Raw genomic sequence first — 72,089 nt, 5'->3', positions numbered from 1 at the left:
CACTTTCATAAAAGACTATCCCCTGCAGGGATAAGTGTATCAGTAGTCGTGTTCAGTGTATTGTCAACATTAAAAAAATGGTGGAAATAAACTCCGAGAACAATAAAATCGAACGCAACGTATAATTGTTACTACCATTGAATGTGTGTTTGAGGTTTATTAAATTTTTTTAAATCATCAGTTACCTATATGTTTTTATGAAACAAACCTATATCTTTGATTTGACTTAATTTGAGTTTCAAACAATACATCTTTCATTTTATTTTTAACTTAAAATGTTTAGGTACTGTCATTGATTGTAATAGCTCTATACTACATGACTAAAGAATCAAGTTTCACTATAAGGCCTGCGTCTGGCCCATTCAAGAGCCCCAAAGAAATAGTAAAATATTATTATAATTTTGACGGATGGCAAGAGTAAGTATACTGCTTTAATTTATTGATTATTGTTTTTCTAAATAAACTTTTATGTGTAGAGTTTTACCAAAAACTGACAATACCTATTCACCTGGATCTAAATACTACAAATATGAAGTATCTCCAGGCATACCTCTCATACCAAACATGTCAAGATTACCTCTTAAATCTTACGAGAAAACTCCTATGAAACATGATGTTTCTGATGACCAATCATCTCATAACTTTAATTCTAGTCATATAAGTTTGTTTATTATCAATTTATTACTAAACTTTTCACTGCTCTGCAACGTGTAAGCTATACAAAATAAAACAATTTAACGATTTAATTTTTTAGATCTTTATGATATAATTATTTAAATTTAAAATAATATGAGTTAGGGTTTTCCAAAGTTGTACGGTTACTGAAAAATTATATTTTAAAATACAAGAATGTTATTGTATGTCTAGAGCAGTAAAAAGATTGGCAGTTAATAAAATTAAGTGAATATTAATTTATAATTTATAATTTATATTTTACAGAAAAAAAATTATTTAAAACTACAACTTATAAACATTTTAAAGTAACAAATCACAACGAAAATGAATCAGAAATCAATGAAACCTTATTTAGTTCTGAAAGAACAGCTGTAACACTTGTAAAATACGTGTCTCATTCAATTCAAATATTAATTAAATTCATAATTTCATATTTTATTTCTATTTCTACATTATCTGAAATACATGAGTCTGTAATGGGTAAGATAAAAAAAATATTAATTGATTTGTTTTTTATTAATTAAATATTTAATTGTGTATTGTGTGGACTATTAGCTATTTGATTTTTAAAGCAGTGTAGTACACATAAACTATTTGATTTTGTTTTTATAAACATTAATAAAACATAAAACATAAAACATAATATCTATAAAATATTTATTATTATTATTTTTACTATTACCTAAATTGTATGGGAATTAAACAAATTATTTAATGACATCATTAAAGTTAATTACTTAAAAGTTCAGTTATTTTTTTTAATGAATACTTAAATCCATTGTTTCGTGAGGATATTTGAATACTCCAATGAAATAACTAGAAGTTATTATATATATATTTTTTATTTGTGAATAAAAATGTGGGTATAGTTATTAGGTCATTCCTTTATATGATACAAAAGTATGATTAATATAATATTAAATAATAATAGAATTATATAATAATTATAATAGATTTGCATCATCAAATAATATTTACAATATATAATGTAAATTAATATACATGATACATCTCCAATAACATACAGTTCAATTATTAATATTATCTTATGTATTAAATTAATTTAATGTGTCAAAAATTATATATTTTTAAGATACTTTAATTAAACTTTCTTTTTAATAGTTCATTATTCTGACTGTAATACAATACTATTATTGTCAGATTTATACATTTATTATTAATAGATGAAGATATTGATAAGATATGAATTATTATAGATGAAGATGAACATGTTATTTTAGTTGTATAATTTTCTTTACTCCTAACTTATTTGATTAAATATATTGTTGACTGTTATTTCAGAAATTGGATCCAACATAATTATTACTACTATTCAGAAAATAACTAATTGGGTGCAATTGTCCACTATTACTTTACTGCATTATGAATTGGTTATCATCACGACTGTACGAAAAATAATAAATCATTATTTTGGAAATACCAGAATAAACAATTTACCATTCATCTTAATTTTGGCATTGATATTATTTTTAACTGGTGCAAATTTTACTATATATTTATTTAAAAAAAAATATCAATATTTTATAAAGTTGATGAATAATATACATTTTGTCTTATAGTTGGCATTTTGAACTACTTGCAACCTTTAGAAATTCTAATATGGAAAGATTCTTGGACGCATTTCCTTCTATCGCCATTTATTAATATATTCAATTTGGTCACATCAGTTTATCAAGTGTTATCTTCTACTGCACATTTTGTATTGGATTTGGTAACAGTAGCATTTGCTTCAATGATGGTTGCTTTAAAATTATTTGGACAATTATTTTTTAATGTATGCAATACATAATTTCATAGCATATTAAATATTATAACATTTTGCAGTTAATTTAAAAGGTTTTTTTTTTTATCTAGGTATATCGTAATATTGATACTGTTATGGACTCTGCCACTAAAGTTCATACTATGCCTACTATACAAAATCAAAAATTTTTGGCTTTTGATTATAATTTGTTGGCTAGAAAAATTATAGCTTCTGAAGAATTTCAACATGTACTTATTAACAAATTAAATATTTCGCAGTCAAATTTAGTAAAATTACATGATCAAGAATTTCAATATTTATTACAAAACCAATTAGAAAAACTAAACTCTGAGAACTTAAATTGGATCAATGTAAATTTATATTGTATATACTTGTAAAGTAATTGAATAATTTATTGTATACACACACATATTTATACATATGTTTAATTGTTTTATTTAGAATCAATTAAATAACCAAAAAAATACACTAAATAATGTTCAGAATGAAATTGCTGGGCGCAATAAAGAAACTATTCAATTAATGGAAAAGAAAATTTCAGAACTACAAAATATTGTTTCAAATCTTATCAATAGCTTTGAGGACTACAAATCTAAACCTGGTAAATTACATAATTAATATTATTGACTATTGAGTATAATATTTAGTTAAATTTTGTATTTCTTATGAATATAACTGATAAGTATATCATTTATTATAAAAACAAAATTTAAAGGTATTTAAAATGTATTTTTTTATTTTTAATTAGCCATAATAAAAACAAGTACTGAATCTATAACAAAAGAAGCATGTTCTAAAAATGAATGGAATTCAATTGTCAATTATATTGAACAGTACGTCAACATAACTATGAAATCTACACTAAGTATTTATGATGCTGATAAAACAGGAATGGTTGATTATGCATTAGAATCTGCTGGTGAAAATTAAATTTTATATTTTTAAAATTTTGACTAAGCTTAATAATTATTAAAATGGACTGTTTTAAAAATTAATTTTAGGTGCAACAGTACTAGGAACACGTTGTACCCAAACTAAGCCCTCAACGGCAGCATTAACTATGTTTGGGATACCTTTATGGCTTATAGAAAATGGCCCAAGACTGGCCATTCAGGTATATAAATACATCACAATTTTTTTATGTTAATTTAAATTACTTTAATAAAGAATTAAACATATAATTAAAATTTGTTAGAAACTAAGTTGTGAGTTAAGTGATATGGTAGTCTCGCTTCCAGACATAGGATCAGTCTCCTAAATTAAAAGGAATGATTTTACTTAGTTTTAATTTTTTGTTTTTAAATAATTTTTCCGAGCCCTACTCATAAGCTACTCGTCCTAAATTCGATTTTTATGAATCAAAATACTTAGAAAAATATTATTCTTTGGAATATGAAATTAAAACTCTATGTTGTCATTCAAAAAAGTAAAAAAATGATAATATTTAAAAATATAATTTTTTAATAAAAAACGTTGTTTTTTTAACAACTTGAAACCATGTAAAAAAATATTTTGAAAAAAGTAAATACTTTTTGAGATAATTAGTGTACCCACTTAAAAGAATCACCTTGTATATTAATTTACTCTAATACATCATTAACATATTATTATTAAATATTATATTTTACCGTTTTAGTTATAAAGCAATGGCTTTAAAATAGTGCTGTAATATTTTATCAATATAAAGAAACTTCAAAAAGAAATAACAAAATAACTATATTTGAGTAAAATAAGGTAGAAGTTAGCATTCAATTTTATTAAAAATGTATCCATTGTGGAAATATGTAGAAATAAAACTATAACTAACAAGTTATAATCATATTTTGTTTCTTCAAAACTAGAAAAAATATTAAAAATCAGGAAATTAATGAAAATAAAATTTTGAAACGTCAATATTTTCAGAAAAATAAACTCTACAAAATGGTTATCTTTAATTTTTTTGGAAATTATTAAATAAAAAAATATATTTTTTAACTTTTTTACTCAAACATCAAAATAAATTTTAAAATGAAATAATTGTAGTTTTTATCCCTGTGAATCTTATTATAAAACCAGAATTTTGTTATCTCCATTATTTCGTTAGATATCGCAATGGGTAGATCCTCGCGTGACACCTTGTATAATACCTTACTCGTACAAAATGGTGTTCAATTTGAATTCAGAAAAAATGGATTTCTGTTATTAGTTTTAATATTAAATTAAATTGACATTATCCAATAAAATATATCACCTATGTTCTGTATATTTTGGGTTCTTTTTTGCATTAATTTTAAAATGAGTTATTTAAGTTTTTTAATTTAATATTGTACGTATAAATTCTTATCCCATTGTTAGTAATATTATTTAATCCTTGAAACTTAGGAAAAGTTGTTATCGTTTTTTGAAATTTAGCCTGGTGTTAATCCTGGACAATGTTGGGCATTCATCGGCGCCAAGGGTTTTTTGATATTAAAGCTATCCAAAACTATACACGTAACTGGTTTCACCATAGAGCACTTGCCAAAATCACTTTCAAAAGATGGTCATATTAGATCTGCCCCAAAAGATTTTAGTGTTTGGGTAAGTATTTTAAACTTATTTAGTTTTTAATGCATTTTACATTACGATTGTTTTTTTTTTGCCATAGGGATTAAAACATGAATCAGATTCGGATGGTAAACTACTGGGTAAATATCAGTTTAACGTTGATGGACCTAGCTTACAATATTTTTCTGTTAAGGTGAGCGATATATTTTACTAATTTTTTTTGTTAATAATAATGTATTTTGTTGCAGAGGACAGATAACATTTACTCTATTGTAGAATTAAGAATAGAATCAAACCATGGACATGATGAGTATACATGTCTATACCGTATCAGGGTTCACGGAGATCTGGCAATTGTTTAATGGTACTTAATTGATGTAGTTATAAAATTAATTTATAAGTACAAAGTTAATTAATGTTTATTCTTAACTTAATTGGTTACCACTAGCCTTCAGTTAAAATGAAAACAAAAAAATAATATTATTATCACCAAAGAATGAAACTTAATTTTTAATTTATATTCACCCCACTCTAATTGAAAGCTTTTGTATTAAGCAAAATAATTTTTTTGAATTATTCACGCCTTTTTATTTACAATTAGAATAGTGATTTTTTTTTTCAATTTTATGATTTTCATGTTCATGATTACATATTTTAGAGCCATTCAATTTTATTTTTTTGCATGAATCAAATGTAAAATATTAAAATTAAAAATATGTTTTTTATGTTTAAATGTGTTTAATTTAAATCACTAATGTAATATTGTGTGTTATGAATATTATCATATTTTATTTTAAATTTTAAATTTTTTGTTAAATGTAAAAACAATATTGAATATTTTTATTGTATTAAAAAAAAAAATATATTGTATAATTGAATAGCACATTATAAAGTCAAGTTATAATAATTATAAGATTTGTAAAAAACATATTTTACTTTGTACTGTTTTAATCAATTAGCAATAATTGATACCTCACAATAACACAATAACTACATTAAAATTTATGTTATTCAAGAATTCATAACATTTGTTGAAGAAAAAAAAAAAATTGTCTCAGTCAAATTCAATATGAAAAGCTATTATAATAATAAACTATAAACAATTTATGCTTAACGGCTAAGGAATAATTGGTTTTTTCTATTTATTGATAATATCATAATAGTATATTTATATTTTGTAGCTTAACAGTTCAAATGGTAAATTAGGAAAACTTTGAAATGATAAATTATATTTGAAACTCAAAATAGTTTGAAAATATTTTGCTCTTTAAACGTTACCAAAAATTATTATATAAACCATTAAACGGAGAAAAAACAGATGAAAAAGACATATTAGACCCTTGCAAATATTTTGAATTTTAAAACCTATATAAATGGTGAAAAATTTTCATATATTGAAAGGTTTACTATAGGCATCTATATCAGTGGAACCGTTTTTTTTTACCTGTGGACAACAGTATGAACTAGGACCGGATTGAAGCAACGAGCTTCTGAGAAAATCTCGGTGGGCCACTTAAAAAAAAGGCCAATAACCTAACCAATAAATGTTTGTCCAATTATTTCATTCTACAAATTTAAGTATATTTATTTACCTCGGTGCACTACATAAAATCTAGGTTAATTTAGAAATGTTCATTTGAAAATGGGCCTGTAAAAAAACTAAAACTCGATGGGCCGATATTGTCTATCCGGCGCTGGTCTGAACCACCAAAATAGATGAAAATTAGCCCATGCTTCGTTCTGAGTTTAATGCAGTCAACCGAGGATTTTTTTTATGAGGTCTAAATGCTGAAGATATCAACACATTGTGGTGGTGGTGTGAATTTCTTCCAGTTGTATTTTTACATCCACTACTATTTACTAACATAATGTTCCATGCAATGTAGAAAATAACAGGAGAGATTCAATAAACAGTGAAAGTTGGGGACCAATTGATGATATTTTTTGATTTGGAGAAACATAAACTTAAGCGGCTTACAAACATCTTTTTTTGAATGGAAAAATTGTTTGGTACTTTTTGTTACATCTGTCTTCTTATACGTCAGCCAATGTTTGACGCACTTGGTTTGAAAAAAAAAACAATATTCTGCACAAAGAAAGGTACATTACGATAAATAATAGTATAATCTTTTCAGATAATGCATCCATAAAATTCATTTATTTTAAATTTCAATCTATAATGAAAGAATTGAAAATGCCTTCACAAAAAAACAGTTGTTAATGCAATACATTTTCATTCTTAAATAATAATAATAAACCAATGCAAAAAATAATCATTATTTCTTGTTAGATGTTACACCTAATTAACTATTGTATACTTATTGTTCTAACTTTGACATTTTAAGTGATTTGTCTCAAAAATTAGCAAACACTGGCAGTGTTGTCATAACATATTAATAAGATTTATAATATTGATCGTTGTGTGAATTACGTAAAAAAATTGTAAAATTCAAAACACTTAGAAACAAAATTATATTTAAAATTAATACTCTAATCAGTCAAAATTAGAATAGTACAAAGTAAACTGAGGGAGGGCAGTTACTAGTGACTAATTTATTTCACTACTTTTCAGTAATTTTCTAAATTTACATTTTTTTTTAAAATATACTGTAACATTTTGCATTTGTGTTAGAATAACTAAAAAAGAAAAACCATTAAGTTTATTGAAGGTGACTACAATAATTCGCTTTGAGCAAAAAAGAATATTTTTTATTTATATAGGAATATATAAACTAAATAAGAAAATAAGAAATAAATAAATCTATTTATTGTTGCTTTTCTTTACGGTTATTTTTCTTCGGTAAACTAGTAACAGGTTCTGGTGTTGATGTACCAATGTACAAATAATATACAACTGGTACAAACTAAAATTAAAATAATTGATAGTTTATTAGTATAGGTAAACAACAGGTTTATCATAATGCAATTTTTACCTGAATAAAAAAGTAGACTATTGACAAGTAAACAGCTATTGCTAGAGTAAGAATGAGATCAAACACTGCTGGTTTGACACTAAAAAAAAATACATAATACATTCAAAACAAAAATAACATGCATTTATCAGATACACTGTATACAGGGTGTCCCGTGAGGATTTACAATATTGCGATATCTCCCGAAATAGTGGTGATATTGAAATTCTGGTTTAGTAATAAGACTCACAGGGATAAGAACTACAATTATTTCATATTTTAATTTATTTCAATGTTTTGGTAAAAAAGTTAAAAAAAAAATATATTTTTTTAATTATTTAAAAAAATATTAAAGATAGCCATTTTGTAGTTTATTTTTCTGAAAATATTGACGTTTCAAAATTTTATTTTCATTAATTTCCTGATTTTTAATATTTTTTTAGTTTCAAGAAAAATTGCGAATTATTTAACACCGTAATGTTATCAAACATGTAACCCGTCGCGCCGCGCGCATTCCCATACAGTGGGCCGAATACTTTCTGTGTTCCTAATAGTTATAAATTTATAATCATATTTTATTTCTTCAAAACTAGAAAAAATATTAAAAATCAGTATATTAATGAAAATAAAATTTTGAAACGTCAATATTTTCAGAAAAATAAACTCTACAAAATGGCTATCTTTAATTTTTTTGGGAATAATTAAATAAAAAAATATATTTTTAAACTTTTTTACCCAAACATTAAAATAAATTTAAAAATGAATGTAGTTCTTATCCCTGTGAATCTTATTATAAAACCAGAATTTTGATATCTCCATTATTTCGTTAGATATCGCCATGGGTAAATCCTTGCGGGACACCCTGTATACTAATTATACTCGGTTCGGAAAGAGAACAACCCGATTTTGCGCATCCCTACTGGAGTACTAGACATCATGATACCTAGACCAGTTTCACTATGTCATGGGGACGCTGAAGAACCAATTTAATGGTGCCTTAGCTCGTTTTTACAGATCCGTATAGTTTGTTTAACAGTAGTAGTACAAGATATGATAAAATTAGTTTGTATAAATAGATTATAAATCATCATGAGGTATACCTTTTATAGTCTTTTACTAACCTGTAAACTTGTAAAATAGCCCTAGTAACTGTGTAAAATGAAAACTGTGGATCAACTTTTTCTGCAGTAAGATGAGACACATTAACATCCTTTAAATATTTACTCATCAATGAAAATAAATTATCGACTAATGGATGGTTTTTTTGAGCAATTATTTGTGAGGATCTAGGCTGTAAAACCAATAAATCCAATGAAGTACGTAATGACTCAAAATCGACATTCTGGAAAAAAAAAATTTAATTAATTTAGTTACATAATAACAATAGGATACAATATGTAGTATTACAATCAAGATTCATATTGAAAAATATACAATTAATGAAAGAATTAAACTTACAATTTTGGGAGTTTCAGATGTATTATAATCATATAGATGAGCAACTAACGTTTTAGCTATAATCTGAGCATTGCGATACACAATTTTTGAATCTAATGTTTCGCTTGTATCCAAAATTGACCTCCTCGAATTGTTTTTGTGACTCTGTTAACAAATAAATTGTGATTAAAATATTCCTAATATTAACTAAAACTCATGTATAATACTTTTAAACTAGCAAGAGTGAAAGCAGGCAACCTTCTTATACTATATCTTTCATGTTCCCAAGCTAGTGTATCACTGCCCAGATTTATTTTTTTATGAATGATTTTCAGTCCATTTTCTCCTAAATTATTATTAAGTTCCTAGAATAATAAAAAATAAATAATCAATATTAATAATATCAATATAATATAACAAAATAAAATAGATTACATTCATAAAATTTCCCATTTTGGTATCGTCTTTTGGTGGTTTTGAAACATGTGCATAAATATTCTTATCACTGCCCAACGAATCTAAACACAATACAAATGACACATCCTAAAACACATTTAATATTTAAACAAGTAATTTATATATTTTAAGAAAATATATTTATTAATTACTTGTAGTGTATTAGATTTTTCCATTTGTTGTTCAATCCAGTTTTTAGATCCTATGTAGTTGAGTTTACCACCACCACTTAAAATAAACATAATGTTATATTTGGGTCGATTTTTTTCTGCATAAACTCGACTAAGTATTTTTGCCAATAGTAAAAGTATAGCAGCTCCTGAACCATTGCTATCAGCACCGTATGATAACTCCTGTATTAAATCATTTATGAATACACTAAGATATTTTAATTTTATTATTACAAATGTATTCAATATTTAATATTGATTGCTTACTGGCGCCAAACCAAAACTGTCGTAATGAGCAACAACCAAAATACTGGGTAACTTATCTTGAAACCCATATCCAATCAATTGACCCTGATAAAATCAATACTTTTAAGTTTAACAAAAATGTTTATTTAAATCCAAATGTAGGTACACATAGAATAGTTTACCTGAATCGTTGATATAGCAATATTCTGTTGCAAGACTGGTTTATTTGCTGATACTACTATTTGATAACCGTTTGCAGAAACTGAATTAATGAAGGCTGATAAAAAAATATTAGTTTATTATTTGGAAATGATAATTTTAATATTTCATGATTGGTACCTTTAGCTGCAGAACTTGCATTTTCATCTATAATTTTACTATCGGCCAAATCATTCATTAAATCATCGACTTCAGTAGTCCAATTAATTATATATATTGGTATGGAAGTATCTGATAATAAAATGGTTTGTTCTATTTCTTGCATCGTCTAAAATAATTTTATGATTTAAGTGTAAATCTCCATTCTAAATACATCCAAACGGCTTGGAATAAAATTAAAAATACAAATAAATTTGGTAGCTCCGTCTTACAAGTGTATAACATATCAAATTTTATACCCATTAGATTACTTATAATTGCGTTAGTTTGAAAATAAGATTGAACTAACCTCTTGTACAATTTAAAGGTAAGATTATTATTTAGGATATGTAATATGCTTTTATTGTATTTTAATTTTAAAGTAAGTTATGAGTATTTTAAGATGTTCAAACAATTTACAATTTTAAAATACATTAATGTGATCTGCTGAGCATATAGTTTGTAATTTTAAGCACTTATAAGACGGAGACAAAAAATGTCAGTTTAACATCTCCTTAAGCCGGTCATCAAGCTAATGATGCTCAAAAATAGTCCTTGCTTTACCTAATAAGAAATAACAGAGATAACTTTAAGACAATATCTCACTTTCTGTTGCTCTTGAGTATATGGTGCAGGAGGGATAACCAGCACTAAGGCACCAGATCCGGATGCAATTTGTTCATATTCTTCTGTCGTGAAGTTGTCCATCAGTACAAACACGCAATGCCTCGATCGACTGCTCCAAGTTTTCAGGGATCTGGCTTCCAGGTTGATTATACTGCTCTTTGAACCTATTGAATGAGAAAACAAATGGAATCAGAATCGTCTAGACCGACTAACGAAATTCGCAGTCGAGGCTTTGGTGCTTAACCGTATGTGGCTCCTTGTAGACTGTACTGTTGGGCGCGGTATACTGTGAACTCGTGTGCTGCGTTCACGGGACACACCGGATTCATGACCAACAGCAACGGGATGGCGATCAACAGATACATCGGGAAGCCAGTTTTCAGTATTTCCGAAAACTCATCAGATTCCCCCAACATCGTTGTTCTAATAATATGATATTATGTTTAAAATACTTGTTAATCGGGTATTTCGGTGTTCGGCGAGGAGAAGCGACCAATAATACTCTCCAGGAAGTAGGCTTAACAATAGAAAAATAAGTTTTACTTAAACAATAATCAAAACGGAACTAGATTCGGTGCAACCGACGACGGTTACACTAATAAATTCGACACAACAAACTCGATTCGACGAGTCGTTGAATACGCCAGGGGGTCTATTCTCGAAAAGAACGACCAAACGTATACGTTACTACTCGTATACGAGCAGTTTGTTATCTTTGCTCGTCTACGTTCATTACACAGACTTATATACTATCTATATATTATAGAAGTCTGTAGTTCATTATCTCGTATTCTTGAACATCATACGAGTAACGTAAACGACCGATTCGTATACGAATAACTCGAATGTACGAATCATAGACCTATAAAAGAATGGACTGCGCATAGAGAGAGATCCGTGAATCAAAGATTTGTGCGAGAGAGATAGGGCTATGTTAGAAATACCAAAGACGATATAAGCAAAAATATATTAATTAGTCTTTGAAATATTTTATTTTCGTGCCATTACATAATATTATTATTATTGAACTATTGAAGTAGTTCTATTTCTGTATACCAGCAAATACTATAAATGACAATACGGGACAACTAGTGTCAAAAATCGCGAAATAAGTATGCCCCCTGATAAAGTAACTAACGCGCTCTAGGATTGTAATTTGTAATATTCAGCTATATAGGTAACAGAAAATTTTGATCAGCTGTAAAATACCAAATACTATAAATCATTTATAGTATTTGAAAATACTAAAACTAATTACTAAATAGTAAAAGTAAATACATATTACATAATATTTTTATATTTAAGTATTTAACATTTTAACAGTTATTATATTATTATAATATAATAATATAATATACAATAAATTTATTTACCAAAAATATTCATACCTATTACATACAAATACAACAATACAAGTAAAATAGGTACTTACATTATTATAAATGCATTATTTTTTTTAATTTCTTACTTTTCACTTGTTTAAAAGTTGGTGTATTATTACATTTTTTTATAAAAGAATTGATGGTTACATTCAAAATTTTATCAATGAATAAAAATCTACAATTTTGACAAATATTGGGACATATTTTTATGTAACATTCAATTTTAGCCAACATTCTACTCTTTATACCATGTTTGTTGTCTATCAATAAATTTTCTATATTATTATTGAAAAGACAAACTATTTTTTCAACAAATTTTGAAGTGCCCGGAAGTGGTAAAAGTAAGTTACATTCTTCGTATTCTTTCATAGTTATAAAATTGTTTTTCATCGTTATTAATTGGTCTTTATCCTTTGTAGCCAGTTCATTTACACATTCTATGTGGCTTAATTTTGAACTAGCCCAACCAGCTATGTAAGCTATAGCATTTTCTTCATGAATACCCAACTGTATAACTTTGATGTTCATGTCACTTAAATTATCATCAAACCTGGAATCTATATCATCAGGTGAAGAAATATTTACTTCTTTTTGTTGAAATTCAAATTTAAACTTTTTTTTATTTTTAAGTAAATCAGCACAGCTTATTAAAAATGCACATGCATCAACCTCACAATTTCCATTAATGGGAGGCATAAGAAGTTGTTGAGCAATGCACATTCGTATTGCAGAATGAAACTTGGAGGAGTCTGGTGTGATGTTATTACCTCCTTTTGCACGAATCACCGAAAACAAACTTTCAAGGCAATCTTGAGTTAAGCGTCTCACTAAAAGGTACTCAAAATTAAAATTATCATGTAAATCTTGATATAAATGTTTTAAACATATTATATTTGCAATCCATCCTGTGATGCACGGAGGTTGTTTATTCATTGCATTTTTTATTTCCAAATCATTAAAAAATTGTAATGCTTCATTTAATAATTTCCAATGGATTGTATTTTCAGATAGAGGTCTGCGAAATACTTTGCATTCATCAAATGAGACACTGTTAAACACATCAAATAAATTATCTAACAGTTTGATAAATTTTGCAGTATAGACTGCTTTGGAACAAAGTTGATTATTTGATACAAGTGTTAAGATTGCAGAGCTTACAGTGTGACTAAAAGTCTGTGCTGCCAAACATACACGCATTGGAGAAAATGGAGGCAACTTGATATGTATTTCTTTAAGCTTTGGGGCTAGTCTTGGCACTTTATCTTTATCAAGATTATAAAAAGCTACAATATCTGTCCATGAATATATTTCGTTTTGATGCTTGAAGTCATACTTTTTAAAATTATTTCTAACCGATTTTAAAAGGTGAGGTGTATCGTACATAAAGAATATTTTATTATCTTCATAAATTATCCATGGTTCATTTTTTGTCACGCCAAGTAGTTTTCTTAATTGTTGATTATTTGTTCCTTGGTCGCAAATAATGACTTTTGGAATAAGATTTATTGAATTTATTTTGTAAATTGTACTTGATATAATAGTTTTAAGTTTTACTCCTAGTATAGGTCCATTTGAAAGAAAGTAACCAATTACTTGTTTCCATGAATGTTTTATACCTTTTAACATTATAACTAACGCTTGATTACACGGTGAAATACTTTTTGAATCAATCAAATTTGCCAAATTGCCAAAATCTTCATAACCCGAAAACATATCGTTTTGAGAATTGTAGGATATAAATTGCTTTATTGACATTTCATCAAAAACTATTGACACAGCTCTATCTGATAGTGGTGAAGATGATAATTTAAATTTAAGCACTTCTAAAATGTTTTCATTTATGCCACAAGCTACATTTAAATTTTGGAGCCATCGCCTAAGTGATCTTACTGTAGGTAAACATAAAAACTTTCTCATGAATGTGTAGCCTTTAGGGGAGTTATAATATAAACTCAAAGCAAACTTTTTTTCATCCTCTTTAAAACGCCATGATTTTTTTTTTAAACTCATAAGTCTCATCTGTGTTTTTAACAAAAAATTATTATTTGTCTTTTCTACCATAATTTTAGTTTTGTCACTATTTTTAGTTTTTAAATTTTGTATTTGTTTATTTTTAGTGTGAATCATTTTTTGGTAAATTTGTATCTTTGTTTTTAATTTGGTTATTTTTTTTTGAAGTTCTGTATTATTTTGAGTATCTGATAATAAGTTACCTGTAAACAAACATTGAAGTTTATTTGATTCAACTATCTTATAAAATATATTGATCCATTATTTATTTTTTAAAATCAAATCAAAATTGTTATGTGATTATTTATTTGACAACTGTAGATAACCAAATAAGTTAATGATGTATTTTTTTTTTTTTTGTAATTCAATATAAATTAATTAATTAAAATTATTTATTTAAAAACATTTTTTGAATTGATACTAAATTCTCAAACAGAACATTTCTAAAGTAAAAAAAAGTAATTAGGAAACTTACATTCAAGTAAATCTTCTGGTTTCATAGAATTTTTGTCAAAATTTAAAGAACGTGGCATAAATATTCTTTTATTACATTTTTTATTTACTGAAATTTTAAAAAGTTCTCTACCTGTAAAGTAAAATATTGTACAAGCTATTATAATAGTTAAAATTATTAGTATTGAAGTTAAATTAATAAATTGTACTACCAATATCATTAGGATTTGGGTTTCGAGGGCTCCACCCAGGTTCTTTCCTCTCAAATTGATTTTCAGTGTGGTCAATTTTTGCCTTTGAGAGACTTTCAAGGTCTATTTGTTTTTCACTGTGATCTAATGTAAATTAATATTGTATTAAATTGTTGAAAATTAAATTAAGTAAAAAAGTAATAAATCACATATGCATATTTATTTTTTAAACATTTGAATTTCTTTACCAACTAATGATTTTTCAGGTGATGCTGCAGTAGTATCAGTAGTTGATTTATTCATATCTGGCGGTTGCCACGATGTTAACACAGGCACTGCCCATTTGTTTAAAATTTTCCTAATTTTAATCAAATAAGTAAGACATTTTTTTAATTTTTTTTTTTTTAAATCAAATCAATATTACCGAACTCCGCTTGTATAATTATAATAATCTTCCTGTTGAAAATGTTCTGAACAAATGGTATAATTTTGTATTTTTTTTTTTCCATAATTATAATATTCATTTATTATTTTTTGGTTTTTACACTGATCAAGCCATAGTATGCAACTAAAGTAGGTAATAATATTTCAAAATAAATTTTTAATTAACTTAACCTAATTAATCTAACTTGGTTTTCTATTAACTAAATCATGTAATTATGCCATGTAGGAATGTAACCATTAGAGGTATTTAAAAAATGCAATGTGTTTTTAAAATGTATTTTTTACAATTCAATTAGGTATCTGACACACTCATAATTTATTGTTTTAATAAATTATTTATTCTAATTAATCATATTACTGGTTACAGAATAAATAATATTTTTGACCAATTATTTCTATGAAAGTATGAAATGTATAAAATTATAAAAATCTTAATGAACTACCACAGGTTATATAATTGTATTTGTATAGGTACAATCTGTGATACCTCCTTGAAATGGCCAAAAAATCTCCTTATAGATATTTGACTATAGTCAGTGGCGTAACTGAGGGCTGCAGACCATGCGTTGCGGGGGGCCCACAGTAATTTGAGACCATTGGTTTAAGGGTTATATTTGATACAACAATATATTAGGGGCCCATTTTTTTATTTTTGCGTGGGGCCCAAAATTTTTTGTTACGCCACTGAGTCTATAGTACTTACCTGAGTAATTAGAATAACTATACACTTACTAATTATCATCTGATGGAAATTTATGAAAACTTAAACCTCGATTTCGTCGGCTGTTATTTGTGCAACTCCAAAACGAACAACTTTTGTGTGAAGGCATTTTATTTTTTATTTTAAATTATAAATTAAATTCATGAAGGCTCATTACATAGAAAAGAGATATTATATGCCTTATATCACATATTTATTATAAACATTTATGTTTGTAAAAATAAATGTTTATTTTGGTTATCGGATACTATTTATAGATATTTATATTTATATTATATTTATAGATTCCTTAAAATAAAACAGAGAGCGGGTGTTTTTAGATTCTGAACTAAGTGATGAATGTATTGATTTTACAATGATGTTTTTTTTTTATTGTGTATGTGTGTAAATCATAACTTGTCGAAATAATGTTTTAATTTCAAACATCAGAGGTGGTTACCTATAGCAAAGTAGGAAAGTATCCTTGGTACATTATAGAGGTCAAAAGTAAAAATTTTCCAGTAGTTTTCAAAAAAAAAAATCGGGAAACGGAAATTTTTACGCAAAACCAGTTTTCGACAAAATCGATTTTTTATATGACATATGATTTTTTTTATTTGACTTTATCATTTTTTTTCAGTATATTTTGTTTCATGCTTTTCTCAAAATGTATGAAATTTTTATTTTTTCACCCATTTATTTAATAGTGAAACCATTATCAACTTGATTTTCAATTAGCAACCCATATTTAAAGTGTCCTAAATTAATAAGGTTATTTTTTTTTTAATTTTATCGTTCGAATTATCATTTTTGTTAATTTTTAGCGAGATATAGCTTTTTAAAATTGGGCGGTCTTCGTATTAGTATATTAATATGAAATTCAGTATTTGACACATAGAGCGCGTCCGAGTATTTTCAGGGGGCTATGTCGTCTACAATTATCATTGTTTGTCCCGTATTGTCATTTATAGTATTTGATACCAGTATACCTGTATTGTTTTGGGCAGTATTATATTTTAATCTAGTATGTCTGTAATCTGTGAATATTTCAAGATTAAGAGGACGTTTCACCCGCATGTGTTGTCTCCGTCTTACAAGTGCGTAACATTACAAAAACTTTTACGCGCGGGAAAGAACCGAGAAAGATACAGTTATAACTAAGAAACGAAATTTTCATCACATAAAAAGGAGAATTTTGTCTGTGCAATATCGTTTTTATTTTTTCGATATCAGAACTACAAAAAAAGTTATTCATGCTTAAAAAACGCAAAATTAATGTACTACAAAACAATAAGAATTTTTGTTGTATAAGTGATATCGAAAAAATAAAAACGATATTGCACAGACAAAATTCACCTTTTTATGTGGTGAAAATTTCGTTTCTTAGTTATAACTGTATCTTTCTCTGTTCTTTCCCGCGCAAAACAGTTTTTGCAATGTTACGCACTTGTAAGACGGAGACAACACATGCGGGTGAAACGTCCTCTTAAGGTAAATTACTTACTAGTTACTACCACTATAATTATTATATTATACACTATATTATATTATTATAAATTATAATGTATATTATCCATAGACCTTATACTCATAGACGGAACATCCAGGCGGGATGCGGGTGGGTGGTGCGGTCTTTCCTAGCGTGCCAGCAGTGATGCCATTCCTTGCGACCAAAAACATTGTTATTAACACATACCATATTATAATATTACAACTTCATTATTGTATACTATATAGATCAAAGCCAAATAGACTTATAAATTATAATCAGCTAGACTATATTACTATAATAGTTCTATTGTAATTTGTAAGTAGGTACTAGTAAGTTGTAAGTAGTACCTAGTATAAAATAAGTTTAATATATGCTTTTTATAAAAATGGTGAAGAAAGCAGCTCTTGGACGACAGACTATATTATATAGTATATATGATATTATCTAACTGAACATTTTATAATAATAAATATAGAAAGTTGAAGAACTTGAAAAAGAAGGAAAAAGAAGCACTTAGAGAAGAAGCTGGATATTATATGTTATAATATTATTGTATAAATCATGATATAATGAATATAAACATAAATAGGATCGTCATTCGACAGTAAAAGGGGGAAAAAAAAGTAAAAATATATTTGTATAATTAATAGGTACATTATATTCTATAATATCGTTGAATTGAACAATTTATATTCAAAAGTCAACAGTCACAATTCAGTCACAAAAAACTGATCAATAATATCTACAAAAAGTTAAGTTTAAAAAAAATATAATTATAAGCAGTGCAGTTAAAATAATTCAGAATTAAATAATAGTATAATTCAGTCCCTAAAAATGTATTAATAATATATACAAAAAGTTAGTCAATATTTGAAAAAGTTAAGTTTAAAAAAAAAACAATTATAAGCCAGATACGTATATTATTCATTTCTAAATAAAATAAGTTTTGTACATTTTTTTCTAATCGAATTACTATTTTTTTTTTCTTTTGTTAAAGCTGCATGGTGAAATCTTAAATTTAAATATGTTAATATAGTGAGACTTATTATTTGATCTCTATGAGTATTAAATAATTACTGATCCAGACAATGATTATCAAGCTGTTTAAAAATGTAAGGTTTTTGATAAATATTGTTTTTTATTGCAAAGAAAATTTTTGATTTAATATTAGGTAAAAAAACATCGTGAGCTCGAAAAACTGTTTCTGCTTGTTGACAAATTTCAACAATATCTTGGCTTGGTTTAATTAAGGCGTTATTTCTATCCTTTTCGCTTATTAATTTAAATATATGTTCTGAATCATCAATTAAATATTTATGACATGTATTGCAGTTGATTTTTTTAAAAATTTTTTTAACAACAAAACCAGATATATAACTTGTCACTTCATCTAAAAAGGGAGTTATCCTATGTATTGCTCTAAAATAATCGTGGTCAGTTATATTTATGTTTTGTTCACTATCATTGCTTATAATACTATCTGGTCCTACTTTTACTACTGACATTTGTGTTGTATCAAGTATAGAAATACAGTTGCCATATTGTGATCCACTTATTTCGTTGTGAACTAATAATTTCTTATATGCTGACTTAAACTGTTTACAGGATTTAAAATATAATTAAATGCTTATGGTAATTTAATATTTTATTACAAACCCTTAAACCATCAATAACAAATTGAGTTTCTCACATATATTATCATAGGCATTAGATACAAGTTTTATTGCCTTATTTTATTATACTGTACACATATATTCATTTAAATTACTTACATCCCTACTCAAGTACCTACTTTAAAATCACATGCATTTTTTTAACATAGTTTATTATTAACATATAACTGATAAATAAAACAGCGTACTTTGGCAAAAATCAACAATATATATTTTAATAAATACAACTTATATATTATATAAATTAATAAAATTTTAAGCTTATTAAGTTGTTCATTATAATTCTTCATCTATTTCTTCACTTTTTTTTCCCAATCACATCCACTCAAACAGGTTTTCCAAACAATTAAACAAAAAACACAAATTAAACACAAAAAAAACACAAAATTAAGAAATGAAGAAATAAAATATTACCTTTAGATGAACAGATGCATTTTCAGATATGAAATTTTTACTTTTCAGTTGAAGGATAAGGTCATCATATGTTTTGAGCTTGGTCTGCAGTCTCTTCACCTGCTTTTTCAAATTTACATTTTGGGTTTGTTTTTGGCTGAACTTATATTTGACCATTTCTAAATTCTTTTTAGCTTTCCTCGGTGTATTAAAGTGACTTGGCGATAAATCCCCAATCGTATCTGGATTAAATGTTTTTCGTTTTTGACTTGAACTTTGAAATAAAAAGACCAATATTTTGTTCATAAATATAAATAATCAATTACTGTGAATATGTAAAAAATGTGTTTTAAATAATGTAAATAATGTAATATAAATAAATATATGTAATAAAATGTAATAATGTAATAAATATGTAAATAATAATGTACCTCACATCAGGCAATACACTAGAACATCGCCTTTTTGGAGTAACACAAATACTATTTGTTGATACGATTGTGATTTTTTCGGGCAACAGAGTTTCTTGAGAAGTTGACTCAAAAACTGCAATTTTGAATTACAACAAAATTATTTAAAAATAAGACTGAAATGTTAAGATTTAACTGTAAACTATTATTTATTATTTACAAAATATAAACGGTAGATACCTGTATTTGTGGATTCTAATAATTCTGGCTGTTTAGATTTTATATTTTCTGGAATAGCAATACTTGTTAAGTAACCATTTGGTAAAAAGTCTTCATTAGAAAAATGAGCCTCACAAACTCTATATGACGGTAGATATAGGCTAATTCCACAAGCTTTTAACCACAACTTCTTGCGACCTTCATCCTTAGGAAAGCTGAAATAAAATTAATAAAAAATAAAACTATTTATGTATATTTAGTTGTAATAGTTGAGCTATAATTCTTTAAATATTGGTAGCTAATAAAAAAAAAAAGTATTAAAACATATATTTAAAGAAAAATATTTTTATAGAACAAACCACGAAGATACACATGAAAAATATAAGAAAACTATTATGACTATTATGTTAAAATATGATTATTTTACTTACGAATAAAATGATTGGCCACCACTTCTTTCATAAACATTGCAAATGATACACTTCCTAGGCATCTTAGTACAAATTTGAAAGTTGAGACTAAATTAAACAATACAAATAAGGAAAATCGGCAAAACTCAAGAAAAACCCTTGTTGAAAGAATTGAAAATTTCAAATCAGAACCAGAAAATATATAACAGCAATATACTATTGTGATAGTACGCGGTGTGTTGATAAGTCGCAGGCGCAACAGAATTAAAAATTATTGTACAATACGATAGGCCTTGTGCGCATGTGCGGAGTGCGGGCGTGCGTCCTTGATCAGCGCCAGCGCCCTCACGCTTGGACGCCGGAATTACAACCACGTTCCGTCTATGAGTATAAGGTCTATGCGTTCAACCATAGTGAGGTTAGTTTGTCACGATATATTATAATATACCGTGGTTCTTGTTATCAAAGTTCGTGTGGTAACATTCCAAACGGTTACGCGTTAACGTTACCGATGAGATACCATCCCGGTAAAAATAATAACGATAACACGTATCAAAATTGAGATGGATAACGATCGAAACAATATCCAAGCGCCGTCGTACAATGATTTATACTTACAAGTTTCGCAGTTACGCGAACAACTGGACAGATTGGAACAAAGAAGTCGAGAAGGTACACCGACTAACAATAATAATGTAGCTAACTCGTCGATATCATCGACTCCGGTCGTCGATTACCGAATGTTCCCTAATTTGAACCAATCCGTCGACGTGTTCAACGGAAGAGAATCGTCGCAGGAAGCTATGGCGTGGTACAGTACTCTAGTTGGTCTCGCTGATTTGAACGGATGGCCGTTCAACTACCGTATTCAATATGTGCGCTCCCGTTTAGCTGGGGCAGCGTTAAATTGGTACATGGGCAGGGTGTTCAACAATTGGACAGAATTCGAGTCACAATTCAAACGCGTGTTCATTCGCGAGGTACGCGTATCGGACAAGTGGGACTTATTAAGAAAAAGGTATCAAACAAAATCGGAACACTTAATGGACTACGCCATGGACAAGATACGGTTATGCCGGGATCTCGACTTACCATTTACGGATACGAAAGATCATGTGTTGGAGGGTGTGTTGGCTCGAGAACTAGCAGTGTATGCACTGGGTAAAACCCACACCAGTGAGGAAGAACTTATAAGCGATATGTTAGATTGGCAACGTTTGATGGACCGGCGAAATGCACATTTCGGGCGAACGGTTACTCAAACGGCAAAACCACTCGCACATACCACCAATGCTATGAAACCAGATAGAATCGAGACGTCACGTGAAGAAAATTCGTCATTGTCGCAGATGCAGCCGCCGCCCAATAAAACCAAAACATTCAACAACGTAGGACCGAAATGCTTCAATTGCAATGTCTATGGACACATTAGTCATGATTGTCCAAAACCTAAGAGACCGTTGAAGTGTTCAAAGTGCGGGGCCGACGGACATACACGGGGAAAGTGTACGGTAGACACAGAAACTATACCACAAGTTCTGCAAGTGCAAAACCAAAATTTGAGGGAAGTATCAAAGCTTAATCCTTATGTTAAAACCGTTTTTGTTAACGATAATAAGTTGCAGGGTCTTATTGATACCGGCTGTTCAGTGTGTTTGATCCGTGCCAGTTCTGCAACGCGTAGCAGTATGACTTGGGAACCAGTTGCACAGCCGTTGTTTGTAGTTGGTGATATCCACACACCTGGGATGGCGACCATAGGGCAGGTGACGGCTGACGTTAAGATTGGAGAGGTACAGATCAAAGGACATTTGATCCTAGTGGTCCCGGATAACGCGATACCAACAGACATGCTTGTTGGACGAGATTGGTTGGACCGACCCGAAGTAAGTTACTATAAAGGTAATAATGAAATTGTGGTCGTCCCTACGGCAGCGGACCCAGTACTAATGAAAGAACTACCAAATCAAGGAGATGATCTAAACAACAATAGCATTGAGATATACTTAGTTGATGGTCCACAATGTGCACTGCCGGGTTGGCATGCAGACCAGACTACGGGAGAGGCCACACGTTGTCGTGAACAGTGTATCCAACCCACCACTGTAAATAAGTTAGAACCGATTGTTGCGGATGAGGTACACATTGACAACAGTAGGGGACCAAAAGAAAGGGAACAACTAATGCGGCTACTCAATGAATACAGGGACGTCTTCGCCAAAAATCTTAGGGAGCTCGGTTGCACCGATTTGATAAAGGTGGACCTGACTGAAAATCCTAACAGTGTACCGGTAACATGTTACCCGTACAAGACATCTCCTAACGATCGTCAGTACATATCTACAATTATGAAGGAATGGAAAGAAAGTGGTATCATTACAGAAACACATTCTCCATATGCTAGTCCAGTGTTATTAGTTAACAAAAGCACAGGCGACAAACGTTTATGTATTGATTACCGAAGATGAAACAAGCAGTTAGTTGATCTGCCATATCCTATGCCTGACATAGATGAGGAGTTAAGTACTCTTTCTCAAGGTAAAGTTTTCGCTACATTGGACTTGTCTAACGGTTATCTACAGGTTCCATTAAGTGAAACAGCTAAACAGAAAACCGCATTTATTACCCCGGATGAAACGGCACAGTTTGAAAGGTTACCTTTCGGCCTCAAGAACGCTCCTGCAGTATTCTGGAAACTAATGTATAAGGTTTTCCACGATTTGAAGAACAACGGAGTTCTACGATATTACTTAGATGATATGATCATACCGGCTAATGATTGGGAAGATCTGATTAGGAAACTCAGATTAGTTTTCAATGCACTTAGAGCCGCCAAGCTGACATTAAAACCGAACAAATGTAGTTTTGGAAAAACTGTACTGGAATTTCTTGGATTTCAAATATCAGTTGGCCTGATCAGTCCTGGAAAGAAGGCAAGTTCTATTGGCAGTTTCGCTAAACCATCCAACGTACATGATATAAGACGCTTTCTTGGACTGGCAGGGTTCTTCAGACGTTTTATACATAAATATGCACACATAGCAGAACCGTTAACAAGACTGACGAAGAAAAACGAACGCTTTCAATGAACAGAAGCTCAGGAGATAGCATTTAGCGAGCTAAAACGTTTGCTGACCAGTAAGCCTGTACTACGATTGTTCAATCCGAACTCACCAGTAACAGAAGTGCATACTGATGCTTGTGCTGATGGCTTAGCAGGCATGTTGTTGCAAGGGGACTTGAACACCCCTTTACATTTGGTTTATTGTGTTAGCAAGAAGACAACACCAGCAGAGCGTCAATATCACTCTAGTCGTTTAGAGTTGATGGCGATTGTTTAGACGCTGAAGAGACTGCGAGCCTTCCTGTTGGGCAGAAAGTTTGTGGTCTGTACTGATTGTCAGGCGTTGGTGTACCTCAATGAAAATAAGACATCTAAACACCAGATTGCCAGCTGGTTTGATATACTTCAGGAATTTGATTTTGAAGTAAGGTATCGACCAGGGTCTCGCATGGCCCATGTTGATGCTATGAGCAGGGCACCGGTAGAAGAAGCAGACAGTCCAGCAGACCAAATATGCGATGCACATCCTCAGGCGTTTACATTGATTACAATGAATGACAGGGTTGCCTATATGCAACAAGGGGATGAAGCTACTCGTGAAGTAATCAAGATTTTGATGATGGATGCAGCAGAACGAAACAAAAAAGAAAATGGTATTGTTAGTGGTTATAAGCTGCGAGATGGAATACTATACCGAAACGTCCAGGGCAGAGACCTGTTTGTTGTTCCCAAAACAATGCGGAAGGGATTAGTTATTGCGGCACACGAACTCTCAGGACACTTTGCAGTAGACCGTACAGTACAAAAGTTGCAAAAAGATTTTTGGTTTGCAAAAATGAGGAGATATGTAAAACAACACATTAAAATGTGTATAGATTGTTTGGTGAGTAAAAAGCCAGGAGGTAAGAGGCCAGGACTTTTGCACCCTATACCGCCTGGTGCTCGTCCTTTTTCTCTAATACACGTGGATCATGTAGGACCCTTCGAAACGACAACTAAGATGAACAAGTATATATTAGTGGTGATAGATAACTTGACAAAGTATGTCCATCTATACCCCACAAGAAGCCCTAACACAAAAGAGGTCACCAAAAGTCTCTTACAATTCATAAGAGTGCGAGGTGCCCCAGACCGAGTGATCTCCGACCGTGGCACCGGATTCACATCCAAGAATTTTGAAGAGTTTTGCAGAATACACAACATACGACACACACTGAACTCATCAAGGCACCCACAAGCTAATGGGCAAGTAGAACGGGTCAACCGAACGTTGGTTAGCACGTTGATGATTTACACAAAAGAACACAACCGTTGGGATAAGGTGGTTGGTGAGGTGGAGATGTATCTTAACAACATGCACAACAAAACGACTGAGATGACACCATATGAGCTCTTACATGGGTACGCCCCCAAACTAACTAACAGTGTAATTCAACAATTTGGTATTAACAGTCCAGAATCCAGAGATGTCAAGGTGCTTCAACAAGAGGCCAGAGAACGGATACTCAAGAAGCAGGAAGACATGGCCAGGTATTACAACCGTAAACGAGTTGACAATGTCACATATGACCAAGGGGAAGTTGTGGCAATGACCGTACCACCGACGCCAGGAGAGTCATCTAAACTACAAGTAAAGTACAGAGGACCTTTACAGGTGATAAAAGTTCTACCTAGCGACACTTATCATGTAGCCAGTATCCCAAGGGATGGTGGACGGGTATACAGTACTACAGCTCATGTATCCCAATTGAAGCAGTGGCGGCTAGTGAACGAGGAAGACAATGTATCTGATGAAGAGGACCCTCTGTCAGAGGAAGAAGATGCTAGCTCTGTTCGGGAGGATCTCAACAATGAGGAACCTAACGAGTCAGGCAGTAAGGTAGTCGGAGAGCCGCCAAAGAGGAGCAGACGCCCACCGGCCTACCTTGAAGACTATATTCAGTGACAATACGAGGACGCATTGGAGGTCAGGACGGCCGAGTGTTGGCTGCACTGAGCAATCCAGACTATTAGTTTTTAAGATATCAGTATTGTTATGTGTTATGCTTATGACTCTCTCAGTCTAGTCTCTGACGTTTAACGGACGACTTATTAGTTAACGCTTATTTCCTACGTTTTGTTTTTGGCAAATGTGCCGCATGTGTTCAAATAAAGTTTTTTTACTGTTTAAGTAAAGTTTGTTTTCTAATCCTGACAACGTAGTTAGTATCACCAAAAGATCCTAACAATTTTATAATTTTTTAATTAGGTACAATGATTTGAAATTTTTGAGATTTTGACAAAATTCGAACTTTAAATGATTATAAAAAAAAATCGTGCCTATGTATTTTTAACATTTTTCAACTAATGTTTTAACAATATATTAGAAAGCTTGTATTAAACTTTCAGACATTTTGGCCCATTAACTAAAATTTTATTGACAATTATATAAAAAAAAGTTAAAAAAATTGGAAACTGAAAATGTCCGTAAACAACTCAAAATAAGTCAAACTATTTTGAAAATGTTATGCTGTGTGGAAAATCCTTATATAAACATTCAGTCAACATTTCATGGAACTTCTGTTATTTCTTTTAGAGTTACACCAAAAATCAAAATCGGTTTAGCGAAAAATTCCCGTGTTTTCCTTAATTTTCCATTTGTTTTTCACGACCCTTTCAAAATTTTAAATTTTGACCTCCCAAAAGGCAAAAGTACCATGTACCAACTAGATTCACTTTCCAATCGAATAATATACCTACTGAAGTTGAATTACGCCACTGATTTATTTGTATATTATATTAAACGGGTTTTAAGCCCTTTAGCAAAATACAAATAATGATGAGTAGATTTTCAACTTAACTTATATATATTATAATATGCAGTTAAGAGGACGTAATACTGATATTTGTTGTCTCCGTCTTACCAGTGCGTAATATAGCAAAATTACGCTCGGCAGAACACTAGTAGCTCCTTTGGTTTAAAAATTAGAGTGAATTGACCTATTATGAAACTTGATGGTAAGAACATTATCTGTGTTTGTATGTTGGTTTTTTACGATAATTCAATTTTTAAGTGAGTTATGACCATTTTTAATTTACCGTAAATTATATACATATAACTTGCTTAAAAATTGAATTATCGTAAAAAACCAACGTACAAACACAGATAATGTTCTTACCATCAAGTTTCGTTATAGGTCGATTCACTCTAATTTTTAAACTAAAGGAGCTACAAGTGTTCTGCCGAGCGTAATTTTGCTATATTGCGCACTGGTAAGACGGAGACAACAAATACCAGTGTTATGTCCTCTTAACAATTAAAAAAAGTAAGTAATAGTTATATTAATAGTATATTATGGCGATAGCCGATAATAAATAACCGGTCGTTATCTCGTGCACTCTTCGCGCAATTCTATAAATATGGTAAATTCCGAGTATTGACTATCCTACGGCCCACAAGAGAACAATGCCGTGTTCCGATGTTTGTACAGTACTTCAGCAACTCACTTCTTGCCCATGTATCCTACCGTGACTATCTGTATTAGTACAGTCCTGCTGGGTCATTCTTTGTCAAACGTAAATTTGGAAATTGAATTTATTTACTGTCATTTGTCAAAGGTACGTTGATAATAATTGTTTGCTTTATAATTTTATTAAAGATATTTTTTTATGTACAATTAGCTGCCTATAGGCTATAAATTAAGTATAACAATTGAGTATTTAAGTGTTTATTGAGGTATAATATAGGTATACTATCAAATATTAATGCTGCCTATTATATTATTATAGCTATAATAGCTAGTACCTAGGTACTCAAATACTCAATGGCCTAACATAGATTATTCTGTGATGATTGAATCCTGAAAATATGTAAATAAATGTAAATCCTTTATGTAAAATATTTATAATTTTTCAGTGTAATAGCATCAGTCATGAACTCTATCCTTGATTTTTTGAAAAGCAGGAACATTGAGAATGCTGATCAAGTGGCCAGAGAGATGGATTTTAACAAGGTAGATAGCTAAATATTATGTGTGTTTATATTAGTACCTAATTAATCTGAATCACAAATTAAGATCTCAATTATCATCCTATGTTTCATTTATTGAATTTTATTTCTTGTTTAATCTTGTGAGACACCATTGTCAGTTAATGATTGAATCATGTGGCATTCAAAGTTGCTCAAAATACTAAATAGTATTATTTATACATTATTCGATTATTCCTACTAATACTCAGCCTTTTGTTAAATTGAATTCATCATAGAAAATTAGTCTTGGCTGTATTCTTAACAAAATCGCTGAAATTGTTTTAGCAAAAAAATATATATTTATAAATGTATAAATATACATATATACATATATGTTAAACTATAAAACTATAAACTATAAAATTTAATTTTATAAATTATAAAAGATCTGTATTTGAATGTTTATTGCTTTAATTTAGGTACCTACTAAGCCACTATAAGGTATTACTTTTTTCTAAAAGTTATTTTTTTTAAAATTAATAACTTTATGTACATTTTAATTTAAAATTAGTTGAGTGAGTTTTGAATTTATTATAGGTTGATTTAGCAGTTATATCAGTCTTAAAAGAAGATGATTATAAATTGTGTGATTGGTTACCGGGGTATGGTGATCGAATGGCCTTGATAAACTGGTCCAAACAAAATCAATAAAAAAAAAATAAAAAAAATAATTTACTAGACAAGTTGATGAACAAAGTCAAAAATGAAAATAGGAGATCATTTGGCGAAATGTGTAGTTCTGACGATACTGAACAACCACTTGTAAAGTAAGTTAATTTAGTAAAGCTTGTATAATTTCATACTTCATGCTAGGTACTTCAAACTTATGTTCATATTATTATTATTATTATTATATTCAATAAAATAATTAAGTTTTTTATTTTATCTTTTTAATAAATATTAAAATGAAAATTATATTGCTTTGTGCAAGTATTATCATTGATTATAATATATTACTATACAACTGTAGGGGTGGCCAACCCAAATGATCTTGCGGGCCACTTTGTAAATACATGACAATCCTGCGGGCCACATATAAAATTGTATTATTGTATAGATAATATAATAGTTTTAATTTATTGATTTTACCATTTAGTTAGATATTTGTTTCTCAAGGAAAACATTTCTCTATAAATCATTTTAGTTATATATTGAATCACCTAGAGTTGGTGGTAGGTGGTTTTTTCTTAATAGTGTCAGGTTCTGATATTTTGTCATCACTCACCACACCACTGCCTATCTATATATATATATCTAAGTACATAATATAGAATATAGATAGTATTATTAATTTGTAGTTTTCTTTCATAGTACAATTTTTTAGTTTATTCTTACTTCTTACATCTTTAATAATGCTTTAACAGTTATACGGTTCTAACATAACTAGTAACTAGGTATTGTTAAAAACCAAATTTCATTACAGAACCTTCAAGAGTAATGCATTCAAAACAACCAGATCTATTCAAATTGGTTGGCTCCATTTTGATAAGAAAGATAATAAATATAAACAGGTTGTTTCTATAAATATTTTATTTATAATTATTTTATCTATTTTTTTTCTTTAATATTTATTAATTTACATAGGTTAGAGAACCATCTGGCGGTGGTATTAGAAGTATTCAGTGTCCCAAGTATGCGAGGCCTGTTGATTTACTTCAAAAATCAAAAGAATTATTTTTCGGTCAGGATAATATGACAGTTTTTGGCAATTGGGAAGAGTTGGATGTTGAAATGTTTGATTTTAAAAGAAAACCTATGGAAGAAGATACAACAGTTGTAGGATTATATGAAAAAACTGGTAATTATTTTTTAATTGTCTTGCTAATTTTTTATATTTATGTACCTATGTAATGTATTTATTTAGGTCTGCCAAAACTGAGATATTACCTAGCTACTCGTAGAAAAAGTGGTATCCGTTCATTTATTCAAAATTCAAAAAATTATACTGAAGCTTCTATAGAACATGTAAATCCTCTAACCCCTGATCCACCTAAAAATGTAACTCTGGAATTTTTTGTTGGTGATAATTCTATAGTTGAAGGTGACTTACATTATTCTTATAGATTACTTAATTTAATATGTATCACATTAATATATTTTATTATTTAGAAATTGATCATAATGAAATAACAACAAATTTAGACTGTGATGAAGGCGATATTACCATACCTTTACATTCATCAACCATGTATGATATTGTGGAACTAAGTTTATCGCCTACTAGTTCATTAGAAGAGGACATCATGAACAATCAAGGTTAATACCATACACATTCATAAATCTGGAGGACTAGCTTCTTTAAAAAATAAAATATTATAATTTAATAACTCCTATAGTTATTATATTATTTAACATAATATTGCATCCCATTCAATAATTTTCCGATTCGAGCACAATTTTAATTTTAATAATCATAACATAAAAAAAAAATTATTTTAGATTTGTAAAGCACAAAATTGTTATGATTTGTAACTATAATGAATAATAATTTATGCGTTTTTGAAATACCTACCAAACAATCACTATAAATAGAATAATAAATTTGTAGTCCATATCATAATATTTAGTATTTTATTCATAGGTAAAATAATACAGGAGTTTTACCGAGACTTAGATTTGGAATGTAATGCTGCCATTCCGTCTACCAGTTCGAGCATTACAAGTAAAGAGGCTGAGAATATAATGCCCCCTATGCATCTAATTTTTCACCGCGGCAATGTTTTTGTAGAAATGATAGAAGCATTCAAAAGCATCGATAAACAAAAATGTTCAAACTTAATGGTTGAACTTATTCTTCCAAATGATGAGTCCGAAAAAGGCTTAGATGCAGGTGGTGTTTTTAGGGATACAATTTCAGAATTTTGGACCACTATGTATGAAACGTGCCCAGTTGGTACAAATGTCAAAATTCCATGTATAAGACATGACTTTAAAGAGGAAGAGTGGAAGTCAATGGCTAAAATATTGTACGTTGGTTGGGTTAATGCTAAGTACTTTCCTATTAAACTAGCTATGCCTATTATTGAACAAATGCTGTATGGTCATGTAACTTCAAAATTGATTCCAATATTTTTGTTAACTCTTGGTGAAAGTGACAACCAAATTTTGAATTCCGCGCTGAAAGATATTTCATCTGTAGACGAGGATGACTTGTTGGAGGCATTTAGCACTCTTGAATGCAGAACAGTGCCAAATGAATACAATCTCGTTGAACTTTTGGAAGAAATATCTCATAAGGAGTTAATACAAAAACCGCATTTCATTATTGAGCAATTCCGTAAAGAGCTCAAAGAAGTTACGATGAACACATTAATTACTCAAAAAAATCTACTTACGCTCTACAAAACAATGGAGCCTACCGCAAAAAATATCCTCAACATTTTATCATACACCGAAACCAATACTGATGAAATCAAGACATTTGGATTTCTTAAAAAGTAGGTTTATAGCATTAACAAAGAATAATTTTTAAATTTGCATTGATTTTAGATTTTGAGCGAAGCAATGAATGTATTGGTTTTACAATGATGTGTTTTTTTTTATATTTTTTTTTGTGTCTGTCATCACGTTTTAGCACAGTAAAAGTGCTTAGATTTTCTTCAATAGTACCTTTTCTGACAGGAAAGTGAATCTAGTTGGTACTTTGGGGGGTCAAAAGTAAACATTTTCCAGTAGTTTTCAAAAGTAACGTGAAAAACAAATGGAAAATTAAGGAAAAAACAGGAATTTTTACGCAACATTGATTTTTGACAAAATCGATTTTGGTTTTTGGTGTAACTCTTAAAGAAATTATTGTAGATACATGAAATTTTGACTGAATGTTTATAATATAAGCAGTTTCTATACACCATACCATTTTCAAAATATTTAAAAATTTTAAATAATTTTTTTGAGCTGTAAACAAACATTTTCAATTTCCAATCTTTTTAGTTTTTTTTTCTTTAAATATCTATAAAATTTGACCTATTGGTTAAAAATTCTTGAAAATTTAATAGAATGCTCCTAATATATTATTTCAAAGGTAGATGATAAATATTAAAAATCTGTAGTCACAATTTTTTTTTATAAGCATTTAAAGTTCGAATTTTGCCAAAATTTATCAATATCTCGAAAATTATAAATCATTGTAATTAAAAAATTATAAAATGTTTAGTTTTTATAACTAAGAATTGAAAATTTAAAACAAACATTCTCATAAATAATTCATACTGTAACCAAAAAATCTAAAAAATACATAAATACATTTATTTTTTACAGACATTTTAATTTCAAATTTAGACAACATTTCATATTTAAATCAAGAATAATGATTTTAGTTATTTTGTTATAATTTAAAAATATTATTTGTTGGTATATGAAACTTTTAGAGTATATTGTTATATTTTACATACACGCAATGGCATTTTAAAATGTAATTTTTTTGGGAAAAATTAAATTACCAACTATAGTAAATATAATGCCTAATACTAAAATTAATTACTTTATTCACAATAATATCATCAAATACACTTAGTAAGATATTATAGACCGACTGACCGTCTTCGCTCAGAATCGTTTTTCTTATACAATGATATTATATCATTGGATTCAAATTTAATACCTATCATGCATTATACAGTGACCTACTTGTAATCTACTGTACTGCCGTGCTAAGCCAAAATAGGGTATCTCCAATTTTGGCCGAAATGATTTTATTGGTTAAATAGGTTTATATAGTGATATTTTATCAATTTCAGAAGCCAAAATGAAGTATTTCCACTTTTTTCTTATCTAAAACATATGTTTAAATTAGTAACTTTAAGGGTATGTCCATAAATATTCACAAAACAGAAGCATTTTCACAGTAAATCCTAATAATTAGCAAAAACAGGGTATGTAACATGAAAATCATTGGAGTTACGTGAAAAAAGCTTATTTTTACATTGCTTTTAAAAACAGTATCTCCATATTATCAGACATTTTGCATCTTTCATTTTAAATATTGAATTATAATTTATAATGATAGGAATTAATAATATTTTACTCCAGTTTAGTGGATTTACTGTTTTTTAGCTTCTTATTCTGATTAGAAGTTTAAGGGTAAGTCCATTATCTTATACTTAGAATTATGCTAGACAATTAAAAATATCACCAATCAATTCTACAGGTAATAATTAGTAAATTGGAAAAAAAAAAATTTCAAAAAAAGTTTAAGGGACAGCGTATGAGTTCATTATGTTCCATATCTTGTTATGTCATTTTCCCAACATTTTAATTTTCGGAGATACCCTTTTTGAGGTTAGGACGGCAGTGTACAGCAGAGCGACATACACTTACCCGCCCTTTTTTATTGTTATATTGTATTTTTATTTTATTTTATTATATTATTTTTATATTATATTTTTATTTTTATATTGTACCTATTAGCTATTTATATAAATTTAATAATTCAATTTTGTCTTTTTAGGTTTATTAAAGAAACAACAAATGAGATTCGCCTTAAGTTTTTAAGATTTTCAACTGGAGCCGACGTTATAACACACAACCATATTAAAGTGGAATTTACAAATGTAGTTGGCCTGGCTCGTGCTCCTATAGCTCATACTTGTTCTGGGGTTTTAGAACTTCCCTCAAAGTATGAATACTTTGCGGATTTTCGGAAAGAGCTTAACTGCATACTGGCATCAAATATTTGGGTAATGGATATCTTGTAGGTTTTTCTTTAAGTTATTTGTTATTTATTGAATTTATATTCACTGTTTTTGTTTTTGTTAAAAACTTACTCGAGAAGATTGAAAAATTATTATGTTATGTATAACTCTTTAAAAATAAATTCACTCTAGACTGAAAATTTATTACATCTTGTCATTAAACTTAACTATTACTAAAAGTAAAAATAAAAATATTATTAAGATTTGTTTAATCAAATATAAAAATGTTATTAAGGTTTGTTTGATTAAATTAAATTGTATTTTCTAGCAGCTTATCAAATAATATTTTTAACTCAATATATAAATTTACCGCATCATAGACATCATTAGCATTTGTAACAACTAAATTATTTTCTTCAATTAAAATATGACATAACTCATAAATGGTTTCATCACATATTAATTCAGAAACAAATACACATTCGTCTTTACACACAGATATGTCTTCGTCCGGTACATCAAACAGATATGATTCTGAGTTCCACAAGTGAGGTAAATTAAACATGCTAGTTGGACGACCAGATGGTGCAATTGCATTCTTGGTGCTTCGAATTTTATGGCTGTTCCATTCATTCTTTATGTCATTCAGTTCACTCTAAAAATAAAAATTTGAATTTATTTAAAACAAAACATAAGTTATATCTTATGACAATAAACATACTCGAATTATGTCAATAAAACAAAATCTAATTAGATTTTTATCAACAAATGATCCGCTGAAATATCCATCATCTTTTATTGACTGAAACATATTCATCCAAAATTGACTGCAGTGTTTTCGAAGGTGACCCCACCAAGCTTCAATTCTTTGGTTAGCGGGGCTTGTTCCATATAAAAACGGTCGATTATTTGAAAGATTATTCCTATGAAAAAATTTCTGTATCTGTTCAATATGTCGATTTTCCATTCCCGCATCAGTTCTCAATGAAGTAGGACAACCTTTAAGCGTACTAACAGAATTAAAAAAAAATCCACCAATAACTTTGGGGTCATTACAAGTTGGTGCCGCCTCTAGCCATAAAATGTAACGAGAAAATCCATCAATGCATCCACTAATAGGAATTCCATAGGGTTTCAATTTGTCATAACAATCAGTGTGCCATAGGTAATTAGGACCTTTATTGTGATATTGCCGCCTTCTTAATCTTTTTCTTCTTCGAATAGCTACACCTTCAGGATCTAAGTCATTCAATAAATAACGAACCGTTTCTTGAGTAACAGTAAAACCATTCTGAATGCACTTTAAATGCATCCATTTGTAGCCATGGAGTTGAGATGAATGTTGGACTTGTGATGACAAAAAATCAGACAGTGGCAATAGATGAAAAATTTTTTCGTCGAGCAAGTGATAAGCTTTTTAATGTTCTCTTCAAGGTTCGTAAGCTCATAGAAATATTGTCATTTTTATGTAAAAATTCCAAGATTTCTGTATAATTGAGTCCCATATTAAAATATATTTTTATAGTTTGTTTAGATCCATAATAAAAAATTTGTATTAATTCAATACCTCAATACTCAATAGGTACCTATAATTGAATACAAGATGATAATAAGTACATTAAGTCATTATATCGGATAATTAAAACTTATAATTTTTAATATTATAAAGCAAATAATGACCATTGACATACCTTTTAATAAATAGTTCCAAGTTCCAAGTTCCAATTTCCAAATGTACATATGACAATGACTGAGATATAACGAAATAACTAAATAAGTCACACAATTAAAGTATTTAACAGCCACTGCCTTGTTTTAATTCATAATATCGACTTGTGAGTTGTTTTAATGCATAATTATGAAACAAAAAACATAAAAATGACTCTTCAACGCGTAATATTAGTAATTGGTAATTACGAGGTGTTCAATCCGTTATTACGATTTGTTCAATCCGTTATTACGAGTTGTTCAATCAATTATTACGAATATGTTCAATCCATTATTATAAATATGTTCAATCCATTATTACGACTTGTTCAATTCGTTATTACGAGTTTGTTCAATCCATTATTACGAGTTGTTCAATCCATTATTACGAGTTTGTTTAATCCATTATTACGAGTTGTTCAATCCATTATTATGAGTTGTTCAATCCATTATTATGACTTATCGAATATTCGAATCCGTTATTACGACTTATCGAATCCGTTATTACTAGTTATAATTCATAATAACGACTTGTGATAATCCATAATAATGAGATAAAAAAAACATATGGTTGGCCCTTCAACGCTTCCGTACAAAAGTAAGTAAAAATGGTACTTTATTGTTTAGTTATTAATAATAGTTTATTTAAAAATTAACATTTTATAAACTTAGTCAATATATTTTTTAGTTTCATAACAGAATGCTGGGATGGCACAAACCAACTTTCATTATTAATGGTTAATAACCATTTGCTTTTCAACTCTTCATTTGTAGGAAACCTATATGGATTAAAAGGTAATTTATTTATGAACTTAGATATAATATGTGTATCATTTTTAATTATAATGTAAACCTTACTTATATTACAGGTAGTATTTACTTGTGGAACTTTATGTCAGAATTTTTGGAATGTTTGGTTTTACAGCTTCTCACAGAGCACATAAAAACCATTTTAATTTTAAAATTTAAACTTTATAATTCAAAACATAAGTTTTAACCATAGACCTTATACTCATAGACGGAACGTGGTTGTAATTCCGGCGTCCAAGCGTGAGGGCGCTGATCAAGGACGCACGCCCGCACTCCGCACATGCGCACAAGGCCTATCGTATTGTACAATAATTTTTAATTCTGTTGCGCCTGCGACTTATCAACACACCGCGTACTATCACAATAGTATATTGCTGTTATATATTTTCTGGTTCTGATTTGAAATTTTCAATTCTTTCAACAAGTGTTTTTCTTGAGTTTTGCCGATTTTCCTTATTTGTATTGTTTAATTTAGTCTCAACTTTCAAATTTGTACTAAGATGCCTAGGAAGTGTATCATTTGCAATGTTTATGAAAGAAGTGGTGGCCAATCATTTTATTCGTAAGTAAAATAATCATATTTTAACATAATAGTCATAATAGTTTTCTTATATTTTTCATGTGTATCTTCGTGGTTTGTTCTATAAAAATATTTTTCTTTAAATATATGTTTTAATACTTTTTTTTTTTATTAGCTACCAATATTTAAAGAATTATAGCTCAACTATTACAACTAAATATACATAAATAGTTTTATTTTTTATTAATTTTATTTCAGCTTTCCTAAGGATGAAGGTCGCAAGAAGTTGTGGTTAAAAGCTTGTGGAATTAGCCTATATCTACCGTCATATAGAGTTTGTGAGGCTCATTTTTCTAATGAAGACTTTTTACCAAATGGTTACTTAACAAGTATTGCTATTCCAGAAAATATAAAATCTAAACAGCCAGAATTATTAGAATCCACAAATACAGGTATCTACCGTTTATATTTTGTAAATAATAAATAATAGTTTACAGTTAAATCTTAACATTTCAGTCTTATTTTTAAATAATTTTGTTGTAATTCAAAATTGCAGTTTTTGAGTCAACTTCTCAAGAAACTCTGTTGCCCGAAAAAATCACAATCGTATCAACAAATAGTATTTGTGTTACTCCAAAAAGGCGATGTTCTAGTGTATTGCCTGATGTGAGGTACATTATTATTTACATATTTATTACATTATTACATTTTATTACATATATTTATTTATATTACATTATTTACATTATTTAAAACACATTTTTTACATATTCACAGTAATTGATTATTTATATTTATGAACAAAATATTGGTCTTTTTATTTCAAAGTTCAAGTCAAAAACGAAAAACATTTAATCCAGATACGATTGGGGATTTATCGCCAAGTCACTTTAATACACCGAGGAAAGCTAAAAAGAATTTAGAAATGGTCAAATATAAGTTCAGCCAAAAACAAACCCAAAATGTAAATTTGAAAAAGCAGGTGAAGAGACTGCAGACCAAGCTCAAAACATATGATGACCTTATCCTTCAACTGAAAAGTAAAAATTTCATATCTGAAAATGCATCTGTTCATCTAAAGGTAATATTTTATTTCTTCATTTCTTAATTTTGTGTTTTTTTTGTGTTTAATTTGTGTTTTTTGTTTAATTGTTTGGAAAACCTGTTTGAGTGGATGTGATTGGGAAAAAAAAGTGAAGAAATAGATGAAGAATTATAATGAACAACTTAATAAGCTTAAAATTTTATTAATTTATATAATATATAAGTTGTATTTATTAAAATATATATTGTTGATTTTTGCCAAAGTACGCTGTTTTATTTATCAGTTATATGTTAATAATAAACTATGTTAAAAAAATGCATGTGATTTTAAAGTAGGTACTTGAGTAGGGATGTAAGTAATTTAAATGAATATATGTGTACAGTATAATAAAATAAGGCAATAAAACTTGTATCTAATGCCTATGATAATATATGTGAGAAACTCAATTTGTTATTGATGGTTTAAGGGTTTGTAATAAAATATTAAATTACCATAAGCATTTAATTATATTTTAAATCCTGTAAACAGTTTAAGTCAGCATATAAGAAATTATTAGTTCACAACGAAATAAGTGGATCACAATATGGCAACTGTATTTCTATACTTGATACAACACAAATGTCAGTAGTAAAAGTAGGACCAGATAGTATTATAAGCAATGATAGTGAACAAAACATAAATATAACTGACCACGATTATTTTAGAGCAATACATAGGATAACTCCCTTTTTAGATGAAGTGACAAGTTATATATCTGGTTTTGTTGTTAAAAAAATTTTTAAAAAAATCAACTGCAATACATGTCATAAATATTTAATTGATGATTCAGAACATATATTTAAATTAATAAGCGAAAAGGATAGAAATAACGCCTTAATTAAACCAAGCCAAGATATTGTTGAAATTTGTCAACAAGCAGAAACAGTTTTTCGAGCTCACGATGTTTTTTTACCTAATATTAAATCAAAAATTTTCTTTGCAATAAAAAACAATATTTATCAAAAACCTTACATTTTTAAACAGCTTGATAATCATTGTCTGGATCAGTAATTATTTAATACTCATAGAGATCAAATAATAAGTCTCACTATATTAACATATTTAAATTTAAGATTTCACCATGCAGCTTTAACAAAAGAAAAAAAAAATAGTAATTCGATTAGAAAAAAATGTACAAAACTTATTTTATTTAGAAATGAATAATATACGTATCTGGCTTATAATTGTTTTTTTTTTAAACTTAACTTTTTCAAATATTGACTAACTTTTTGTATATATTATTAATACATTTTTAGGGACTGAATTATACTATTATTTAATTCTGAATTATTTTAACTGCACTGCTTATAATTATATTTTTTTTAAACTTAACTTTTTGTAGATATTATTGATCAGTTTTTTGTGACTGAATTGTGACTGTTGACTTTTGAATATAAATTGTTCAATTCAACGATATTATAGAATATAATGTACCTATTAATTATACAAATATATTTTTACTTTTTTTTCCCCCTTTTACTGTCGAATGACGATCCTATTTATGTTTATATTCATTATATCATGATTTATACAATAATATTATAACATATAATATCCAGCTTCTTCTCTAAGTGCTTCTTTTTCCTTCTTTTTCAAGTTCTTCAACTTTCTATATTTATTATTATAAAATGTTCAGTTAGATAATATCATATATACTATATAATATAGTCTGTCGTCCAAGAGCTGCTTTCTTCACCATTTTTATAAAAAGCATATATTAAACTTATTTTATACTAGGTACTACTTACAACTTACTAGTACCTACTTACAAATTACAATAGAACTATTATAGTAATATAGTCTAGCTGATTATAATTTATAAGTCTATTTGGCTTTGGTCTATATAGTATACAATAATGAAGTTGTAATATTATAATATGGTATGTGTTAATAACAATGTTTTTGGTCGCAAGGAATGGCATCACTGCTGGCACGCTAGGAAAGACCGCACCACCCACCCGCATCCCGCCTGGATGTTCCGTCTATGAGTATAAGGTCTATGGTTTTAACCAAATAAACAAAATGCTATAACGCGGGGAATGATTTTAAAATATTATCATTCGTTGGTTGTCGTTATCCACGGACTAAGATATAATAGACTGGAAACGACATGGTCGGCGGGGGTCGGGGGACGGCCACCAAAAGATGTCACTGATAACAGACTGTGTTCTTGAAGTTTTCAGCGCTACTGGTGGTTTAAATTGGCGGTTCATTTTAAGTTATATATTTTAATATATAATATTAATAGCATGATAAATTAAATAATAAATTAATATTAAATAATAAATAATAAATAATAAATAATAAATTTAATTTATCATGATTAATAGTAAACCACGGAGGCACGGCGCACGACTATGGTCTAATATTATATGACTAAATAAATTTAATACAATTTAACTAATCTATTCAGTCATTGTCTAATATAAGCTATAGCGTAGTGGAGTTCCTTCATTGATTATTAAAACATTTTTTTTTTTTTAAATGCGTACTTGTAGCGTTAAAGGATGCACTAGTACAAAAAACAATCTCACGATTTCCTTTTTTAAACCTCCAAAAGCCAATTATTTAACTTGGAAATTAGCAGTAAGTAACGCTAATTGTGAGGAGACAGTTGTAAAATATGTATGTGCTGAACATTTTCGTCCTTATGGAATATTAAATAACTATTTGGTACCACACGATATTCCCAATGTAAGTATTACTTTATTATGCTTTTATTTAATTTTGTTGATACATAGCAGTAGTAAGTGGGGCACTTGAGCACACTTTTCCTAAAAATATCAGTAAAAGATCACAAGATTGATTTTCATCAGAAAATCATCAGAAAATGTAAACTTTATCAGAAACGCTCGCTTTATCAAAAATAGAACACAAAATGAAATAAATCATAAAAAGATCAGTAAAACGTAATTAAACATAAAAAGAACAATAAACTCATTAAATATTTAACGTTATCGTTCCGGAAATGTCTCCAACAATATTCTTGTGGCCAACAACATTATCGTGTGGTTCGCTTCCGTTAATATAATGACATCGTATGTATCATTGCATATTATTTAACATCGAATGTTTATCGTTGTGTATGTGTGTGTGTGTGTGTGTGTGTGTGTATTGTATACTATACAGCTCTCGAACAATACCTTTAGATTATTAATAATAATAACAACGACTAACATCTAAAGAACAAACGAACGAACAAACGAACGAACGAACGAACGTCTAACGTTGTTACGTTGTTACGTTGTTACGTTGTAAATTTTTTGTTAAATTTAGGAATGGAAATTATGCTTGTAAATTTTTCGTTCGGATCTTATTACAACACACAACTCAAATTTGTCCGTTGGTCGTTTGATGTAACACTCGAACCCCCCTACGTCTGTCATGATTTAGCGTCAATTCGCTATTGCATGACAAATTTCAGGGAGAGTGCCAGCTATGCGACCAACAACTTTTCAGTTCAGCCGGCGAGTTCGAATTAATTATGCTCGTCGATCATATTTATTAAATAATGAATTTGTTCTAGAATATTCGATAGACTTCCTACTATGTCACACGATATCTACGGATATCCTCATATAAGTAAAAATACCACATAGATAATTATAATAATAAAATGTTTGTTTGTTTGACCTACATATTATTTCTACATAAATTTATTTTAAATATTATTACTATAATGTATATTATTCGTAATATAACATATAATCTACGCAAAAATATATAAATATATTTGTCAAAAACATATATATTTGTATTAGTATATTGGGTCTTGAAAATAATATAAAATGATTTTTTGAACAATCGTATTCTATAACACGATCCCATGGATGATAATCTATGTATTATCAAATTTTTTAAATACAAACTCAATTTTCGAATGTTTGCATTTCGTTAATGTAATTAACCCGAATTATTGTCTTTATTCTATAAACGAAAAAATTAAAGACGTGCTGGTATATAATACAACTAATAACGATTTCGAATTATTGCCACTTTCCTATAAAACGGAAAAGATAAAGGCGTGCTGGAGTGTTACTCAATATATCTGCTCTATAAACGAGTATCTGTATATGTTAAGGAGTAAACGTTATTAAGAATATTTTACTTGCGGAATGTGGGCATTCAAAAATATTATGTATTAAATGCATTAGTTATTTTATAAGATTATGTTTTCAAGTTTCCCATCTCTTGAAATTAATTAATTATTACACATATATTACTATACACATGTTCAATTGCAGATATTAGATTCTTTAAAATAAATTATTGGATTGTTCTAAAAATAATTTTATGATCGTTAAAATTAAGTCAACATTATTAAATTAAATCACAATAATTTTTCAAATGTAATCAAATGCGGAATATGACCATTTGTCAATATCCTATAATTGTTATCCAAATTAAGATTTTGAACATCTTTTTTTGATAATTTAGAGAGTCTATCGGGTAGGGCTAGCTTAAATTCATTATCTACAATAACAGTTAATTTTTCACCATATTTAGTTTTGATAAATTCGAGGGAAGATGTGTGGTATTTTTTTCTGATTTAACTCGCTAAATTTTACAAATTTTAGACTCTCGTTTTTAATTAAGTGTTTTTGAAAATATTTTCAACGAATATATAAATTAATTCAGAATAATAATTATATAATGACATTGAGCGGCACATGGACATTTCAATTCGTCTTGAATTCTTAAATATTATAATACATACATTTTACTAATTGTGTAAAAAGTTTATTTTTCAGCTATTCCAAACTTGAGCAGAATCCGGCATCCATGAACAGATAACATCTGCAATACAACTCTATAGATTTATTATGAATATTTTATATTATTTGGGCTAAACATACTCAAGATTATTTGTCTTAAAATATTTTATTTTTTAAATTTTGCGATAGTACCTATATCTTAAGGAATGCTAATCAAATACTAAATTACCAAATTTAAATCAAGTTTTAATAATGCGACATTATTAGAATTATAAAATTTTAAAATTATAATATTTAAATTATAAGAGATATTTCAAGCTCCATAGCATCAAAAACTTCACCACAATGTCTTATGGAATCGTCTTCAATTTGTCTATCTAAAACAGCTAGATGAGCATTAATATTTTTTATTTTCGTCATATAATATTCTTTTTTGAAATCTGGTAAATCTGTAATTTTATTATAAATATAATCTTCCAAAGGCTTGTAGGTTGAATTTGAATATTGTACGGGATTTTGAAAATAAAATAACTTTTTTGAAAAATCGTATAGTATAGTTCGATCCCAGGGATGATAATCTTTATATACTTTAAGAATATCTTTATTTTTGAAATCCATATCTATTTCATTTTCTATAATATTTTCCAATTACAAACTCAATTTATTTTTTATTTTTTTATTTTTAAATTATAATCCAAAATTGCATATTCTCTTGATTGTTTATATTCATTTTAATCATTTAAAATAATATTCACAATTTCTCCGTTCTTAACAATGATGTTTTTACCCGGAATAATTTTTAAATTAATTTTTAAATTCAAATCGTCTAAAAACTGTTTACTTTTTTGATGGGATATTATATAATTTTCCAACATTAAGGATGTAATATTATTTCTTTTTTTATCTTTCAACGATGAATGTATACATTTAGGTTGGATTTGTTGTTTTATATATTTTAAAAACTCATCAACACCTGATTCCTTAATAGAATCTTTATACATTTCCATTTCATTTTGACTTAGTTCACCGTATATTAATTTCTCTATAAATCTATATAAATCTATGTCTCTTAATCTGTTAATTTTTTCCAAACATTTTAAAAATTCTATATTTTTTATTTTTAAACATTCCATCTTTTAATTTTTTTAATTTTATAAATTCTATAAACTCAAATAGTTATATTTAATAAAATAAAATAAAATATAGAATATTAATTTAAACATTATACTTTTCGTTATCTAATTCATTTATTAATTCTAAAAATGCTTTCTCCGAATAATCCAATAATATTATTTTATTTGATCGAAAAGTTATAATATCAGAACAATTTCTTTTAACAAAATCCTTAAGTCTATTAACTAAATCTATGGGATTAGGATTCTTCTTTGAATCTATAATTATATCAAATTCTGTCTTATATAAATTCTTTCTAGTTTTTGTATATTTTTCCTGTCCTCTTACAAACATGTATTCGTTTGAAGAATTTTTATTTTTAAATAAAATATAGTAGTGTTTTAGTTCTTTATCATTTGGATCAACATTTCGATCAGGTAAGGTTTTGACCAGTTTGTTGTTTATGTCATCCAATCTAATATTTGTTTCTTCATGACTTTTTTCCATAGACTCTAGTTTTTTGATAACAATTTGCATATCGTTACGTAATGAATTATTTTCGGATTTAATATTTTGGATTATTTGTTTTCTAATATTTGGTATCAATACGTCCTGTACAAAGTCTTGGAATGGTTCTGCATTCGGTTTGTTTGATCGCATTACAAGCCTATATATAAGCCCATTATATATAAAATAAGCCCATTATATATAAAATAAGCCCATTATATATAAAATAAATATTTCTTTATCTTTATTTGTTTTTTTGGTATGAGATGAGGGGTGGGTGGGTCCAATACATCCACCCCTTTCTTTCTTATATTTATCAGGAATATTATTTCTTATAAAATCTTTTAATGTATTTTTATTGTCACTATAACCTAAAATATTCAATAAATCTTTAGCTTTAAACCAAGGCTTATCTACAGTTCCTATTACTTCTATATCATTATTATCATATGAAAATATAGCATTAAAATCACTTAGAAAACCTTCAACCAAACTACTTCTCAAAGGAACATCTATTTCGTTTTGTAAATTATTAATTATTGAACTCATTACAGATTCATTGATATATAAAATAAATAAAAAACAAATCAATTTCTTTATTTAGTATCTAGCAATTTGGAATATAACACCTAATAATGTAATATATTTTAAGGAACATGTTAATGAATAATATTATTTATCACTAATATATTTTACAAGCAATGTTCAAGTTTTCCAACAATCCTGATTTTGGAGATGTTAAGGTCAACTGGCAACATTTATAGCATTTTTTTCTAAAACTCAAACAATTTCCAACAGCTCAACAACTCAACCTATAAAATCTATGGCATTAGTTCAACAACTCAACAGGAATCGACATCTCTATGGAACATTTAAAAACTGTATAACTAAAATTGTGTATAAGTAATGTTTTAAAATTGTATAACTTTTAAAATCCTTAAGCAAAATTGTGTATAAGTAATGTTTTAGAAATTGTATAACTTTTAAAACCCTTAAGCAAAATTGTGTGTAAGTAATGTTTTAAAAATTGTATAACTTTTAAAATCCTTAAGCATAATTGTGTATAATAATATTGTTTAAGGTAGTCGAAACTAGATAGTTGAAAGTATGGCTCGACTTTTTTATTACCTATCAGAAATCTATGGCATTAGTTCAACAGCTCAACAGAAATATTTAAAAAATTGTATAACTCTTAAATCCTAAAGCAAAATTGTACGAAAATAATATTGTATATGGTAGTCGAGACTGGGGTAGGGAATATGTTAGATTTATTTTGCATTTGTATTTCATTTCTATTTTTGACGCTCAACTTATTCAGGTGAGAATGATAGTTTTATTTTGCATTTGTATTTCAATTTATTTTTTTCGATTTCATTTCATTATTTCATTTCTGATGTTATTCTGAACTTATATCAATTATTTAATTTATGATATTTTATTGAAGGAATATTAGTTATGATATTTCTGATGTTATTACTAAATTTTTTTGGGGAATATTGCAATTCAATTTTCAATTATTTATATCATAAGTTCTATGAAAAATATTTTAATTATTATTGTATTTCAATTTTAATTATTAATATCATAAGTTTTGTAAAAAAAAAAAATATTTTAATAATTATTGCAATTCAATTTTTAATTATTAATTTCATATTTTTTGTGAAAAATATTTTTGGGGAAATATTGCATTTAAATTTTCAATTATTAATATCATAAGTTCTATGAAAAATATTTTAATAATTATTGCATTTCAATTTTCAATTATTAATATCATAAGTTCTATGAAAAATATTTTAATAATTATTGCATTTCAATTTTCAATTATTAATATCATAAGTTCTATGAAAAATATTTTAATAATTATTGCATTTCAATTGTCTGATCTTTTTACACATTGTTTTCTTTGTGATCTTTTACTGATTTAATCAATTTACTGATCTTTTTATGTTTAATTACAGTTTACTGATCTTTTTATGATTAATTACAGTTTACTGATCTTTTTATGAAAAAAGTTATTTTACTGATCTTTTTATGATTTATTACAGTTTACTGATCTTTTTATGATTTATTACAGTTTACTGATCTTTTTATGTTTAATTACAGTTTATTGTTCTTTTTATGTTTAATTACGTTTTACTGATCTTTTTATGATTTATTTCATTTTGTGTTCTATTTCTGATATAGCGAGCGTTTCTGATAAAGTTTACATTTTCTGATGAAAATCAATCTTGTGATCTTTTACTGATATTTTTAGGAAAAGTGTGCTCAAGTGCCCCACTTACTACTCATAGCTATCAAGTCAACTATTGAACTATCAAAATATTTATTGGAGGAATGCAAATTTAAATATGTTTTGTGTGCTAAATTTAATCAAGACCGACTACAAGTAAAATAAGAACTGAATTTTTAATATAATAGTAATTACTAATTATTAGTAACAATATTATTAGTTTTTATTAGTTTTGCCAAATTCAATTGAAAAGTTCTTACCTTAAAAAGATACACAAAAATAGAATTTAAAATAAATATTTTAAAACTAATAGTATAGTTGCTACATACATAATATTATAATATATTATACACACTTATTACATTTATTGTATTGTTAACTAGCAATTCTTTGGTATGGCTAGACAGGTCAGTGGGCCGAACGACCACCCCTGTTCAACCACATTTTTGCAAATTTATTTGACATTATCTGTATATTCAATATTAAAACCGCCTAAAACCGGTAATTGTATGATTTTGGATGATACAACACCCAAAATTACAATTAATGATCTGAAAACCGTATTTAATGACAATACAGCTGAGCGTACTTCAAAGCTTAACTCATTGAAAAGTAAATTGGATTCATTTGCTGTAAAAAAAAAAAACAGATATAAATACTGTTTTTGATGAAGACATTCATAATTATTATAAAGCTGACATAAAAGATTGTGTAATTTATTATATATGTGGATATATCACAAAAAGTTTCTCAAAATCTATTACATGTGATATATGCAGGACTGCAGTAATAGGTACTGTGTCTATACATACATTTTATCTAAATAAACTGTTGGAATTTTGTTTGTTTTTAGGTAAAAGGTGTTATTCAGAAAAACCAGAAGCTGCCCTTATAAACTTGAAATCAAGAGATGGTTTGACTCATTCTAATAAATTCATATTCAAAATATTGTCAAATGTTGAAAATGCATTTTTGAAATTTTCTGAAAACATTGATGTTTTCGATTTAACTATTGATCATTTTTTGGAAAATTATGATCCAATAGATTTTCCATGTACTCATCATAAAAGTGAAGTACTAATGTTCATAATATTTCAATATATTATTATGAGAATGCGACAATATACGCATATGATAAACTCAAACCAAATTAAAAAAAATGCAAATAAAAAAAAATATTCGAAACTTGTAAATACCTGAAAATAAAAAAATTGTAATTGGTAATATTGGTATATTTATTAACATAAGTAGTTAACAGTGTCTAGAGGGGTTACTGTAATGGATGTGTCAAATTTGAATTCAATGATGTAAAATCATTGTATAGAAAAAAGTGATATACTATTATGAACCTGACGATCTGACAGACGGCTGACAGCCTATACTACCAAGTCTATTTTATATATTTTTTTTTTTTTTTTTTTTTAGGCTTTTTACGAGCCATTTAGACTCTTGGCCGCCAAAACTAATTCCTTCCATTGTTCTCTATTGTATGCCTGTTCCCAGTCTCCTCCAATTTCTTCTAATACTTCCTTGACGCTATCCTTCCATCTTTTCCGTGGCCTTCCCCTTGGTCTCTTTCCTCTTATCATATATGTCAGTGCTCCTTTCAATACACTTCCATCAGCTCGCCACACATGGCCTGCCCATTCTATCCTTGTCCCTTTGATAAATTGGACCACATCTTCTTTTTTGTAAAGCTGGTATAGTTGGGTGTTGGTTCTTATTTCCCATTTTTGTTCCGCATTGTTGAATACAGGTCCGTAAATTTTTCTAAGAATTTTTCTCTCAAATAGACGTAGTTTTTCATCGTCGCCCTTTGTCGTTGCCCATGTGGCACATGCATATGTCAATACAGGGCGAATGTAACTAATATATAGATGTTCTTTTGTTTTTCTTGACAACAACTTAGATTTAAAGAGTGTCGATAGTGCATAAAGGCATCGATTAGCAGCGTCCAATCTGATATTTATCTCTCCGTGCATGTTGTTTTGGTTATTTAGAGTAGACCCCAGGTACTTAAACTCTTGTACTTGTTCGAAGATGTTATTTCCCACTTGGAGGTTATTATGATCACCCCCTCCTCGTTTTAACATCATGTATTTAGTTTTTCCACTGTTAATTGTTAAGCCAATATATTTTCCTATCTTCATCAGTTCTTCAACAGTACTCTGGATATTCTCTTGCGAATTCCCAATAACCACTATATCGTCTGCATATGCTAGTAGGATATTTCCTTCATCAAGGTTTAGTGTCTCAGTTCGTGGTATCTTTCTTATTACGCTCTCCAATGCCATATTGAAGAGTGCTGGTGACATCGCATCCCCTTGCTTCAGTCCACTATTTATTGTAAACGGAGACGATATTTCGTTGTTCACCTTGACTCGGCTGCTGATGTTTGTGTTACATAGTTTTATCATGTTGATTAATTTAGTTGGTAAGCCAAAGTTTTTAAGGATTTTCCATAATATTTCTCTATCTATACTATCATAGGCTTGTTTGTAGTCTATAAAAACTAGAGGCCTCGATTTGAAACGTGAATTAATACATACGTGAACACGAAGTCCGTGTACACGTGAACGAAAAATTTGTATTCACGTATACTTAATACACGTGAATTTAATATCCGTGTTCACGTATTTTAAGTTATTCACGTATTCCCGTATTCACGGATATTTGTGGCTTGTGCATATAATATTATATTATATAATATGGTGACCGGCCTTTATGAACTGCACGTATCGAGCGAATTAACTGATTACTATTTTTATTATATACCTATTAGATAATAAATAAAGATACTTGTGTACATGAAATAAAACGAAAACTTTATCAATGGCTTATTAATATTTTGAATTATTTCCGTAATCTTATCCACACGTTTATAGGCAAGTATGCGGTATACCCAATATTGTATTGTGGGGTTATTTATGTGAGCAACCTCTTGAGTGGGATAAGTCGTTTATTTTATCAACAATTTAGAAATTCGATAAGCAAATGGTAACTTTACTAACAAATATTTGCACAGTTAACTTTTTTCTATACTGCGTGTTCGTCAAATATTACACTTACATTTTTAGTTTTTACAATAATGGGCAAAAGAAGAAGTTGGGTATGGGAATATGCTAAACGAAAAGAAGATAAAGCATAATGCGAATTATGTGACGAAGATGAAAATAATGAATATTCTTGTGTTGGTGGAACAACTGAGTCTATAATAAGACATTTAAAAATTATGCATAAAGTTTATCAGCCAGAGACATCAACACCTAAGAGGTATGCCCATTAGAAAATAATCAATAATCAACTAAGGCCTATTATTTGTCGGGAATTTACTTTTTTTTTTGTAATTGTCACAAAAATTATGAAATTTGAGCGGAAATTTAAAAAATTTATAAAACTTAACGACCATATTAACTTTTCTAATAATATAACCTTAGCTCTTTAGACATAACTGTCAGTTTTTTAATAATTGATGTGAATGACAGAATGCGTGCTATCGTTATCATTTATTGTTTGTCGCTATATTCATTCGCACAATTATTTTTTTTTTATATTTTAAGTATAAATTTGGACGATAAATTAGATATTTATATTATGAAGAATAACGATTTAGTTTTTTAATTATAGTTAAAAAATATTTTTTGTAGGGATTTGAAACTTATAAAAAATATACTATACTTATACTAATATGATAAAATATAGGTACTTATTTTCTTAATATAATGTTGGCTGACAGTCAGTCTTCGATCAAAATCGTTTTTCGTATACAATGATATATTATTGAATTCAAATTTCATCCACTCGACTATTACTATAGAACAGAGCGTTATCCACTTGACCACTTTTTTTTAATTTAATTGTACTTAATTTGTTTTATATATTTTATTATATTTATTCAACCAACACGTATCTATAGGTTAATTTCATCAAATAATCTCGAAGCAATTGACTCTTTACAAGACACAGATTCATTAACAAACAGTCAATCGTCATCTTCAAGTACCGATAACAATTTTACACAACCAAGTCAACATAATATACCAAGAAAGCGTCGCCGTTTTTTGACACATGATAGTGATACTGATCGTAAATGTAGCCCTGATAGAACAGAGTTAATCCATAAAGCGTTGGCCAAACTTATTTGCATGAACCAATACACCGCTATCTTTTTGTTCAAGCTCTGGATTCCTTCAATTTATGGCCGTCGTAGAACCGAATTATAGAGCAATCAAAGAGGAAGCATTAAAAAAAAGACTAACTTTTTTAAGTCAACCGTCGAAGAAAAAATACGAAATAATTTAAAAGCTGTTAAAAGTGTTGTATGCACATCAGATTGTTGGTCCTCATTGTCCCAACATTCTTATATAACTATAACTGCACATGCTTTAAATAATGATTGGTCTCCGATGTCATTTACTTTAACAACCCAAGAAATGGAAGAACGTCATACAGCTTTAAACATAGCAGACAAATTAGAAAATGTATTCTCCAGCTGGGAAATTAAAGATAAAGTTACGACTGTTATAACAGATAATGCAAAAAATGTAGTAAATGCCGTTCAATTACTTTCTAATACCACTAATAATAATATTTCAGATGTGACGTGTGCAGCTCATAGTTTACAACTATCTATAAATGAAGCATTAAAAGAAGATTCAATTTCCGAAATAATTAATCAAAGCAGCAGGCTAGTAGGACATTTTAAACATTCGAATTTGGCAAAACAATCTTTATTAAATAAACAAAAACAATTAGGTATGCCTGAACAGTCTTTATTGCAAAGTTGTAAGACACGATGGAATTCAATCTACTCAATGCTGGAACGTATTTTTGAAAACAGGTGTCCAATTTCTGCTGTGATGGCTGATCGATCTATAACTTCCACACACATAGCCCAAAAATTAGAAATCTTAGAGCATCAATGGTTAAAAATAGAAACTCTTGTCATTCTTCTAAAGCCATTGAAAGTTATTACGTCGCTTCTATGTGGAGAAAATCATTCACCGACTTCAATCGTAAGGCCATTGCTCAAAAAATTGTTAGACAACCATTTAAAGCTACAGGATAATGACGACCAAAGTATAACTTATTTTAAGCAAACTATTATTTCTGATATTAAAGAACGCTTTAATCTTGAGTGGGATTCAGAAAGCAGAGTTTCTGCTCGACAAATCGCGTCATTCTTGGATCCAAGATATAAAAATTTGGATCATGAACCCATAATTGCACGAGAAAGCATTCGATCATCCGTTATCAATTTATTAAATAATATTGAAATTGATGCACATAATGTAAATACACGACGCGAACCATCACTTCATAAAAGTGCACTCGAGTTCCTCTACGGTGATGATGTTACTGAAGTCAACGATTTGACGACCTAGTTTCAAAATTATTTAGCTGAACCTCAATTAAAGTTCGATTTGAATCCATTTGATTGGTGGAAATCTAGAGAAGATAAATATCCAGGAATCGGAATACTGGCAAAAAAATATTTATCAATACCCGCTACATCAGTGAGTTCCGAACGATGTTTTTCCACAGCTGGTAACGTGGTAAATTCAAAAAGAACATCATTATTAACAAAAAATGTTAATTTATTGGTTTTCTTATACCAAAATCGAAATTTAATACCATAATATTATTATTATTTATATTATTGTCATACTTAATTATTTATAAATTGTTATTTTTTTATATTCATAAAAATTTCGTCATTATTATGAATACATTTTCTATAATTTATCAATATATACTATTATAATTAATCCTTAATCTTGTGATAAATCGAATTATTTTGTAACAATTAAGAAATTCATTGAATTATTCAAGTTTGAAATCATTCTTATTTGCATGTTTAATTTAATTAATCATTCTACATTATTTTTGTTTTTAGTTTGTTTGAAAATCGTTGTTTTAAATATACAAAATGCTTTTGTTAAATTGTCTCTATAGATTTTGTATATCTTTATAAGTAAATTGCATGGCTAATAATAAAGTACGTATGTATTAGAACACTAAGATACGTGATTACGTGTATACGTGAATACGTGAATATTCGTGTACACGTGAATAATTACACGTGTACACGGATTTTTTAAATACACGGTTTTATATATTCGGATGTTAATTTCACGTGAATACGTGACCGCGTGTACACGTGAAATAGAGAGCTCTAATAAAAACCATATGTAGATCTTTCGCGTATTCGTAGCTTCTTTCCATAACTTGTCTTAAGACAAATATGTGGTCAGTAGTTGATTTGTTTTTTCTGAATCCACTTTGGTAATCACCTACTATCTCATCTGTGTATACTTGCAATCTTTTGAGTATAATTAATGATAGTATTTTATATCCAGAGTTCAGTAGTGTTATGCCTCTATAATTCTCGACTTTATTTCGGTTACCTTTTTTGAAAATTGGACATATCAATGACTCATTCCATTCTTTTGGTATCTTTTCCTTTATCCATATCTGTTGGATTAGGTCATGTAAGTTTTTTGTTAAGTTTTGTCCTCCTAACTTCAGTAACTCAGCGGCAATTTTATCATCTCCTGGAGACTTATTATTTTTTAGAGTTTGTATCGCATACTGTATCTCTTCTAGACTAGGACTAGGTACTTCTGGTTCCGCTGTGTAGTATAAGGTGTCGTCTTGTTCACCTATTCCTGTTGTTGAGTCTCTGTTAAGGATTTTTTCAAAGTACGATCTAAATTCCTCGGCAATATTTTCCGGTTTTGTAATTAGGGTACCATTATTATCTTCTATCATCCGTATATTAGGTACAAATCCATTTTTAAATGTTTTGCAACGTTTGAAGAATTCTCTGGGGTTGTGTTTAAGGTTTTCGATGTCTTCCAATCGTTCTTTTTCTGCTATCCTCTTTTCTTTTCTTATCAGTGTATTCACTTCTCTTCTTTTGTTTTCGAAGTCCCTTATGTTCTCTGGAGTTGGTGTGTGTATTGCTTTGATTCTAGCTTCATTACGTTCCCTGATTACTTGCTTACAATTATCATTAAACCATTTCTTTGTTTTTTTTCTTTGTGTAAGTTGGATAACTTTTTCTGCTGATTCCGTTATTGAGGTCTTAATTGCTATCCATGATTCTTCAATCTGTTCTGTGTCGAAGCCCTCTCTTCTTCCTAAGAGATTTGTCACTGTTTCTTGATATGTCTGTAATGTTTCCTTGTTTTTTAATTTATCCACATCATATTTTTCAAGTATTTTTTGCTTCTTTTTCCATTCCATTGACATCTTTACTCTGAAGTCAATTAGGATTAAGTAATGGTCTGTGTCTGCGTCTGCTCCTCTGTAGCTTCTGACATTTTTTATAATCGTTTTATGTTTATTTTCTATGAGGACATGATCAATTTGACTACTATACCTGCCTCCCGGGGATAGCCACGTTTCTTTATGGATATTTTTCCGCGGGAATCTTGTACTGCTTACTACCATATTTTTACTTATTGCAAAGTTAATTAATCTTACTCCGTTATCGTTGCTTCGGTCATGTAAGCTATGTTCTCCAATCGTCGTTTTGTATGTATTTTCTTTACCCACTTGAGCGTTCATATCTCCCAATAATACTTTATATTAAATACTCTATTTTATATTATTTCTAATAAATAATTTATTTTTCTATTAGACATATAGAAATGATATGAGGTTGAATTAATTTTTTACAAAAAACTTCGGTTTGAAAATGACATCGAATGTAATGTGTATAAAGAATAAATATTTAGTCAACAGATGGCGCTGAAAACTTCAAGAACACATAGCGACCCCCCGCACTTTACCTCTTATACATACATTTGTGGCCGTGATAAGAGGCTCGTTTCCAGTCCATTATATCACAGAACAATATAGAAGCCACAGATATATAAAAATACATAATATATTTTATAACACTGTTCTTCAATTGCTTATCATCAATAATATAAAACATAAACATTCACCTCTTAGATAAGGATGGCGGCCATTTTACTGGCGACAATAATAATATCGAAGTTGGCTATCTAGTATTTTTATATATCTGTGATAGAAGCGAAACTCGATCAGCTGATTGGAGTTTTGTTTCCCTATGATCTGAAGTCTGAACCTCCGAAAAACATGGAAACGTTTCCCGTACCAACATGATATTAGACCCAAAGGTCACCCGTATTATGTAAACGTTTCTGCTACGTAGGCAGGGTACGCCGTGCGGGGTCGGCTTGTTTCCCGTAGGCTGTGACTGCCGTAGCCACGTTTTGTTACTTTTGTAGTTTTGTAGACTACTAGACTGCTTATAGAGTATTGTTCTGTGCTATTGAGTATCGTTTACTTTTGCAAATTTTGCTAACTGGTCCCCAGTTTTTTATTCAGCAATTGTAAAATACGATTTTTGTTTACATTTTAATTTTTAAAATGGTTATTAAGTGTCTAGTTTGTTCAAATAAGTATGGACCATTGTCAAGTGTTACATTTCATAGATTTCCAAAGGATAGCGAAAGGTAAATTGAATTAATTAAATATTAATCTAACAATGTTGTAACATATAATTTTATGTTTTAGATTTTCTAAGTGGGTTGAAATCTGCCGCCATCCTGATCTATTAGACGAGGGTCCATCCTATTGCTATCAAAAATATAAATTATGTTCAGAGCACTTTCTGAAAACAGATTTTATTAATTGTCGGTTGAGTAGTGTTGCTATGCCTTCAGTATTTAAATGGTCTGATGTAGGATTGCAACAAACCAGAAGTTTTAACCATTATTAAAATAAAAGTGTAATGTTTTAACATAAAAGAAAAAATTTGAAAAAAGTCTTCTCAGTTTTCACAGCTCAATTAAATGTGTTAAATTTAACAAGTTACCCTGTGAGATATAACGTAGTGATTTCCAAATCCAAAGTGTTATATGCAGGGCTCGGGACTTAAAGCACTTAAAATCATTAAAATAAGCTCTTAAAAACATCATTATAAGCTCTCAAATAAACATTTAAAAAACTTAAATTTTAGCAAAAATATTTACCAAAAGACAAAAAACTAAAAAATTCTAACTAAAAAATCAAACAAAATAAAAATAAATCTTTACCTTTATATAATAAAATAAATTTAACTTAACTTTCGAGACTTTAAGGATTTTCCGAGGGATTTTCTGAAAAATGAAATGTGATCGATATTTAATAGTTGAAAACATTATAAAAACGTAGAAATACTGTATCAAATAAGTAAAAATAATCAGAAAAACGGAAAATAAGCATTTTTTTGAAAAATCGCTGAAACAAGCGAAAACACTTTCAAACTTCATAATTAAACGTATTATAGCATGACAATAAGCAAATGCTGTAAGTCCCGAGCCCTGGTTATATGATATGCATAATATTATTTTTCTTTTTTCAAATTTTTTTTATAAAATTTATTCGTCTTGATGAAAGTGTTGACAGGATTTAACAAAACCAGGTCATAAAATATATTTTATAATTATTAATAATTACATTTTTTTAGATAAAGCTAGTACGTATCATTAAATTATTTTATTTTGTAAAATATGTTGTTTGTTTTATGATTTTTACTCTTACAAAATTTTTCATTATGAGAAGTGTAGGTAGTAGGTATCCATTACAAGATCCAAGGAACTAACATTATAAACATCTAAGCAAGCATCGGACTTCGATTAAACACAACTACCTAAAAACAAATTTTGGTGGAGTGGGGTATACTAATAGAATAATTTGAAAAATGTGTTTAGTATATTCAATTAGATATTGTTCATGTGGCTTAATAATTAATATTAAATATTAAACGTGTGGATGTAAGTGATCTGAATCATAAATATATTATTCCCTAGAATATAACAGAATAATAAAAATAATTTTGGATAATTCCAAAACCCCATTTAATCCGTGTCTTATTTGTTTAAATTTAATTCAAGTGCTTAAATGTCATTTGTCAGCGTAAATCTGTGATTTTAAATAATTTCTCTAATGATTAAATGACTAACCTATAGGTTAGTTTTCTTTTCAATTGTATTGAATTATTCACATTTTTTTTTTTTTAAGGAGTTTTCAAATTGTCTCTGACGGCTGTAGCATTAAGTGAACATCAGTTAATTCTTCTTCTTCTCAGCTTACCGGTGTATTAAGGACCATTGTTGCCTTTAAAGGCCACTACATCCCTCTATATTGTAAGTCACCTCATATGTCACATTCTGGTATATGACTTTCAAATCCAAGGCAACTACATCGATCCACCGGGTCCTGGATCTTCATAGGAGTCTTTTTTAGTTCATTTTTTCCACGAATACTTTTTTTATTAGTTGACCATCCGCTTTCCAAGTGTGTCCAAACAATTCTAATCTTTTATTTCTAATAAAGGCTAGAATATCTGATCTTTTGTATAATTTCTATAGCTCTTCATTTTTTCTTCTATCAAACGTGTATGTTTCTCAGTTAAATCGTGATCCAAATATATTCCGGAATCTTTTTCTTTCATATATTATTAACTTTCTCTCATCACCTTTTTAATGACCTTGTTAATGGCCATTGATTATAAATTATAGTATTTATAATCAATGATTATACGTAGTATAGTAACACCTGCTCTCGCTCATGATTCTTTAATTTATTTTTTGGTGCATATTGTTCTTGTTATTGACGTTTCCTCCTAAATACTTGAAGTTGTCTACTGCATCGAATATCCATGACATGACCACCATGTATTTAATTTATTTTTAATTTATATTTCAGCTCATTGATAGGATTGCCTTAAGTAGTCTCTCGGTTGTCTGGATAACTTCCTCTCTAGTATCACCTATCACTAAAATATCATCTGCGTAAGCCAACATCACTGATTCTCCACTTATCTCTATTTGCCGTTGTTCATGGATACCGTCGTGCCTAGCCACCGGTCGCTGTGTTCACGCCACCGACTTTTCGTCGTTGCCCAACCGTCTTGGCCTTTACTTGTGTTTTGTTTCTCTGTCTACCGGAATTGTTTTACGTCGCGAACCGGTGCGCCGTCGCCGTCAACAACACCATATTGGTTGTTTCCGTGCGCCCGAACCGTGTGGTGTTTCGTTTTCTCGTGTCGTATCGTCCGTTTTTTGTACGCAGTGCGTTTCCGCCGTTATCCCCACGTGTCTTGCCGTTTGACATACGCCGTTCACACGCGCCGGCTCGTAATTATTGCCCAAACCGTGTTGTGCTCGCTTCTCATTGTCGTGTCGTCAAATGTTCAACGAGAGCTCAACCATTCTGCGATTGATTAGTAACGAAGTCCAAGAGGTCGTTGACTCGTTGGCCGATTTCGCCATCGTTGATGTTCGGTGTATCGTCGCATTCAGGACTACCTCCACCTGCTGATTGTCATTCCGGGGCAACTACACCGTCACCGTGTTATCATCGCTATTCAACTCCGATACCAGGTCGTACACACGTCATTTCGTATTTATTGTTTACTTTATTATTCGTATCATCGTGAAACGTATTACCAGGGCATAGCCACTGTGTATAATGGCAAAATCTGGTAACTGGGGCCTTGAACACGGTCTTTAGGAGGGCGTGGAATGCATTATCAATTAAATAAATCATATCATTATTATCACACAAAAAGAGACAGAACTGTTATAGTGTTTTTGTAATGCCCATTGGCCATATCCACGATTTAAGATATACAGGTTGCACGACGACCTATGTTTAATAGCGTCCCGCAGTGACTTTAAAAATGACACTATAAAACAGCTGTCGAAAATAGAGCATTAGCGCTCCCGGTGTCGAAATAAGCAAAACGCCTATGATTAAAGATCTAATATTATTATCTATTTCGAAATTTTCCGTCGCTATTTGTGGTCATTTGATTCAGCTTCTGATTTTATACTATTTATTCTATTATTATACTTGAACTTGGACTTGAATATTTTATTTTATGTATAACAATAATAAAAAGACATAATATTACATAATAATTTAAATAACAATAATTTCCTTAGATAATAATAAAAATTTTCCCTAGCTGTGGCGACACTGAAATACAATTTTCCCCTCAAGGAGCGTTGAGAGTTAATTTTTTTGAAGTGTCAGTTCTTGAGTCACAATATTTGTCTTCGTTGTGCAACCTGTATATCTTAAATCGTGGCCATATCTGCGTTGTTTGTTTGTTTCTGTTTTTATAACTCCGTAACTAAGAGGGATACACGTTGCTAACATTCTATCAGATTACGGATACGGTACAATTTCCAATACGTCAACCGTAGGGATACAGTATTCCGATCAGCTGATCGAGTCTCTATTCTATATTGTTCTGTGGTATTACTTATTACCTATGATAATACTTGTATAAATTTAAACCGTATATTCTGATTGGCGTGTTATTCATACTTTAATGATCCAAGAAGGTCTTAAGAAGTATTTTTCTCTTGAGTAACACATAAATATTTCGGTAATATTCTTTGTTTTTGGAAACATTCTATGGATAATATTTCTATTAGGCAGTAGCCTATATAATGAGGTTGGAACAACATCATAGTTTATCCAACTCTGTTAAATTTCGTCAAGAACATGTTATCCCAGGAAACATACTATAATATTATTATCTTTACATTGACATTATTATTATTTTTTGTACTTTTTTTAACATAATTTTATCAATATTTGATCTTAATAAAAAGTATTTGTAAGATTTATTAAAATCAGGAAATTTAGAAATATTCTATAATTAATGTGTACATTTTTATTTAATTTTAGGCGATCGAAGTGAGAAATCAGTTTTTTTTCTAAAATATGTTGTTTTATAGTTGTATTTATTTAAAAAAATATTTCAATTTGTGAATTATAAACGATCATCCATTTATTTAATTGTATAAGAGCAATGTAAGTGAAGGGTTTCAATTCCGCATGAATAAAATCTGTCTATTTTATAAGAAATGCTAATGAAATATATAGGAAGTTTCTCAGGGAATATTCCAAAGTCTAGGAATTTATCGGAAATTATTGTTGCTTTGCTCAGTGTAGCTTTTCATAAAAACATTTTTATCATTTAACTAAAATTCATCAAATCTATACTAGCTATTCAAACTACATTACATCAAATACTTTTATGAATAGGCTTGAAGCTTGAGGTATTCAATTTTCTTGAAAAATGTACATGCATTTTTGTTAATTAACTTTTCATGGGTCAATGCCGTGCAAGATTATTAATATCTTTTTTAAAATTAAAATTGTATTTATACGTAATAGCTAACAAAGTATACATAAAATTTAATGTTATGAGAGATACGCATTATAGTTTTTGGATAAATATGAGATTCATCTAAAATTATTCATCCTATGAATATCTTGTAGAATCTTTAGAATATTTGACCTATAGTTTGACTGACTATTGTATGATTTAGAATGTAAAAACACAAAAAAAAAAAAAAAAAATGAAAATTTCCACAATGTAGTTAATTTTTTACAGACTTGGCTATTCGATTCAATGCTAATACCGATGAATCAACTGGTAATATATATATAATATATAATGATAACTATTATAAGTGTGTATTCAAATTAACCCTTGTAAATTAACCCTTGTCGTATTGTCTCGTCGTACAAGTGCGTAGAATAGCAAATTTTACGCTCAGCAGATCACTTTTATCTCCGTTAGTTTAAAATTTTGAGTGATTTTTTTGAAATTGACCTATTATAAAAAATTAATTCAAAATTATTATCTAGGTAGGGCATCTCATCGGCTTTTTATTATATTTTAATTTTAAAGCGAGTTATGAGTGTTTTCAAATATACAAACAATTTACAATTTTAAAATATACTTGTACGACGAGCGATCTAGTAACTGGTGTTTTAGGAATTAATAATCGATGGGTAATATTTTTAAATAACAGACGATGCGTTGAAACTACGAGACAATTTCATAGTTTTTTCAGCTCAAGTAATTTACATCAAAGGAACAGGTTATTCCAGGTGATATAACATATTTTTTAGCAAGTCTGGAGTTTCATATGTTGGACATTATACATTTTTGTACTTTTTTTTAATTATGTTTTTCTGATTCGTTAAAAAGTATTTGTAAGATTTATCAAAATCAGGAAATTTAATAATTTATATGTAAAATTTCTATTTTATTTCAGGGATTGTATATAATCACTTTATATTTATAAAATATGTGTTTATTTTTACTAAGTTGTTTATTACGAGAAGTCGTAATGGTTACACCATGTGACGATATAAAAAATTCATTATCAAAACCATCTGTTATTAACCACGATTATTATTATTATTATTATTAGTAGTAGTAGTATATAATTTAGTATTACCTATAATATTATTACTTATATGAGCAATTTGTGATGTGGGGAACGAACGCTGACTCAACATTCGATGGGTGTACAATGTAAGGCTGTCCCGTACGGGCGAGTCAGTCGATGTATGTTTGCGTCCGTAAAGATAGTGTGTAGTAATTTTTATCTTCAATAAATATTTTTACTTATATAATTAAACCTATCAGTGTATTATCACATCTCATATCATTTCATCCTTGAGACGGCATTGCACCAAAAGATCAAGTTTTCGACGGCTAAATTTCAATTGTACGACGAGTGAAAGGCGCATCGAGTAGTGTTGACGCCAACAAGTGACCTTCTACATATTACATAATACATATAAATATTGATATCACGTCGAGGTCACCAAAATGTAGGAGCCGGGAACTAAACAATAATAGTCCTCGAAGTCCGGTCACCAAAATACTTCGCGTGTTATGTATAATATACTCACACACCCACTGACCTGTATAAACTGTGTGTAATTGTGTGGGTGTATGGTTAAAACTAATAGTATATAATAAAAAAATGATAAAACGTTTAGGTAATAATTAGTTGCTGTATACTACGCTGTATCAATAATGATTTTACAAATATATAAAATCCATAGCAAAACAATAATACAAAAAAGGCGGGTAAGTCGTGGATGTCGCTCTGCTGTACATGCAGTACTGTAATGGATGGAATTAAATTTGAATCCAATGATATTATATCATTGTATACGAAAAACGATTCTGAGCGAAGACGGTTAATCTGTCTAGAATATATTATAGATTATTAAAAATTTTCAAATCTTAGATTTAAAAAGAAAATTTTTTATGAATTTCTATCTAAGATAATTTGAACATTGCCACAATTTTTACGTATTTAGTCAAAATTTGAACTTTAAATGCTTGTAAAAAAAAAAATTTTGACTACGCATTTCCTTTTATTTTTCAATTGCTATTGTAAAAATATGATAGGAGCCATATTGTATTAAACTTTCAAATCTTAGATATAAAAGGAAAATTTTTTATGAATTTCTAGCATAAAATAATTTATGAATTTTCGAGATTTTTACGTATGTTGTCAAAATTCAAACTTTGTATCCTTGTAAAAAAAAAATTGTGACTTTGTACTTAGTCTATATACATAGACTATGTATATAAAAGGAATACGTATTCCTTTTATTTTGCAACTACTATTGTAAAAATATGTTAGGAGCCTTGTATTAAATTTTCAAGCTTTTCTATCTAACAAATAAATTTTTATCAATTTTAATTAAAAAAAAAACTAATAATGATCGAAAATTTAAAATGTCTATGAATAGTTCAACTAAGTCGAAAAATTTTTAAAATTGCATGGTGGATAGAATATACTTATATAAACATTCGGTGAAAATGTCATGTATCTATGGCCATTTGTTTTAAAATAACATAAAAAACTAAAATCAAATTTTTTCGAAAAATGAGTGTGCGTAAAATTTCCAGTTATCCCTTAATTTTTAGTTTGTTATTCTCGATTATTTAGAAAAGTATTAAGAATTTTTCACTTTTGACCCCTAAAGTACCAGCTAGATTCACTTTCTGATCGAACGAGGTACTGAAGTCAAAACTCGAAGCCTTTTTACTGCCCCAAAACTTGATGACAGACACAAAAAAAAAAAAAACACCCATCATGGTAAAATCAATACATTCATCCCTCCGCTCAGAATCTAAAATGACATACAGCCCTTCTGGCGCGATAGTATAATAATTAAATAATAATAAAAAAAACTCACAGTTTGTGGAGCGCAGACTGGCCAGCTGGTTCTGTGCTATAAATTTTAAATAATATACAAAAAATGATGTTTACACATTACACACCAATACAATAAAAATGGCTCTTATGGTGCACATTAACAATAAGATTATAATATATTTAAAGGTACTGGCTGTTCGAGCCTGCAGTTAATATGAAAAAAAATACAACACATTTACTATTAGAGTAAAATAAATTTTATGTTAATATTGATGACAGATATAGAAACGCGCGTGCCGATACTGCTGTTACAACGTTCGACACAAGACAAAAATATCACGGAGGCCGTGTTAATTAATAATATTTGCATAGCTGTCACGGCGGCCGTGCTAACAGTCCGCGCCTCGTCGTCGATGACGGCGATAGTGCGTCGTATAATCTATACATTATAATAACTCACGTGAAACATTAAATAATAATTATTACAAAAATACAATAAAACAAAATAAATAATTATGTGCGTGGCGGCCGGTGCGACGCGATATCAATATTTATAAGTAATATGTAGATGGTCACTTGTTGGCGTCAACAAGCAGGTTACAACAACCAAGCAAAGGTGCTATGATACCAAGAAGTTTTCGAGCAATAACGTATATTTATATCAGTATATCCGTTGAGATGGGATACTTCAATTTCAACATTCTTTACAATACATCTTCAATCCAGTTTCAACTAAACAACGTTCGAAGACAAGAAGAAGGCTACCAAACGCCGAGTCGTATATTAAAAACGCTAACAAGCAGCGAAACACATTCGACGATATCGACGCCGACATAAACGACGAGCAACAGCACGGTTAGACTCTTCGTACAAACCCGTGACCAACCCACTTGGGAATCACCACAAATATCGTTTGTATGAGTTGTTCTCATAGCCAGTTTAGTGGTGAACGAAACCAACCCAACTGCGACGACCAATCAGGAAGACTGTTTTCACCATTTGATGTGCGATCAACACTACGCGAGCATCTCCCGGTAACGAGCTACTACTATCTGTGCTAATACGTAAACAGTTCGTTAGAATGATTAAAAACCGTTGACACAGACTAGGAAGCTCCGTGGCCGATTCCGTTTATACGACAATCAATCAGGGGCTCTCCGACCCACCTGAACCAATATCAGCGAACGTCCAGAACCTGCCAGATCTCAGAATTTTGAGAGACGTCAGTCACCGTACCGGATTCTCGACTAACGTAACCCACCTCTGTCGCTTTTAAAAGCCGACCGTTCCCGGTTCCGACTCATGGCAGCAGTCGTTATTGACAGCTAGACTCTCGACCGACAACCAATCGACCGACAGGACAATCGACCGACAACCAAAATACCGACAAGACTATTAACCGACAGGGTCGATCAACCGACAACCAAAATACCGATAAGACAATCGATTGACAATAATATAACATGTTTAATATGGTAAAAATTGTTTAATGATAAAGTAAACATAAAGTTAATAATAGTATATGTTAAATAATATAATAAATTTTAAAAAATATTAAAAAAAATATATTGATTACATGGTTAGGTTGTGAGCAATACCTCGAAGATACTCCAGTCGTGTTTTACCTTCACGATTGTTAAAAGCCGTCTGCAAGCGCTGTTCACGCTTTTGTTGTATACTTTTTGGGTGTGGCTTTGGAGCTCCTCGAATAATTGATTCGATATCTGCATCAACCTTAGATTGTTCTTTTTGAAGCTCTTTAATGAGCGAAAAAAGACCAATATGAGCCCTCCCTACCAATTCATTCCAACGACGATGCCATGCCTCTGCATAGTTAGAAGTCCTAGGAATACCATTATCTATAAAATTATTAAAATAGTTATTAAACAAACTGTATAAAATAATTTATAATTATTGAATAGAGTATAGATACCGATGTTTTCATAAATTGACCACAATGATGGAGGAAAAAGTGGATGTTTCCTGTGTTCCGTGTTGCGCACTATACGACGGATTTTGCCTAATGCATAATTTTCTTCGAACCACTGAACAAAATTACTTGCATTATCAGGCATAATTTCTTTAACTTCCTTAAATGCATCAGGAATTTCTTCCTCGGGCAAAAATGCAAGAGACAACATTTGACGAATTTTGATGCTGAAATTTTCATTATTTCCATACTCATTGGATAGACCAAGACCTTGCAATTTTCGCCATGCACTTTGGCATAAATGAAATAAACAACCTTTACTTTTGGACAATGGAAACTCATGTTTGCTTGCATTTATCGCAGCCATCTCAAAATCACTTATTATGTATTCAGGGGCTAAGTTAATACTATTGTCTTCAGCAAAATCAATTATATCCTAAAAAAAAATTTTGTTGTAAAATATATTTAAATTAAATCTTAAAATACTGTTATATTACCTGATACATCTGATTATAACATTGCTCTCTTTTACTTGTCATGAGTACATAAACTAGAGGGAAAACCTTTGAATTGTTTCCGAAGCCAACTTGAGCGTGAATTGTGTACAGTTGAGTAAAAATAGTAGGCACTGTTTTAAAAGTACCATCAACTATCCAAAATATTGATTGGCTAAGTTTTTGAATGTTGTTTACAGTAGTAAATACAAGTATCTTATCTTCACCTAAAATAAATTAAAAAAAAAAAATTTAATTTCGATACCATAATATTGTCATAAAAAATAATTAACACACCTATTATTGATTCTTTAATGAGAAATTGTTGATCATATAAGGTTTTTTTCAAATCATCGGGTATATTGAGCTCATCAATTGAATTTGGTTCTATATGGTGGTGAGTCATACGTGCACGCTTTACTTTTTTTCGTTGTGCTTCATAACTAGGAAGATAAGGTTTTATATTCTCTGACATGTTGGATTATGTAGATTGAATAATTTGTGATGGTTTATTTGTTGTAGAGCGGGCTGTATCTTAAAAGTAATAAGTTAAACTTAAATTACAAAATGCATTTAAAAAAATAATTATTTAATAAAAAATATACATATAAATAAGCAATATAAATATAATATAATATAATAATTATAATATATAAAAAAATAATAATAAATATAAATAAAAATAATTAAATTTGTTATGTACCTTTTAATATAGAATTTGCAATAGAAACTTGGGCTCGATTAGTTTCTGGAGCATGGTTATGTTCGTTGTTGGTTCTTAACTTTTGTCTTCCATCAATTAAAATTGTGGACGCACGTCCTTTACATTTATAAAGCACTTTTTTCTCACAATTCCAGTAAAAGAGATCGTTTCTATTTTTATCTTTTACCATCAAATATCCATTTACTACTAATTTTTCTCGGCCTTGTTGTGACGGGACAATATTGCAATATTCCTCCATTATACTTCTATAAAATACGCACAGAGACTGCGTGTATCTTCGTCGGATCAACTAAATTTAAACAGTTGGAAAAAGGTATCGCGCGTTAATTGAGTTCTCGCTGTCGTGCGATAAAATTTTTCGATTAGATAAAAACATTAAACGAATCGGAACTGCTTATCCATTTCTGGACTAATATTTATATCTAAAATGTTCTAACATCCGATAATTTCGGTATAAACCACATTATTCTGAGGCTTAGTTTTAATTTAAAAAAAAACCGTTTTCTTTGTAATATACATTATTAACAATAATATACCAATATTATATATTATGCACAGATTTTAAAACGAGAATATAAATATAAAGTGAAATTAAATTACAATATATTATATTATTGTCAATCGATTGTCTTGTCGGTATTTCGGTTGTCGGTCGATCGACCCTGTCGGTTAATAGTCTTGTCGGTATTTTGGTTGTCGGTCGATTGTCCTGTCGGTCGATTGGTTGTCGCTCGATTGATCCAGACCCACTAGTGATTGACCCAGTTCCCTAAACGAAAATTCATTACATTTTGAGAGGAGTTGTGACAATTTGAGCGGAGGATTTCGATCCCAAGCAACTTGAAAGTTGTCTATTATTAGAAATACTAATGAAATATATAGGATATATAGATATAGATTCATTATCTGATCTCAACTTACCGCTTAAAAAATGTAAACAAATTATCACAAATTACGCACGGTGATATAAGGAAGATGTGCTTTGTAGTTTATAAATAATTGTGGAGGTTTAATTAAAATGTTTTTGTTCCGATAAATAGGTTTTAGAATAAATATACTATATCTATCCTAATAAGTGATCTTAACTTATAAAATGTTTAATGTAGATATACGAGAAACAATTAGAAATTATCATAAGGTTTTTTTTTACAGATTGGGGAAAACAATTCTCATTATTTTTATTTAGTATGTATTAAAATTATAAATTATTATAAAAGCTTTGATTGGGTATCCCATGTATTTATTGTAAAGTCAAGAGTGCCATATATTGGGCATCATACATTTTAGTATTTTTTAAATTATTTTTGATGAGATTTTTCTGTTTTGGTAAAAGCTTTTTGTTAAGAACCCATGACTATTACACAGTTGATTTTGATACATCTATATATTCATACATATATAGAGACATTTCTTTATATTCAGTGTGTGTCGTACGACGTTGCTACCGTGGGAACCGCTGAATAAGGGTTTTGATGTGACTTGGGCACCGTCTCGAGGGAGTCAGTAGTAGTTAGTCCGAGCATTATTCTTAACGTATATTAAACCCGAGCATTTTTAAATCTATTGTAAAGTTAGTCGTAAAATAACCAGTGTTCGATTCAATATTTGTAGCAATACTTAAATTTTTTACTTACAGTTTAATAAAAATACATACATTATTTTAATATTGAACTGGTGCGTACGTTTATTTTTGTGTTGTGCGTAAAAACCATAACATTTTGAAAGATTTATTAAACTTAGACAATTTAAAAATATTTTAAAATTCATTAAATTTTTTAATTTATTCCAGACCATTTCGTTAGTAATCAGTTTGTTTTGTAAAATATGTTTGTCTAATTGTCTTATTATAGTGGTGTATATTCATACGAGGCATCCATTGATATGAGAAACTTAAGGGGATTTGATACCGACTGGTTTTAAAGATTTAAATATAGATAACTTCTATATTACGTGCGTGCAAGGCATGGTTATGCCGTTATGCGTGTGTAGTAATTGTTTATTAGCATGAGCGACTCTCAGACCACCGACTCAAATGTGGATAGTAAATGAATATTTTGAGTGAGCCACGCTTACTGCAGTCCAGCACGCCACCACTACTACCCGTATATTATGTAACGGTGCGATATTCCGAGAAAAGCCCACTAGTTGCTCACACACGCATGCAGCTTTTGATGAAATGTAATATTTTGTTTCAACTGATTTTAATCAATCTAGAAATAAAAGTCTGATAAAAATACGTTAACTCAGAATGATCGGATTTCAATTCCGTAAAAATATTAGTACTTATCGTTGTTATTAAGTTATTGTGGAGATACATTTTAGAATAACTGTTTAATTTTTTTTTTAAAGACATTAAAGTAAATCTAAAAATTACAAATAAATTAAGAAACTCAACTAAAATTTAACAACAATTTTTAAAGAAATATTAAAAATCGATTTCCAAAACAACCTAGAAAAAAGTTGATCAACTCAAATCATTTTTCAAAATTAAAATCCGTTAATTTTAAGTATGCGTAATCTTATCAGGTTTTTGTGTCTAAAATGTGTCTTAAATACCAAGCTACCAACCTCCTTGATCAAATTCAGTAAATTTTAAAATTTTAAATAAGCAAGCAATACCTATCTAAAATTTTTATTTATTTCCAGACAAAATCGGTAGGTTATTACTTTCATTTTGTGTAATATATTTTTCTTATAATGGTATATGTTTTTCTTATTAGGTTTTACATCAGGGAAAGCTTAAGTGTAAATCCATTAAAATTCGAGGAAGGGCTAACAATTTTAGCATTAATGTGTTTTGGGTTGGAGGGGGGCTACGATCCTATGCAACTAAAAATCGTTCAGTTTTTGGAGAGGCTTATGGAATAGGTACATCAGTTGGCCATGTAATTTGATTTTAAATAATTTCTTAAGTATTATAATTATTTAAGCTGTCTAGTATAAACATTGTTCTATTCGTACTATGAATGATTATTTATTTTTCTTGAAGGGATTTCTCCAATAATTAGAGTATATTTTAGAAATATTCCTATTCCCAAAAAATTTCTTGGATTGTATATAATTAAGTGATAGTTAAATCAACATTTTTCCAGCTCAGGTTTATGGTGTAACAAGGACAGGTTATCTCAGGGGACATAATAAATAAATTTCCGAGGCCAGAATGCTGTGTGTTAGGACATTACATATTATAACTTTTTTGAATAGTAAAAAAAAATATTGTAATAATTTATGAAAATCGTTATACCTACTTCAAAATATTTAATAATTAATAGCAGGTTTTTATTTTTTTGTTATTATTCCAATAGATGGCGGTACGTAATCAGTTTTATTTCGTAAAGGGTATTTGCTTTAAACTGTATCATTATTGATCACAATTTGTCAAAAAACATAAAAATGGATCAATGTAAAAATACGACTTTGTTATTAATATCTACTAATTTTAATTTATTCCAGATTCAACTTGTACCTACGTAATCAGTTCTATTTTGTATAATGTGTTTGTTTTAGACTTGTTTTAACATGGGTCAAAAAAACATCAACATCGGGAAATTTACAAATACTTGCTTTGTTAATAATATCTACAATGTTTATATATTTTATAAAATATGATTGTTTTATAGTGGTATTTATTTTTACAAAGTTTTTCATTTTGAGAAGTATAAACAAAAATCCATTAACATTTTGTGGGAGCTACAAATAACTATGGATAGTGTTTGCGCTGGGAACCGAGAGCACAATGCCAACACAAAACATTGGTATCGCTAGAGTTGCTGTTGTTTTAAATAATACACAATATAATAGTTCACATCAACACAATGCTAATATCAAAGCAATAATAATGCATGGCCTTAACGGCCAAACAGAATAAAAAAAAAAAAATACACAATATTATATAAGTATAAGACTTACAGCTATCCTTGCTAAACAGAATAAATGTCTATATAGATAGCTATGTTGAGCTACAAATCGTTATTACAGCTTACTGGCTCAGTGACTCAACAATATAAGTACTATATACGATATTCATAATAATAATAATTTAAAACTCATAGAATTGTGGAGCGTGGCCTAGCCAGCTGATTCTGTACCTATGCTACAATAATAACAATATCATGATTTACACACGTAAAAAAAGGTATACCAGAGTGGACATTTGCGACCACGAAATTATGATACTATAAAGGATCGTGATGATTCGCGTATTCGAAGTATACACAAAATTATACCGGAGACTTGCGTACCATAAATTATGAACAATAACAATTTGGGATTCGTGCCTACGTGGGGTATAAACTATAATACATAGTTACAAGGTGATTAGCACCTTACAATACAGTAATAAGAATTATATAAAAATATTACGGTGATTCGCACACGTATTATTGAATATTTATTGATACAATTATAAGTAATACAACGGTAGCAATTTGCGCGTACGCATTAATATTATATATTAATTAATGATAATTTTCGCCGAGACAATTGAAATATTGAATATTAACAAACACGGTGATTTGCACTCATGGTTATTGGTTCACGTCACAGTATACAACAGAACAGTCGGATTAAAAGAAAATTCATTAACAAATTATGCAGATATTTTACACGTGATTCGCACGAATTCGCAGTTCGCACGCCTAGTTTGGAAATTCACACGACTTTCCTTTCACTGAAAAAAAAATAAAATTCTTGTGGTGGCCAGCAAGACGTCTCGTTGCCCCCCCTCCACGATTTTGATTCTCTGTTTGCTGTTATTTGTTCCGAAAATTTCGTAGTTTGTTCTATCACTGTCCTCCATTTATAGCTCATTAATGGTGGGGGTGCCACGGAAATGATCCTTAGTTAAATCTAAGCCCCAATAATTTTTAAATATATTTATTATTAAGTCCATTATCATTACCTAATTAAGAAGAAGAAAATTATCAACTTAAAAAAGATTTCCAAACTAGGCGTGAGAATTCGTGCGAATTACATGCTAAATATATGCATAATTTGTTTATAGATTTTCCTTGGTGGGAGGCGGGGCTGGCCAAACGTTCGTAACAGTCGGGAACTGAATGTTATTTGCGCGGCCAGCTTGGCGCCGTGTAATAGCCTGCTTTATAATATTATACATAATTATTTCACAGATAACACAATATTATAAAGAATAATAATTACGAAAATACCATCGTATTTTCTTAGTTGGAAATCCATAATTAGGTGTTGCATAGACTGTATGGTTGTACCACAGTCGTATTCCGGGCTGTCTCTAAACTTCCATTTATGCATAAGTTCATTGCATCTACCTTGTCCCGTGTGTATTCTATTAAGTCTAACCCAGGTTTTTCTTAGAAGGTCCATGCCTGAAACTGGAGTGCGTACGTTATCTATTTGAATTCCTCCGGGCCTCTCTTGCTGCCATTCAGCCTGCCACAGATTGGGAGTATTTTCCCTCATCTCGGTAATGATTTGAGCTCTAAATATGAATGGTTTTCGAGACTTGAGTCTCGGGTTTATAATTCCGTTTTCGTGTATTGGCAACTCCTGGTATTTATCGATTTTGTCTTTTTCTTTTAGCACACTATTTTGTCTTCTTATGTGTGGTGGTTCTATGCTAGCCAGGTAGGGTAACCATTGTTTTTTTGTGCTCAAGACTGTACCTGAAATTGTGCGCATCACCTTTCTTAGTTGGATGTCTACCACCTCTGTGTGAGCGCTTCATGCCTACACTGAGGCACAGGCACTGTACTCTGCGACCAAGTAAGCCAAGGCTAGGGAGGAAGTCTGCAGGGTGTGTGTAGCAGCTCCCCATGCAGTGCCAGCTAATTTGTTGATGAACCCAATTCTAGTTTTAAGTTTTGCTGATACTTTATGCAGATGTGTCTTAAAAGATAACGTCCGATCCAGTGTGATGCCAAGACACAAAAAGGTGACAAATATAGTCATTAAAATATGTAAATCCATTGCTTTCTCTTTTTTTATTTATCTTGCGTCGTAATCAGTGCAGCAGTAAAAATACTAAAGCAGATATAATGCATTGAATAATGTTGTTCAAACTAATGGTGGGTTGCAAAATATTGGATAGTTGAAGAAAAAAAAATTAATAATATTTAATTTATTAAAAACCAAAACAAGTTTTCCTAATTTATCGATAAAATTCAGATTTTATTTTTATTAAAATTTGATTTGTAAGAGATTATTGATTAAGTTTAAGTAGAGTGACATAAGTAAAATAAGCTAAATAGTTTTCGAATTAATTTAGAAATTTGTTTAAAATGTCTCACCTGGTATTTGTAGAATTTACAAAATATTTATCCTAAAGTGTTACTGGCTTATATGTAGTATTATGATGATATGCCAAAGACAAACGGAAATTATTCTAATGTTGGTGTATTTTTATAGATATTAAAGATAGAATCAATGAAGTTAATCCAAATATGTATAATTACTATTAAAAGTGTATTCTAAATGAAAACAGATTATAAACAATTTCCGAAGAATATTCCAAATGTTAGGAATTTATCGGAAATAATAGGTTATTACGTCTTTGCTCAAAGTTGATTACCTATACAATGATTTTATATCTTT

General features: G+C 29.3%; 7 protein-coding genes and 1 pseudogene across 11 annotated transcripts in view; 4 read left to right on the top strand and 4 right to left on the bottom strand.

The window, feature by feature from the left end:
• The window catches only part of LOC107170679 (uncharacterized), a 6,757-nt gene extending 642 nt beyond the window's left edge, over positions 1-6,115 (top strand). For 3 of the 5 annotated variants that reach the window (XM_089223028.1, XM_015520851.2, XM_015520853.2), the window contains exons 2-13: positions 284-417; positions 477-661; positions 940-1,155; positions 1,978-2,172; positions 2,256-2,470; positions 2,551-2,811; positions 2,903-3,062; positions 3,210-3,380; positions 3,463-3,575; positions 4,853-5,020; positions 5,088-5,180; positions 5,236-6,115. In XM_089223028.1, the coding sequence (XP_089079154.1) occupies positions 317-417; positions 477-661; positions 940-1,155; positions 1,978-2,172; positions 2,256-2,470; positions 2,551-2,811; positions 2,903-3,062; positions 3,210-3,380; positions 3,463-3,575; positions 4,853-5,020; positions 5,088-5,180; positions 5,236-5,349 (1,992 nt within the window). In that variant the 5' untranslated portion in view covers positions 284-316 and the 3' untranslated portion in view covers positions 5,350-6,115. Of the gene's footprint in view, positions 155-283; positions 418-476; positions 662-939; positions 1,156-1,977; positions 2,173-2,255; positions 2,471-2,550; positions 2,812-2,902; positions 3,063-3,209; positions 3,381-3,462; positions 3,576-4,852; positions 5,021-5,087; positions 5,181-5,235 lie in introns of all 5 variants that reach the window. The other 2 variants (XM_015520852.2, XM_015520854.2) reach the window with 2 other exon arrangements.
• Positions 6,116-7,600: 1,485 nt separating this feature from the next.
• On the bottom strand, positions 7,601-11,915 carry LOC107170684 (BOS complex subunit NCLN). Its single transcript, XM_015520860.2, has 12 exons — positions 11,437-11,915; positions 11,172-11,356; positions 10,548-10,695; positions 10,391-10,485; positions 10,230-10,313; positions 9,945-10,145; positions 9,772-9,879; positions 9,564-9,701; positions 9,358-9,501; positions 9,021-9,241; positions 7,921-7,999; positions 7,601-7,851 (listed from the first exon to the last, which is right to left on the bottom strand). Exons 1-12 carry the CDS (start codon positions 11,606-11,608, stop codon positions 7,753-7,755), a joined length of 1,674 nt encoding a protein of 557 aa, XP_015376346.1. The 5' UTR covers positions 11,609-11,915; the 3' UTR covers positions 7,601-7,752.
• Positions 11,916-17,917: 6,002 nt separating this feature from the next.
• LOC149056995 (uncharacterized) lies at positions 17,918-21,230 on the bottom strand. The gene is made up of 5 exons (XM_089223029.1): positions 20,991-21,230; positions 20,581-20,774; positions 20,362-20,476; positions 19,952-20,204; positions 17,918-18,035 (listed from the first exon to the last, which is right to left on the bottom strand). The coding sequence occupies exons 1-5, from the start codon at positions 21,050-21,052 to the stop codon at positions 17,961-17,963; spliced, it is 699 nt and encodes a 232-aa protein (XP_089079155.1). The 5' UTR covers positions 21,053-21,230; the 3' UTR covers positions 17,918-17,960.
• Positions 21,231-27,261: 6,031 nt separating this feature from the next.
• Positions 27,262-33,872, top strand: LOC149056994 (uncharacterized). The gene is made up of 8 exons (XM_089223557.1): positions 27,262-28,025; positions 28,580-28,809; positions 29,466-29,553; positions 29,627-29,840; positions 29,907-30,083; positions 30,152-30,298; positions 30,624-31,479; positions 33,489-33,872. Exons 2-8 carry the CDS (start codon positions 28,730-28,732, stop codon positions 33,733-33,735), a joined length of 1,809 nt encoding a protein of 602 aa, XP_089079683.1. The 5' UTR covers positions 27,262-28,025; positions 28,580-28,729; the 3' UTR covers positions 33,736-33,872.
• LOC149056993 (uncharacterized) lies at positions 33,843-36,383 on the bottom strand. Its single transcript, XM_089223558.1, has 4 exons — positions 36,238-36,383; positions 35,364-36,158; positions 34,394-35,258; positions 33,843-34,327 (listed from the first exon to the last, which is right to left on the bottom strand). The coding sequence occupies exons 3-4, from the start codon at positions 34,982-34,984 to the stop codon at positions 33,983-33,985; spliced, it is 936 nt and encodes a 311-aa protein (XP_089079684.1). The 5' UTR covers positions 34,985-35,258; positions 35,364-36,158; positions 36,238-36,383; the 3' UTR covers positions 33,843-33,982.
• A 29-nt stretch (positions 36,384-36,412) lies between these two features.
• On the top strand, positions 36,413-39,795 carry LOC149056992 (uncharacterized). Its single transcript, XM_089223559.1, has 5 exons — positions 36,413-36,751; positions 36,968-37,161; positions 37,266-37,380; positions 37,538-37,790; positions 39,707-39,795. Exons 1-5 carry the CDS (start codon positions 36,690-36,692, stop codon positions 39,779-39,781), a joined length of 699 nt encoding a protein of 232 aa, XP_089079685.1. The 5' UTR covers positions 36,413-36,689; the 3' UTR covers positions 39,782-39,795.
• Positions 39,796-50,522: 10,727 nt separating this feature from the next.
• LOC149056991 (E3 SUMO-protein ligase ZBED1-like) lies at positions 50,523-51,997 on the top strand (annotated as a pseudogene).
• Positions 51,998-52,490: 493 nt separating this feature from the next.
• LOC107169634 (uncharacterized) lies at positions 52,491-53,930 on the bottom strand. Its single transcript, XM_089223264.1, has one exon. It carries the CDS (start codon positions 53,928-53,930, stop codon positions 52,491-52,493), a length of 1,440 nt encoding a protein of 479 aa, XP_089079390.1.
• Positions 53,931-72,089: the final 18,159 nt, after the last annotated feature.

Source organism: Diuraphis noxia, unplaced genomic scaffold (assembly GCF_037042655.1).
Source record: "Diuraphis noxia isolate RWA-SAM2 unplaced genomic scaffold, SU_Dnox_SAM2 contig0003, whole genome shotgun sequence".
In the NCBI taxonomy this organism is placed as follows: domain Eukaryota; kingdom Metazoa; phylum Arthropoda; class Insecta; order Hemiptera; family Aphididae; genus Diuraphis; species Diuraphis noxia.
This window is presented reverse-complemented; position numbering and strand designations above follow the sequence as displayed.

Bases quoted from the DNA above. Each gene is read 5' to 3' on its own strand.
- LOC107170684 (XM_015520860.2), bottom strand. From the start codon at position 11,608: ATGTTGGGGGAATCTGATGAGTTTTCGGAAATACTGAAAACTGGCTTC. The intron at 9,880-9,944 runs GTAATTAATAAA...AATGTGTTTTAG, and splicing joins AAAAATCTAATACACTACAA to GATGTGTCATTTGTATTGTG. The intron at 9,502-9,563 runs GTATTATACATG...ATTTGTTAACAG, and splicing joins TCACTCTTGCTAGTTTAAAA to AGTCACAAAAACAATTCGAG.
- LOC149056995 (XM_089223029.1), bottom strand. From the start codon at position 21,052: ATGCCTAGGAAGTGTATCATTTGCAATGTTTATGAAAGAAGTGGTGGC. The intron at 20,477-20,580 runs GTATCTACCGTT...TCAAAATTGCAG, and splicing joins ATTAGAATCCACAAATACAG to TTTTTGAGTCAACTTCTCAA. The intron at 18,036-19,951 runs GTAATATTTTAT...TTTGGTCGCAAG, and splicing joins ATGCATCTGTTCATCTAAAG to GAATGGCATCACTGCTGGCA.
- LOC149056994 (XM_089223557.1), top strand. From the start codon at position 28,730: ATGAACAAAGTCAAAAATGAAAATAGGAGATCATTTGGCGAAATGTGT. The intron at 28,810-29,465 runs GTAAGTTAATTT...ATTTCATTACAG, and splicing joins ACTGAACAACCACTTGTAAA to AACCTTCAAGAGTAATGCAT. The intron at 30,084-30,151 runs GTGACTTACATT...TTTATTATTTAG, and splicing joins TGATAATTCTATAGTTGAAG to AAATTGATCATAATGAAATA.
- LOC149056993 (XM_089223558.1), bottom strand. From the start codon at position 34,984: ATGCATTTAAAGTGCATTCAGAATGGTTTTACTGTTACTCAAGAAACG. The intron at 34,328-34,393 runs GTATGTTTATTG...TTTTATTTTTAG, and splicing joins GTTTTATTGACATAATTCGA to AGTGAACTGAATGACATAAA.
- LOC149056992 (XM_089223559.1), top strand. From the start codon at position 36,690: ATGCCTAGGAAGTGTATCATTTGCAATGTTTATGAAAGAAGTGGTGGC. The intron at 37,162-37,265 runs GTATCTACCGTT...TCAAAATTGCAG, and splicing joins ATTAGAATCCACAAATACAG to TTTTTGAGTCAACTTCTCAA. The intron at 37,791-39,706 runs GTAATATTTTAT...TTTGGTCGCAAG, and splicing joins ATGCATCTGTTCATCTAAAG to GAATGGCATCACTGCTGGCA.
- LOC107169634 (XM_089223264.1), bottom strand. From the start codon at position 53,930: ATGAACGCTCAAGTGGGTAAAGAAAATACATACAAAACGACGATTGGA.